General features: G+C 39.3%; 3 protein-coding genes and 1 pseudogene across 4 annotated transcripts in view; 1 reads left to right on the top strand and 3 right to left on the bottom strand.

Annotated features, from left to right (window-relative positions):
* Positions 1 to 4,900: 4,900 nt before the first annotated feature.
* On the bottom strand, positions 4,901 to 5,647 carry LOC143850676 (14-3-3-like protein B pseudogene; annotated as a pseudogene).
* Positions 5,648 to 7,740: 2,093 nt separating this feature from the next.
* Positions 7,741 to 35,766, bottom strand: LOC143851817 (vacuolar protein sorting-associated protein 29-like). 2 transcript variants are annotated; one of them, XM_077361308.1, is made up of 5 exons: positions 35,624 to 35,697; positions 32,376 to 32,437; positions 23,247 to 23,422; positions 16,686 to 16,823; positions 7,741 to 8,263 (listed from the first exon to the last, which is right to left on the bottom strand). In XM_077361308.1, the coding sequence occupies exons 3-5, from the start codon at positions 23,376 to 23,378 to the stop codon at positions 7,961 to 7,963; spliced, it is 573 nt and encodes a 190-aa protein (XP_077217423.1). In that variant the 5' UTR covers positions 23,379 to 23,422; positions 32,376 to 32,437; positions 35,624 to 35,697; the 3' UTR covers positions 7,741 to 7,960. The 2 variants fall into 2 exon arrangements, with proteins under 2 accessions (XP_077217423.1, XP_077217422.1); XM_077361307.1 differs by lacking the exon at positions 32,376 to 32,437 and having other exon boundaries at positions 35,624 to 35,766.
* An 18,509-nt stretch (positions 35,767 to 54,275) lies between these two features.
* Positions 54,276 to 56,229, top strand: LOC143850675 (uncharacterized). The gene is made up of 2 exons (XM_077359901.1): positions 54,276 to 54,760; positions 56,208 to 56,229. The coding sequence occupies exons 1-2, from the start codon at positions 54,276 to 54,278 to the stop codon at positions 56,227 to 56,229; spliced, it is 507 nt and encodes a 168-aa protein (XP_077216016.1).
* Positions 56,230 to 65,304: 9,075 nt separating this feature from the next.
* The window catches only part of LOC143849988 (sulfite exporter TauE/SafE family protein 3-like), a 10,485-nt gene continuing 7,812 nt past the window's right edge, over positions 65,305 to 67,977 (bottom strand). Inside the window, exons 10-12 of the mRNA XM_077359320.1 lie at positions 65,957 to 66,050; positions 65,735 to 65,875; positions 65,305 to 65,634 (exon numbers count right to left, since the gene is read on the bottom strand). Coding sequence (XP_077215435.1) covers positions 65,552 to 65,634; positions 65,735 to 65,875; positions 65,957 to 66,050 — 318 coding nt within the window. The 3' untranslated portion in view covers positions 65,305 to 65,551. The remainder of the gene's footprint in view (positions 65,635 to 65,734; positions 65,876 to 65,956; positions 66,051 to 67,977) is intronic.

Genomic DNA, 67,977 nt, shown 5'->3' with positions numbered 1-67,977 from the left:
TACCAAGGAATAGAACTCGTCTTGTATAATGACACCCCTAAATTTTGGCGGGAATTTTAGGAATTGTAGGAAAAAAAAAACATAGTAAATTCTGTTGACTTCATTGTTGGGATTAAAAAGCTCCTAGGATAAAAAATTTACTGGCAACCAAACGGAGCAGGTTCCGCCAATAAAAGCTAAGCCGTTGATTTTTGTACTTCTTTATCTTACTCAACTGTCTTGATTGATCGCACAAGGAACCAAGGACAAAAGTGATTACAATGCTCCTTCTTAAAAAACCACAACCCTAAGTCTGGCCAAATATAGTTGGAAACACCTTCACTGGAGGATCCTAGGCCTTTAATCTAAACAAGCCTTCTAAAGGATTACACAAAATGGCTAAAGGTTGATTTTTATAGAGAGAAGTACGTACAGGAGGCACCACCCTTGATATTTGATCCACCTTTTAAGAGGTTGCTCTTATCAAATATAGACAATAGTATTTAGATTTTATTAGGAAGATATTAGAAAGTTTGTTTTAGAATGTTTTGATTTTTAGGACTCTTCTCTTTTTGATATAAGAGAAGCACGAAACTTGAATTGGAAGGAATAATCTTTTGGACATTTTTCAATTATTCTTCTTGTTCTCTTTCTGTGTTAAGGGATTTGTTAAAACTGTAAATCAAAGTGGTGAATGCGATTTGGTTTTTGGGTTTTGCAATTCCTTTTCCGCCATAGAAGTTTGGTATCAGAGCTCAAATTGAATCGTGGCGGTTGTCATGAAGAGACAACTACCATGGCAAACAATCCTGGGTGCGGTTGAGGTGTTCGTATGGAGGCTCTTCATCCAAATCGTCAAGCCAATGAAGTTGAAGAATTAGGAGGTGTCGGAGGTAAAATCGGCATCCCCCTTTCTCTATTTCCTAGACTCCGCCATGTGACATAAAATTGCATTTGCACGCGGATTTGGATAGCCATACCTGTTAGGAAAAATAGTTGTATAAAACCCATTGCTTAAATTTTGGATTATGAATTCGAGAATCAGAAAAAAATTACATGAATTTCTTAATCTTTTCATGCTTAAAAAGATTTATCAAAGATTAAGGCGGAGGAAGAGGCCTCAAGGTTGCATATGATACAAAGCCTTTTGGGTAGAATAAATGATCCAATGATGTGTAACTCGTGGTCTGCAAGCCAAGTGAGAAAACATGATCCAGTAGCCATGCAATGGGGGTATACAATGGCTTACCTTGATAACTCATTAATTTTTCTTATATATATTCTAGGAAAAATGAAAACCTATAAAACCCTTTAATTTTTTCCCCATGGATCCAAGTGGCAAGTGTTTACATTGAAATTGGGCTTTATATTTTAATTCACATCCAACAAAAAAAGAAAGAAGTTTTAGCAGTAAGTCCCTAATGTGGAAAAAGTATTCCAAATGTTACCCATTATCATGATTTAGATGATAAACTTTGACATTTTTATAAAATAAATAAATTCCATAAGTTTTCAGTTTGTCAACTCATTTTTCTGGAGATAATTATATCAACAAAAACTTTCTAATGTTTTTTCAAGAAAAATTTTTCTTGGAATATTTTTTTTTACCTACAAAAAGACATTATTAAATCTAGGATAAAGTTTTTCAAGGAAAAAGTTTTCCTCATTGCTGCCGAAAGGCCATTGACATTTTTTCTACCCAAAATTTATCTACGAACCGGGGCGGCGCCTTAAAATTTATTAATAAGAAATAAAAGATATCAGAGGAGGGCATAAAGCCTTGCCTAATACAAGAGATAAACCCCTTTTCCCTCTCCAAAAAAGGGAAAAAAACAACACATTCTTTCTTACGAAAATAAGGAATAAACAATTGCTCAAATCTAGTAGCTCCTCTGGAGTCCTTTAGTAGGCTGGTCCAATCCTAAAAAAACTGAGTTTATACTAGTGTAAGAGGGATAATTTGTCAAACTGTTTGCAACAAGATTACCTTCCCTGCAAATATGAGTGATAGCAAAATCAATAGAAGAAAATATATCACTTATTTCTTTTAATCTATATTGAATGTGCCACGGGGATCTGTTTTTACCTATAATGATATTTCGGGCTTTCAGATTCTATCCATATTTTTTAAGGCCTAGGATCACATTGTAACGAAGGCCATATCTCATGGCTCTAGCTCTAGCCATCATCGTAGTATTCTTATTATATAACACTGATGACACCTCCTCCTCCAGAGATACCGGGGTTGTCTCTCGTTGCTCCATCAACATTTAACTTCAGAATGCTACCGAAAGGTCTTCTCCAATAGACCAAAGAAGATTTTTCCAGAATGTGTTCCTCTATCTTAATGTTGATTTGCTCCGGAGATAATCTTTCTAAAAATTGCACTTGGAGGTAGTTTTAACATTATCAGTTAGATCCTTTAGCCATGTTATGATTTTATATTTTATTTGATTAGTTTGGGTCATTTGGTTTTCCATAATTTTATATCTTTCCAGCCACTTTCCCAAATAATGATGGATGGCGCAATTTAAGAATATTATTGAAAGTTGAATTGCATCTCTTAGCTTTTTCATACCATGATTGCAACCTATTTTTAATGAATTGACTGGGCAAAGTGAATATTTCTTAACAAGGTCCAGTCCGATTTAATAGAGATCTTCCCGTCATTGTTAGGGCACCATATAAGATTATTTCGGGGGGATTCTTATTCAAAAGTTAGAGTTATTAAGGGATTCTTTTAGATTTTGTTCAAACAGTCTGAGATTTTGGCTCAATTCCAATACCATATTCATCTAATATTTCTGTTTGATTGCTTGAAGATGGCTGGGAGAATAGGAGAAAAATAAGTCAAAGAGAATTAGACAAGAATGGAAGAGAATGAAAGATGGGGAGAATATTAGGAGGGAGATTTGAGAGTATGTTTGGTTGCGCGAGGAAATTAGCGGAAGATGTAGGGTGTCATTATCAAAATATAGGTGGAAGAGAGAGAAAAGTAAGAGAGAGAAAGAGAGAAAACGAATAAGACAAGAATTTCTCCTAATTCCCCCAGCAAATTTCTCCATTTTGGTGAGAAAAGGGGAGAAGATTATGAGGGGAACATCTCCGCCACATAGGCGCCATCTAGGATAAAAACCAATAATAATATTTAGAAGTTGTCTAGTGGTCAAAGTTGTAAATGACAACCAAACATGTTTTGGGGAGATCTGTGGGAGATCTCATGCATTTGAAACTCCTACAATCCTCCCAAAACAAGCAACCAAACAGAGAGCTTTTTAGTTTAAGAACTTTATATCAATATTCAATACCATGTTTGTTTATGACTTCCTCATTTAAGGGTCTCCTGCCATACAATTTATCGTACAAAAAGAAATACATCCTTTTCCAATAATCCATATGTTGTTTTCTATCTATTTTTCTCCGAAGTTAATGATGTCTTCCAGCTTTTCGAATAACTATTTCTCACAAAAATCCATAAACCTGTTTTTTTTTTTTATCTAACTGAAATGTTTTTTGCCCCAACTCTTAATGCACGGTGCCTTCAGGCAAAACCGACTTGTTATCAAAACGTATTATCAAGAGATCTTTTAGGTCATGTTTCGCAACCAAGAATTTTTTTTCTTTATAAATTAGGGGTTGTTGGGCAACCATTCTCCTCTCTTTCTGCCATGCGGTGAAAGAAAAAATCTTGAAAATCTCTAAGCAATTAGTTCAATAACTGGGTCCGCATCGCCCGTTTCTTTCTTTTCCTATTTTTTGCGGCTAATTGATGTGAAGCAATGAATTTTTCCCAAGCGACTTTGATCCGCTTTGGAAGATTCTCACTGTTCTGTTTCTTCTTGTTTCCATGAATGAGGCTGAGAATGGTTACTGAACGCAACCTTAGTTTCTCCAAGTGGTGAGAGAGGGTAGGGCGGCTGGGAGGAGAGAGTTGAGAGAGAAAGAATGAGTAGAGGATGATAATTGTCTAAAAAACCAAGAAAAGTAAATCAGATTTTCAATGTAGTTTTTTGTTCCTTGGGTTTTCAGGCTATTCTTATCCTGTCCTCACTCAGTCCCTCTCATATCTATCCCTCTTCCACCCTCCCTCACCATTGGGTAAGCTAATAATCTAGCGAAAAAAATTCAAAGTATTCAAACGTGACCTTACCTTGGAAAGTAATCATGATTTTAGAATAGCTTAAGGCCCGTTTGGATACTTCTCACATATATATATGTGAGAAAACGGTTTCTACACATGTGTAGATAAGTTATCTACACACTAGCTTAAAATACAATGGAGGCTCACATTGTTTGGGTGATCCAAACCATTCATTTGATTGGCCCTCACATAGATAGGGTGTCCACAAAAAATCAGTTCCATAGGATCATCCTAACCCTTCGAACCGTGGAGGAAAAAAATGGACAGATTTGTGAAGGTTTATACACGTCCAATTTACCCCCACAAATCGTAGGGTTGGGATGATCCTATGGAGTTGATTTTTTATGGACACCCTATCTATGTGAGGGCCAATCAAATGAATGGTTTGGATCACCCAAACAATATGCCCTCCACTATATTTTAAGCTAGTGTGTAGATAACTTATCTGCACATGTGTGTAGAAACCGTTTCCTCTATATATATCACTTCCCAAAATTATATGACGGAGGGCCATATAAACATGTACTCATCATCCCATCATCAAATAGCTTCTCGGGTCAAGTCGGATGAATACATACATAAAGTCGGAATCATAAAATAATAAAGAGATTAGCAAAAAAGTATTTTATTACAGCTAGAAAAATATGAGTCCAACCACAATGCTATTTATTTAATTTCTAGGTGACCCAAATTGGCAAAAAGAAACTATATGGTCCGCACACAACAATAATACCTAGTAATTAAGCAAAACATTGAAATGAGTCACCATTGCTTTATGCATTAATTGCCTTCATTCGGCTTCAGAGTCTCACCATTTGCCCACGAGGTGAGATTATCACTCAGAAACTGGATGATCAGAGTAGTCTCCTTGCAACATTCTTCACTCATTTTCTCAATATCAAGCACGGGAAGAGCTTCCTCTAAAGCTTGCTTAGCCATCTTGAAGGACTTTTCCTGCATGTTCATAATTTCATAATAAAAGACTGAGAAATTCAATGCTAAGCCCAATCGAATCGGATTTTCGGGCGGTAAAATCTGCTCCGCCATTTTGTATCCATTCTCATAAGCTTCCAGGGATTCAGCAGCAGCGTCTTTCCTCCAAGCACCGGTATAAATCTCTGCAAGATAACGACAATAATCTCCTTTCAACTTATAATAAGACACCATCGATTCACCAACGTGAAATGAAGTGATTAACCCGTCCATAACGATCATAACTTCGTAACAAATAGTAACGATCTCTGTTTCAATCTTCTGCAGGTACTTTTTTATCAATGCCACCTTTTGATCATTCCCCTTCTCCTCCTCCTTTCGCTTGATTGAGGAGAGGATCCGCCATGACGCCCTTCGCTGTCCAATCAGGCCCTTATAGCCTGTGGTGAGGAGATTCCTCTCTTTGAGGGTCACTCCTGAATGGCCTTCTTCGGCAACTATTCTCATGGAATCTACTACATCTTCGTACCTCTTGACGTCCCCCGCTAGCTTGGCCTTGTAAAGCAAGTCCTTGCATTCTTGTGAGGAGGCCATTGACGATATGAACAAAGAGCAGATTTCAGAGAGAGGGAGGGAGAGTGTATATAAGCAGCTAAAGAGAGTAAATACATTACTAGACCAGCTGGAATGACATACCCATTATTAGTAAATTCACCTAACATTTCTCTACGTTAGGCCACGTGTACAACAATACAAAAATAAGTATTTTCCATGACAAAATTGCCCCTACTCATTTTATAAAATAACAAACACACCTCAATACCGGGACACGTCGCAACATTAGTGTGGTTATTTGAGAAATCATAAACGAAAGCGCGTCTTCGAATCGCCTTCCTAATGTTATAGTAAGGAAAGTTTCTTAAAAAGAAAATTATCCGACAAGGCGAACACTTATTTTAGAATTGTACTAAATAACCGCCTTAATGTCAAGACATTGAAACGAATCGATCGCCCGATGAAAGGTGGAGTCAACACCTGTCTTTCTCGAAAGCCGATGTTCGTAAAATAGAGGACAGGACTAGTCAAAGATTCGCCTCGATCACATGAGAAGAACAATAATGAGGAAACCAAATTGGGAACTTGAGCATTGAGCAGCAATTTCCTCTTAACACGTTCACAAGAATGCGGTTGACGAGGCTGAGTACTCGGTTGACGTCATAACTCAGGATAATCAAAGGGGTTTTTTCTTTTTTTAGTATGTAGGGAAAAAAGTGGAACGCGGCAAGGGGAGTCGACTCAGGGGAGTTTTAAAACTATGGTCAAGGCTTTGTTCTTCAACCTAGAGGTCAGAGATTCGATCCCAGCTTACCTAACAAAAGAAAAGACCGATTTTCACCGGGTACCTAGTTTATTACTCATGTGTACTAAAGTAGGCGCATATTTGTCGTTTTATTAAAAAACCCTGGACATTCAATTTGTTTTCAGAGAATGCATGTACTTTGTATAAATAAGTTCTGTTAAAAATGGTAAGAATAATTTCTTCTATGAAGAGAATCAAATCCGAGGATAGCTATCGATGGTCTTGACCCGCAGGAGTACCATTTTACTAGATAAGTAGTTGTATGGACTGTTGATTAGAGTAGCCCAATCAAGAGTAATACCCTACTTGATTGACGGTCCTGATTGTATCACTCATCAACTATTTGTATGGTGAAGATGGGAATTGGATCAATCTCAAATTTGCCTACCAAACCAAATACAAGCTCAAAATAGAAAAACATGTCCAGATATTTTAGTTTTTAGAGAAATCTTAGAAGAAAAACTGCACTAGTGAAATAGGTGGAGACCACCAGATCAATGATCTCATTTTGATTACCAAACAAGAGTCCCACCTCGGTCATGGTCACAACTGGTTTGTCTTCCATAGTGGAACTTTTGGTTACATTGAAATGGTGGGTCACCATGAATACTATCAACAGTTCTCATTAGGGTTTTGCCCTAGAAGGTGCATTGGGAAAGGAATTTTCCAATCATTTTTCACATCGTTTGGGAATTTTACAAATGTTTTCAGTCATTTTTATCAAAAAACATGTGTAGAATTCCTTTCCCAATGCACCAACTCGTTAACAAAACCCTTCTCATAATTCACTTTTATTCTTATTCTCAGAATACAAAGAAAGTTACCGGGAAGCTCGACTTGGGTGGCCGTACAGATTTCTTGAGAATTTTGGAAAGCCAATTCTTCAATAAGAAAATTTGTTTATTGAATTTCTTAAACCTTAATTCCTTCAAATATAAGACTTAAAAATCTTTATTATAGATGTATAGAGTATACGACTCTCAGTAATTCAACACCCTCACCTTGCTAGACAAATCCCAATGACTATTTTTTCACTCAAAAGCAAAATCAAAGTTTTATGGTCTCATGTTCACTCATTAAGACTCCCTTTCGGGTATAAAATTACACCCATTTCAAACTTAAAATGGGTGTAAAATTTGTTTTATGCCCATTTTCCGTCGAAAGAAACAGAGCCTTTGACGTAACATGGGCATGAAACAAATTTGATGCCTATTTTTTCACTTAAAATGGCCATAAAATTTTTTTTACACCTACTTATGCAATCCAAATGGGCCTAACAAATGTTATTTTCCACCTAAAATCACATGCTAGATGGCTGCAGACGTGGTCATTTCAACATCACAGCAAAATTTGATCAGAGATAGATCCTTCCAATTTGGTAAAGGCAAATCATGACCAATCAATCTACAACTGTAGTATAAGCACAGTGTCTACCATCCACCAATAGATACTGGACTTGAAGAAAATAGATGTGCTTCAATTTTGATTCTGAAAAGTCTTAAAACTTCATCACCAAAGGCCAAAACTCTGATGTCAATGTGTTTGGCTCAGTGAGTAGTATGGGAAGTCGTGGTCATCTTGAAATCAATCTTGTCGACCTTTACTTCTCCATCAATGAGCTCGTAAACATAGACCACGACGCGAAGGCCATCAATGTCCATGAGGACGAAGCTTGGGTTAACATCATAAGTAATGCTACTATAAGCGCCAGTGGCAGAACCAGGGTTTATAACAACACCACCCTCATGCTTGTAGGCCTTGAATTGATGGGTGTGTCCAGTAACAAGTATGTCCACATCTAACTGTCTCTGAAGCATGGCTAGAGAATCCAAGTCTCCCCAAGGAATAACCTTCACATGTTAGCAGATACAATAATCAGGTAATGGTATCAAAATAAAAGCAAGAAGTAGCATACCTAAGAAAGGAAAGAAAATTAAAATATAAAAATTGAAATCAGTAGGGTTAAAACTGCCTTGATTTCTAAGGTAGTTAAATTACCTCAAAAAATTCAAAAGGGCAGAAAAAGAAAAGCCATGGCCAAGGATTTCGATTTGTTTTAAAATGATGGAGAATCAGATTTATCCACAGTATCCCAGAGGATATAAAAGCTCCTCAACTTCATTTTCCATGTGAATGAATCTATTCAATATTATATGGTACATTATCAGAGTTCTCCACATTTCTTGTTTTACCATGATCTCGTTAATTTTGGGTTATGCTAATAGGTCTGTACCTTGACCTGCTCTTGGTGTTTCAAATTATGATCTGCAAATAAGAAGCTAGTTAGGGTTGACAAATGCAATTAAACCAGTCAATGTTTGGAGGAGGTCAAAAGGAGGTCCAGGACAATGCGCATAAACTTTCTTTAGGGTAAATCTCAATAACTTATTAATTGAGAAGAAAGAGCAACATGAAATAAGAGAACAGTTCAATTAGGTAACACAATGCTCCTTAATGGATTTGGAGTTGGCCTCCACTAAAGTTTCACCCACCTGCACTTGCGCAGCTTCTTGGGAGTGCAAGTGTTCCTAAATGTTGGAATATGTAACTTGCCTAAGGGCATTTAGGACTTTGTACATTTCTTTATGTTTTAGTATAAAGATATGAGTCAGGGGGAGATTACCCTAACTAACTCATTCATTTTTTCTCTCTAAACTTTCTCTTAACATGGTATCAGAGCCTTAGGGTTTTCTGATCCCTAGGGTTCTCCATTAACCTTCATCTTCTACATCTCCCTCACCTAGCCCTAAACCCTAACATCTCCATCTCCATCTCCACTCTCTTTTTTTACGAACTCAAAAACATAATCCCACACCCTCTCTCTCTCTCTCTCCTCGAGAAACCCTAACCCTAACCAGAAAACCCCCCCGCCCACCCCTTCTCTGTCCCTGCGCATCTCCCCTCCTGTCCCTGCTCCTGTCTCTGATCGCTCGCCCCCCGCGACCCTCCGAGAAAGAACCACGCCGATCTGCCCCCCCCCCTAACTAATTTGAAACCTTCCCCCCCCGTATTATTCAACCCACATAATTTTTCCTCCTCTTTCTTTCATTCCTCTGTAAAACCTAAAACTCTTTCTCTCTCTTTCTATGTGTTAGATCTTCATCTCCTATCCTACTTTGATTCTTGTTTGTCTTCGCGGTTCCTCTTTGTGCCTCATGGTTTCAATCTTGTCAAGCTTCGTCGATGACTATCATTCTTGGAGCCACGTCTAGCTTTCTTGGCTTGCCCTAGTTTGCCCACCTATTCAGTTATCTACTGTTATTCGTCTTTGTTTGGGTTGTCTGTTTTCTGTCTTGTTTGTTATTATGGAGGAAGTGATTGAGAATCCCTCCTCAGGAGTGACTCCTGTTGTTCGTCAGACACCCTCTTTGGCATCTTCTTCGCCACCACATCTTTCTATGGACGGATAATTCCCACAGATTACTACTGTTAAGTTGGATGGGGCAAACTACATTACGTGGAAAGCAGTCGTCGAGAAGTATCTTATTGCCCGTGGGAAAGCCCACGTCATTCGTTGTGATCCTCCTCCTACGACGCATCCCACCTTTAATCGATGGGAACAGGAGGATGCTCTTGTTTGTACCCTTCTGTGGCAGAGTATGGCCCCTCACGTCTCTGGGTCATTGATGCTTCTGCCTACTGTGAAACAGATCTAGGATCAGGTTACTCTTATTTACTTTGGCGTGGCAAACATTAGTCGGATCTGCTCTACCTATTCTGAGTGGGTGCGTTTCCACCGTGGTGATCTCCCTCTTGCCACCCATTACAGCCAGTTCATTGGCCTAGGTCAGCAACTTGATGTTTACATGCCGCTTACCACGGATCTCACAGAGGCTGCCCGTCAGAGGGATCCGATCCGTGTTGTGCAGTACCTTGAGAGTTTGGGTCCAGAGTATACGCACCTTCGTCAGCAGATTATCGGTTCTGGCGATATTCCTTCCCTTACTGAGGTTTACTTCCGAGTCCAGCAGTGCTCTCCTGGTGATCCAGTGATATCTGTTCCTGTTGATGGTTATGCTCTTGCGACCTATGATGGCAGTACTCGTCCGCCTCGTGGTAGGTCCTCCTCTGGTCGTGGCCGTTCTTTTTGCACTCATTGTCAGCGCGAGAGACATAATATCGACCATTGCTATACCCTGCATCCCGAGCTTCGTCAGGCACGCTCGGCTCACATGGGTGCTACTATTGCTTCTGCTTTAGATCCCGCTCCCTCTGCTTCTGTTACTGCGCCAGCGGATTCCACCTATACATTATCCCGTGCCGATTATGAGGAGTTCCAGCGTCTGAGGCTCAGTTCTCGTCCTCCCTCTGCAGATTTCGCCCAGTCAGGTAGTTCACCCATTACCCTTCTATCTAGCTCAGGGTCATGGATCATTGACTCTAGCGCATCCAACCACATGACTAGTAACTCTTCTCAGCTTTATTCTTTTCGCTCATTCTCGTCTCCATCTCAGTCTATCACCCTTGTTGATGGGTCCACTACACCTATGACTGGTGTTGGTCATATCTCCCCTCATCTTGCACTTACTTTATCTTCTGTTTTATGTGTACCAAAATCACCATTTAGTTTACTTACAGTTAGCCAAATTACTAAATCTCTTCACTGTTCTGTCTCATTTTTCCCATCTTATTGCTTGTTTCAAGATCTCTCGACTGGGAAGACGATTGGAACGGGTCGTGAGGTAGATGGACTCTATCGTCTTGACTGTCAGCCGCCTACTGTCTTACATAGCTCTGTGAATGCATTTCAGTGGCATTGTCGCCTGGGGCATCCTTCACTTCAGCGGCTGCAGCAGATTTCTCTGGTTCCCGGACCTTTTTCTAGTTTTCAGTGCGAGTCATGTGAACTCGGGAAACACCGTCGTATGTCGTTTCCTTCCCGGGTCATTAGTAGAGTGTCTAGTCCATTTGAATTAGTCCATTCTGATGTATGGGGACCCTCCTCTTAGGTCGCGTCTAGTATTGGCTTTCGGTATTTTATTGTGTTTATTGATGACTTCTCACGCATGACCTGGTTATATTTACTGAAAAGTAGATCTGACGAGTTCTTTGCTTTTCGCACATTTCATTCTGAAATTAAGAATTAATATAATTGCAATATTAAATGTCTTCGTACTGACAACGCTAGAGAATACTTTTCTGATACTAATGGCTTTCAATCCTATCTCTCCCAACATGGGATTCTACATCAGTCTTCATGTACGTACACCTCTCAACAGAATAGTGTTGCTGAGTGGAAACTTCGTTATTTGCTTGAAGTAGGTCGTACTCTTCTTTTTCAGATGAGTGTTCCTAAGGCATACTGGAGTGATGCCCTTCTCACAGTGTGTTTCTTAGCGAATCGCCTTCCTTCCTCCGTCTTAGAGGGTGCTTCTTCTTTCGAGATTTTATCTCCATGTAAGGAACAGTTTCCTCTAACACCTCGTGTATTTGGATGAGTTTGTTTTGTTCATCACCTTGGACCTGGCCGTGACAAACTCGATCCCCGATCTGAGCGTTGTCTTTCTGAGGTATTCCAGTATGCGGAAAGGCTATCGTTGCTATAGCCCTCGTCTGCGTCGCTGGTTTGTCTCAGCCGATGTTATGTTCTTTGAGTCTGAGGCATTCTTCAAACATGGCGCAGAATCTTTCACCCCTTCTCTCGAGTCTGAGGTATCGCTTCCTTACCAGATCTACCTGCTTCTCTTCCGTCATCTCTTGTTTCCGTACAGCCACCTTCTGCAGATTCTACTTCTTCTGCCACGTTGGAGAAGCCAGCTCCAACTAAATTTACAAAGCAGTATTAGCGGCGCCAAGTTACAGATAGGTCTCTTCTACCTCCTCTCGCACAATCTTTTGAGCTGATGATCTCTCTCTCCAGCTCTCAAGTATCTTTTCTTCCGCCTTCCACTGTTGTTTCTGATTCTCCTATTGCATCTCGTACGAGATCCCGTTCCACTGCATATCCTATTTCGAATTTTGTTTCTTATGATAAGCTCACCAATACCTTCCAGAGCTTTGTTTCCTCTTTGTCTTCTATGTCTTTACCACAGTCAGTGGCTGAGGCTCTTGAACATCCTGGTTGGCGTGATGCAATGAACCTAGAAATGGGCACTCTTCATAGTAATGATACATGGGATCTGGTCCCCCTACCCCTGGTGCCCGTCCTGTTGGTTGTCAATGGGTTTTCTTCATCAAATACCTCCCTGATGGTACTGTCGAGCGCTTAAAAGCACGGTTAGTCGCGAAAGGATACACTTAGACTTTTGGTGTTGACTACACTGAGTCAGTCCAGTTGCAAAAATTCCCTCTGTACGTGTGCTCCTGTCTCTTACTGTTAATCATAGCTGGCCTCTTCATCAGCTGGATGTGAAGAATGCCTTCCTCCATGGCGACCTGACTGAGGAGGTGTATATGGAGCAACCACCAGGGTTTGTTGCTCAGGGGGAGACTTCCTCCTACGTGTGTCGCCTACGCAAGTCACTCTATGGCCTCAAACAATCTCCGCGTGCGTGGTTTGGGAGATTCAGTGAGGCAGTCATGCGCTTTGGCATGAAACAATGCGCAGTGGATCACTCAGTCTTCAGTTATCACTCTTCAGCTCAGTGTATTTTGTTGATAGTTTATGTGGATGACATAATCATCACAGGAAGCAATTCACAAGGTATACAGCGTTTGAAAACCTTCTTGCGAAAGGAATTCTCTACTAAGGATTTGGGTCAGCTCAGGTATTTCTTGGGAATAGAGGTTGCTCGTTCTTCTAGAGGCTTGTTCCTATCACAGAGAAAGTATGTCTTGGACTTGCTAAAAGAAACACGCAATCTTGGAGTTAAACCAGCTTCTGCACCCATGGATCCTAATGTGAAACTCGTTCCAAAAGAAGGAGAGTTGTTGGAGGATCCTGGCAGGTATCGCAGGCTTGTCGGTAAACTTATATATCTCACGGTTACTCGGCCAGATATTTCATATGTTGTTGGAGTTGTCAGTCAGTATATGAGCTCTCCACGTACTTCTCACTGGCCTGCGGTGATACAGATTCTCAAGAATTTGAAAGGGGCTCCAGGGAAGGGATTGATGTTCAAAAGACATGGTCATGTGAAAGTTGAAGGCTTCTCTGATGCAGATTGGGCTGGATCCCCAGCAGATAGACGGTCCACCACAGGATATTGTACATTTGTAGGTGGCAATCTTGTTTCATGGAAGAGTAAGAAGTAGGATGTTATAGTTAAGTCCAGTGCAGAGGCTGAATACAGGACAATGGCACAGACAAGCACAAAACTTATTTGGCTACGTTCACTTCTTTTTGAAATTGGCTTCATTTCATTTTCTCTTTCGCAGCTTTATTGTGACAACAAAGTTGCAATATACATTGCCAACAATCTAGTCTTCCATGAGCGCACCCAACATATTGAAGTAAATTGTCATTTTATCCGTCAAAGAATCCAGAAAAGAGAGATTTGCACTGTGTTTACTCGGTCAGGGGACCAATTAGCTGATATGTTTACAAAGTCCTTAAATAAGTTAAAATTGAGTGATATATGTAACAAGCTAGGAATGTATGATATCTACATTCCAGCTTGAGGGGGAGTGTTGGAATATGTAACTTGCCTAAGGGCATTTAGGACTTTGTACATTTCTTTATGTTTTAGTATAAAGATATGAGTCAGGGGGAGATTACCCTAACTCAATCATTTTTTCTCTCTAAACTTTCTCTTAACACTAAATATTTGCATAAAGAGTGGGAAGAACGGAGAGTGATAAAAAACATGGAAAGAATACAGAAGCAAGCTCAACTAGTGATATACTACCAGTACTAAAATGCCACGTATATTTCCAAGCGAGATTCAAAACTGTTGAAGAAAAGGCAGGAAAGTTTATGATTGATTGTAAATCTTTTCTTGAGACTGGTAGAGAACCTAAAGTTGTCTATGAGAAGGGTACAAATCCTGACGTGGGATGCAAGTTTTCGACACCTAACAATATCTCAAAAAGTTTCATAGGTCAAACTTTCTAAAACAATAAACATTTTAAATCACACTATATTTCAAGTATAGCATGCAACTTTTCCTATGTCGAGAAGTGTGATATGATTTTCACAGCATACTATATGACATCCATTTTTTTCATATATATATTGCTTCTTTAAAAGAAAAACAAAACAGCTTTGAAAAGCTTCCAGGACAAACCCATGTATAGGGCTGCAAACGAGCCGAGCCGAGCCAAACATTGGGTTGTTTGTGCTCGGCTCGTGACGAGCTTTTTTTTTTTTTTTTGGGCTCGTGTTCGGCTCGCCAAAATTCCGCAAAGCTCGAGGTCGGCTCGGCTCGGCTCGTTTAGCAACCAAATCATCCGTTTTTTTTATAAAAAAAAAATCACAGATAGTCAAAGTTGGTTTGGTGATTATCAGGTTTACACACTAAATATAGGGAAATGATATCAGCACAACCATGTTTTGATATTTGCAGTAACCCTTTTTGTCTTTTATTATTTAAAGAGCTGTAAAGGGTATTACAGTTGCCACAAAACTCTCATAACCCATTAAAACATGGTTGTGCTTATATCATTTCTCTAGATGTAATGGATTACAGTATCAAAGAAGAACAATGAGAAAAACTCCACTAGAAAACTTAACCAATGGTAAGATGATTTCATAGCTTCAAACCATACCACCCAATTCATATAAACAACAAACAAAGCTTCCCTTTTTTTAAAAAAAATCACAGAAAATCAAAGTTTTTTTGATGATTTTCAGGTTTGCAGAATATGTATAATGGATTACAGTGTTAAACCCCTAATAAAGGATCAGTTCATCCAAAAAAACTGAGGAGAAATAGAAAGAAATCAATTTGCATACAAGATCAGGAGAAATAGCAAGAAAAATGGCTGAAAATGGTGGGGAAAAACCAAACCGTAAGAGAGAGGCACCGATCGAAGCAAGCGGGGAGAGAGAGAGAGAGAGAGACCCTTGCCTCTCCGTCGAGGTCGAAACCCTAGGTTCTTTCTCGCTGGGTTTCTCGAAACCCTAGTTTCCGTGACAGAGAGCAAGAGAGAGTCGAGGGATCTCGCTGGGTTTTCCAAAACCCTAGAACCCGTGAGAGCTAGAGGGAGGGAGAGAGATAGAGAGAGGCGCTAGAGGGTTTCCGTGAGAGCGAGAGCGAGAGAGAGAGAGAGAGGGAGAGGCGCTCGAGGGTTTCGTTGGGTTTTGAAAACCCTAGATTCGTGACGGAGCGAAAGAGGGAGAGGCGCTCAAGGGTTTTATATCTCATTTCATCCCACCGACGGTTCATATTAGATGGGAGTTGATCCAATGGCTACTAATGTGGGTGGAGTAGATAAGCCTTTCTAGGGGACCGACTAGAAACACTTTCTCGTAGGAACATAACGAACATAATCCAAGCTTTAAAGCTCGGCTCGGCTTTATGAACCGAGCCTAAAAAGCTCACGAGCTTTTCCGAGCTGAACTATACAAAGCTCAAGTTCGGCTCGTTTATTTGACGAGCCTAATTTTTGAGCTCGGGTTCGGCTCATTTTAGTAAACGAACAAGCCCGAGCTGGGCTTTTAATGAGCCGAACCCAAACATGTCTGTGATCCGGCTCGGTTCATTTGCAGCCCTATCCATGTATGCAGTGTAAGGCGTTTGGCAATGTTCCCATCCTCCGATTTTTGGAGGGGGCAAAGCTGGTGGAATAGAATCACCGAAGTGACTCCACTTCGCTCCACTGAAAAGCGATTTTTTGCCGCTCGAAAGGCAGAAATGGAAAATCACACTAGCCATGTGGGGACAGCCAAAGGTTATTTTTTCATTTTACTCCCATTGGATTGGAAAAAATGGGAAAAGCGCAAGAAACACTCCAGATAAGACATTGCCAAACATACCCAGGACATGCTCGATCCCCGAGAAACAATGGTGTTGCAAAATTCGTCTAGTTTATTTTATAAAAAAATGCATGAGGCTCCCGCCATTTCGGGGTCTGGGGAGGGCTAGATGTACTAAGGCTTACCCCTGCTTTGCATAATTCGTCTAGTTTACTTTATAAAACACTTAATTTTATTATTCTAAAAAAACAAATCCTATATTAACAAATAACTTTAAATGCTAATGTGGGCCTCAAGCATATCCTAACATGACCTCAGCTAGCCATTTTCATCATTATTGCATTATAAATAAATTTTCCTAATGTTTTTCATAGAAGAAGTCCCTGAAGAAATCGTTCAAAAAAAAAAAAAAGTCCCTGAAGAAGAGCCAAGCTAAAAGAAAGGTATGGGAAAAACAAATTAAACAAGAACCAAACCTGGTGACCGTGGCATAGTCCTAGCTTGAATTGACCAATGGTAAGAGTCTTGGTCTCTGGATAAAGTGTATCCTCATCATATTCACCTCGTGTAACATGCATGTCAGGACAAAGACTCTTCAAGTAATCACGAACCTCCTATAGATGTCAAACATCATAAAGTTGTCACAACTAATAAGTAGACAATGACACATTCAATTTTAATGCAAGTGGAGTAGAAATTATTTGTTTACTCGTTCAAATGAAAGTAAAGATCTTATTGAAATAAAATGAGTACATGGGAAATCTACAATATGAAGTTCCAAATCAAAAAAGAATTACAATCTACACCAAAGTTTGCAATATGAAGTTCCAAATCAAAAAAGAATTACAATCTACACCAAAGTTCCACTTTAAAATTTGGTTCACAGTGACTGTAAAATAAATCCACTGAGCTTGAATAAGGTTATGATGTATTTACTATTGTTGAGATACAAGTACCAAATTAACTGATTTAATTCAAGTGTTCCCATTTGACCCATATCTTCCATGAGAAGGGGGGGTGATTATTACAGGTGTAAAGTGAATTCCAAAAACAATAGAGCGAAAGATTTTGGGAGCAGAAAACAGGAGCAACAAATTTCTGTAAGAATCTGAAATGAGGCACGTTTCGAAATGGCTAAGAAATAGTGAAAAGTGCTACTCACACCATTTTATCAACCCAGCCATTAATCAAGATAATTTAAAATATGGCTACTGATATTTGGACTGACACGTATCTCACCTTGTATTTTGCCTTTTTATTGGCTGCTGAGAGCTTATTGGGAATTCTAATAACTTTAGACAGCTGGTTATATAATGAAAGACAAGGTGAGCTTGTCACATTATCAAAACATGGTAGTGGGAATATCATTAGCCATATTGATGTTTTATCAAGATAATATCGGGAAACTGAAGTAGAAAATAAAATAATAACAATTTATATGCATTCATGTGTAAGAAAATATCAATTTATTATCAAGATGATAAACAAATATATATTTCTCCTAATAAATTTGGTGGCAATACACGATACAAATCCTACAAAGCTCTCAGCATCCAATTAGAAAGGAATACACAAGGTGATTCGTCTCATTATCAAAACATGGTAGTGGGAATATCAGTAGCCAATTTGAATTATTCAAAAATTATAATTTGTTTACAAAGGTGACTGAGTTTATTACAGAGAAAAACAGAGGTCATAGGGGAACATCTTTGGGCAGACCTTTCCCAATGACAACTACTGATCTTTTGATGACATTCTTTGCAAGCTTGTCTGCTAGATCTTTGGCACTTCTATGAATGTGCCAAAATGAGATATCTTTTCCCTTACATCCATCAAATATCTCATCAATATAATTGGGTAATCTTCATGGACCTTGGCTCTCCTTCACCCAAGAAATTACATTTGAGGAATCCCATTAAATCTCAAGTTTTCGGTTGTTCAAAAGGTTTTAAATGTCAGTTTCAGTATGCAAGTCAGTTGCCACTAAGGGTGCAACTCGGGTCGGGTTGGATCGGGTTGAGGCCAACCTTAGCCCAACACGAGATAGCATATTCCCCCAACCCTAACCCGAGCCTCCGGTTGACGATGGTCAACCCTAACCCAGCCCGCCTCTAAATCTCTCCATCCAACCCAACCTATCTAACCCCAAATCGACTCGGATTAAGTCGGGTTGAGTTCAGATTCACCTAGGGCCAAATAGTATAATACAAGAAAAAAAAACATAACCCAAAGAAAATAAAGATAAAATTAGAGGACGGAGGTCGGGTCAGGTTGCCAAGGCCTCAACCCTAACCCAGCCCGAAATTATATCAGGTTGGCTTTTCCCAACCCATCCCGAGGAAATGCCAGCCCAACCTGAGCCAAAATTGGGTTGAACCCGTTGGGTTCGGGTTGAGCCCGACCAAAGTTGCAACCCTAGTTAACACGGAACTAGAATCATGTCAGTTTCAGTCATAGATTTTCATGAAAATTTGATATAATCACGAAAGTTTATGAAATGCAAGAAAATGATAGATATTTAAGATAAAATTTCATGAAATGCTAGAATAAGCACAAATACATGCTTAGAAACCATCACGTAAGCCAAAAAAAACCCATTCACAATAGGTTAACAAGATCAAACACCTAATTACATGCATTGTTGCATATGTCTGGAATAGTAAGGTCTATTCTAAACAAAAAAATGTATAGAACCAGATATAAATATGCTTCAAATAAACACGGAAATGAAGTAAAGATGTACAATATAATGAAGACGTCCAATATCTCAACTCAACTCATCTCAATTAAGCCTTTGTCCCAAACTCGTTGGGGAAAGACGTACAATATACTGATGGAGATTTAAAGGTGTTAGAAAAGAGATTAGGGTTAGATGAGGCGAAGAAGAAGAGGAGTAGAGATATGGAGAGTCTCCACTAAGGGAGCTCCTAATGTAAATGTTGTAAATATAGGCCCAAATAGGGCATCCAATGTACAATGACTACTATACGCCTAAGACTACAAGTAATACCTAAACTACGCTTACATGTTATTCAACAAAAGGATTTTCTAACAAAATAAATAAAATAATTAATTTTTTGAAATTAAAAAAATTGACTATATTAATCAATAGATCGGGATAGGAAAAACTTGCATATAAAAAATAGAATATAGCATGCATATATGATATGAATTTACTAAAAATATATTTTTCCATATTTTAAAGGATTTTTTGACTAAAGTAAATAATATAATTAATTTTTGAAATGAAAAAAAATAACTCCGACAATTGGTAGATTATGTAGGAAGACACATATAATAAAATTAGAATCTAACATGCATATATAATTAGTTTTTATTCGAAGCTATACTTTTTAAATTGTAAAACCATAAATACATTAAAAATGAAATCTATAAAAATATACATTAAAAATGATAAAACCTACACTTCTCTATGTACTTTGGTCGAAATTTCGTCTTGTGATTGAGATTTTGTGATTCGTAGTGGTAGCATTTCGATCAGCGTGATTGAAAGATTACCGAAAGTTTGCAACAAATTTTACATGCATGAAAAGAGAATCACACACAAAATTAAATTGAGATCAAATTTCCCTCTTGATAAAAAAAACAACCATCAAGAGGTTCCTTATGTAAATGTAAAGATCTTTGGCTAGATAGCAAATCCAGAAATGGATGGTGGAGATAATGCCATGTAAATGTCAGATCTATATCGAATTCCCGAGAAGTATATCCTTAATTGGTTTAAGTCAACCTCCAAACAGTTTTGATCAATCAAAAAGTTGATATTCGATTCAGTTTGTCTTCTAGAGAAGTTTACCAAGCGAAATGGCTAGTTGTATATTTTTGAAAGTCAGATCGCTCGTCTTGGAATGGATGGTGGCGAAAATGCCTTATAAATTTCTGATCTATCGTGACTTCCGGCGAAGTTTACCAAGTAGATCAAAATTTCCCGATTTGAATCAACCTCCGAAGAGGTTTGATCAATCAATTCGTTGATTTTTTATTCGGCACGACTTCTGGAGAATTTTAGCAAGTGAATTGGCTGTTATGTATTTTTTACCATCTGATCGCCCGTCTTGAAATGGATGGTGGAAATAATGCCTCATAAATTTCTGACCAAGCAGATCAATATTGACCAGTTTGAATCGACGTTTGAATCTTTCTCACAGATAGGCTTCAATAAAGCCTATAAAACCCCTCTATTTGCGATCGTAAGACCCTTGATGTCAATCGGGCTTGGGTTTCCAAGACTCGGAACTGTCAAAGTTCAGCTTTAACATCCCAGCAGGTGAGTCCCACCTGGAGTGAGGAACCTCACTCGAACAGTCAAAGTTCAGCTTTAACATCCCAGGAGGTGAGTCCCTCCTGGAGTGCGGACCCTCATTGCTACATCTGCTCAGCCTGATCTACTCCAAAGACCTGTGGAAAGAAGTCACCAAGATTTCTCGAAAAATAGAAAGGTTTGTTGACCCACAACTCAAAATGGTCAACGATATGACCAGGGAGAAGCCGACTCACTCCTAAAATACCAAGGATGAAGTACTAAATTCCTGCGTGAAGCTGCAAGGAAGCAGAATCTGGTCAATAGACACAACATCAACGAGACATAAGGCACAATGATTAACATTAATCTTTTGTCTATAATGAAAGTAATCAATGAAGAGGATCTTGTCAAGACACGCAGTCCGGAAAAAGGCATTAACTCTGTGGGAGGCTTCACAGCTCCAAGCTCTATAAGCAGGGGGAACGGTTTAACTAATGAGCAGCTTATTATAGGAACAGGCAGAGAAGTTACCCAGAAGTATGTTCGCTGTTCGCCTTCCCACCACCTCTTTCACTGACCTTCTCTTCTCATCTGTGCTGACCCTTGTCATTGTAGGCTGGTGAACCTCCGTACAGACTGCTGTTCCTCCATGGGTACCGTTTTTCTTTCATGAGCTGCTGTGACTTCTACCGTCAGCTGTTGTGCATTGTAGGACCCGCTGTCTGCTTGATTGGATTGCTGAATTCCCATGCATGCTGGGTTTTTCTTGGGCTGTTGTACCCAAGGTTTTAAATTTAGGCCGAGATTTGGTCATTTTAGCCAAAATTTTAAAATTTCAGCCGAAATGACAGAAATTTCGGATTTAAATTTCAGTTTGGGTTGAGGCCGAAACCGAAACCGAAACTGAAATTTCAATCCTTGGTTGTAGCTTGAATGGACTATATCGCCTGTGTGTGATTGGTGCCACAATGTGACTTTGCTGTCCCCATCCTGTGGATTTTAAAACTCTTACTCGAACTCGAGAACTGTTGTACCTTGTGTGGACTGCTGTTCAGTGTTTTCAGGCTGCATAGTTTGTTGTGGACAGCAGTATCAAAGTTCGGATTTTGTGTTAAAGAGGGCCATGTCTTGTCTCTCTTGTGACCGAAGTATCTTGTTGATCACATAAGTATCATCATAATACATTCATTGTGACTATTAAACACTAGTAGAAGCCAGCTAACTATTATGAAGATACTTGCTGTATAACTTACTTCTATTAAGCTCAATAGGTGATGTAAATCCAGCCAAAGAAGAGAAAAAGGAGACGAAAGAATGGAAAAAGGAAGAGTAGGAGAAGGGGGAAGAAGGGATGTTCACAGCCAAGATAAGAAGAGAGAAAAGAATAGAGCAATAAGATCAAGGGCAAAGATAGGGGTACAAAGAAAAAATCAACCAGATTTGTAAGGGTGAAGAAAGAGAAAAAGGAGTGTACTACAGAGAGAGGGGGGAGAGAGGAAAGAGGAGAGGGAGAAAATAATGTAAAAGGGGAGGGAAAAGAAGAATAGGGGAGTGTCGGTTAATAAACCCAACCATAGGGGGCGAGAGAGAATAGAGGACAAGTGAAAAGGGTGTGACAAGAGAGAAGGATAAAGAGATGGGTGAGGTAAATCAGGGAAGAACAGAGAGAATGAGAAGATGACAGAAAGATGAATTTATTTTTTTATTTTTTATTTTTTTTGAATGGGACAGAAAGATGAGAGTTTCAAAATAGAAAACTGAGCTGATACGAAGCATCACACTTCATAAAAAGGTATCACGCCAATCAATATAAGAATGCATCAAATTTCATTCGTATTCAACTGTTTTCAAGGCAGTGGAAAAAGCGGAATTTGACTGGCCTCACAGGTACTAAGCTAATGGCACTTTATGTAATTATAAATATTTCACTTACATATAAGCATGTGGAATATCAGGTAGGAGTTCCATGAATTTTTTTTCTACCTTTTCTTTTTTCTCTTCCATTCTTTTCCTTGTTCTTCTCCACCTCATACGATTTGGTTGTGGATATATTCATATCATTAACAGCAACTGCCTTTCAATCGTTCAAAGAGGGTAAGTGAAGAAATAAAAGGGTAAAGAAAGGCTACTATGAAGGGATGCTAACTTTGAACCGGCCCCTGAAAATCCAACCAAAATGGCCATGCCTGTTAATTTAACAGTACGAAGAAACCATGTGGATTTTCTTTTCTTCTTTTTTTTTTTGAAACCATGTGGAGTTCAGCAAACAGGATATCATTTTAGCAGGATTTAAAGAAATAAAAAAACTCAACACCATCTCAATTAACTGAGCACATTCAAGTCAGATTCATGAAACTAGATAAACTTGGTTAAGAAGAATTCACAGGCGGTGAAAACTGCAATAATTTCAAGATACAACTCAGCATTTTAGGAAATCCAAGACATGGGTATGGATAAGGGGTTTTCAATTAGAGGATGCAAGCAATGTTGGAGACTATTGCTTGTGTCATTTTTCAGACAGAACAATGATCACTAGAAAATGCCATTAGATTCAAATATTATATAAAACCGGTTTTTGATTCTCCAGCAGTATTAAACCATGGCAGGATCAGATATAATTAAAACAAGAACAAATGACAGATTCAGCCACTCAATCAGCCATATTCAAGGATACAATCATTTGAAGAAGGATAGAATGATGATAACCAATTAAAGCATAAGATAAATTTCGCTAGAAACTAAAAACATTTGCATAGTTGTGAAGGATGTGTACTTTAATACAGAGATTTCCAGTGCATATGATATGTTGGATTTTCCCAGGAACAAGCATAGATTTGAATTTCGGAGGCAAATCAGGTGCCCTGTGAGGGATGTGAAGATCTCCTAGGGCTAAGACCAACACCATCCTTATTTTTTGAGATCACCTTAAACGCCAAACATCAACAAAATCTGCAAAACAAAAGAAGATTCTAAACTCCAGAGTCCTAAACCCATGAGACCAACTCACTTCAAAAACCTTCATTATCTCTAGGGAAAAGAAAAAGAAAGACAAGATGTTGAATTATGTTCAATGTGTGATAAAGCCTAGATTCTTAGGTCCACAATACAATTTCAAAATTCAAACAATTACAACATCAATAAGGAAAAAAAAAGATGGTGAAAATAAAAAGGAGAAAAAACTATTTTACTAACAGAATGCACCGACCTAATTATGAAACCTACTCTGGATCCATACAATCATCTCAAACTTCAAACTTCAAACTTCTTTAAAATCTATAAGAAAAAACCAAAGAGTAGAGGAGAAACATTGTCCCAATGAACTTCATTGAAACAGTTATAGAAAGCACATTCCTAAAATCATAATATCACTTCAAGCTTCACATAATTATAGATCTTTTCCTGGGGATCTGAACTAAATGCATTATAACTGATAAATTTATGAATTTCACTAAAATTGGATTTCTTGGATACCATACAATTAGCCCTAATGAATGATTATATATAGAACACTCGTTAAACATAGAAAGAGATAAACATAACCAAGGCAAGAGATAATTCTAGAAATCCTACCTCCTAAGATTAGCCTAGTTGCTAATTTAAGCTAGCTACCTAATTTAGCTAGGTTACCTCAACCCAGTTGCCTAATCTTGCACCATGGTGATCCAACGGTGTGAATTCAACACAATCTAACTGTGAGATCTCACATATTCTAACATGCCCCCTCAAAGGTATGTGGATTGAAAATCAACATACGTTTGATTACAAATAAATTCCCCAATAAGAAAATAAAATTTTCTCCCCATAAGAAAATAGAATCTTTTGATTTGAAGCGCACTGCCAAAGTTTGATGATGAATATGCCCTGATGTTGTTGTCGAATATCTGATGATAACAGATGCTGATTGCCGAAGAAGACGACGCTTGTTGATGTGTCACGAAAAGGGCTTAAAAAGCCAATAGATCATAGCCTCAATTGGGCTAGATGATACTCAAGCCTCGATGGGCGAGTAGAAACGGGTCACTATGGACCAATGCCGGAATGGGCAAGAAATGAGTCACAATCATAGTTGTAAATTCCGTTTCGTTTCGTCCGGAATGGACGAAACGAACCGGTTTCGTTACAATTCCGGAACGAAATTCCAAAAATTTCGTTCCGGTGGAAATTTCGTTCCATTCCGGCCATTCCGGACGAAATTTTCCGAAATCCGGAATTTCGTCCGGAATGGACGAAATTCTCCATTCCGGCCGGAATCGTGCATAAGGGCTAGTTTGACTGGATTCCTGCTGCTTCTCTTTCCTCTCCTGTACTTCTCTACTTTCCTGTACTCGATATTTACATGTAAACCATTTAAGTAAATGTCTTTACTATTTTATTGTCCATTTACTTAAGATTTACATGTAAATAACGGAATACCCCCCTTTTGGATTTATTAAAAATAGTTTCAACACCCAAATCTAAAAGGAAAAAAAGTCAACTCTCCAGTTCTAGTACAAAATTCAAAGAAAAATGGTCGGGTCAAAATTTTAACTTTCTTAACTTCCAAACGGTGGGGTATTTTTCAAATTTTAAAAATTCATAAAATCTATTTTGTCCAAACATTATTAAATCCCAAAAGTCCGGTAAAAAAAATCTCATTATTTGGTCTCTAAAAATTATTCATCTTGTCAGGCACTGGTCAACACATTGGTAACAGACTTTTTTTTTCTAATGAATGATGTATTGATACCTCATGTTATGAAATATGGAACTTAATCACGTACCCACGTACCCGTGTCGTGTCGTACCCGCACCCTGACACATATTTTGGACTATTTATTAGTTTTTCATCTTTTTCTATTGATTTTTTATTTTTTTGAATTTTTCTCATATTTTTTAATATATTTTTTGTGTGAACGAAAAGTTTCGACCGAAATGCACCGAAATGACCGAAATCCCACCGAAATTTCGTTTCGGTGGCCAAAACGAAATGGCGACCGAAACGGAATTTACAACTATGGTCACAATGGACCAATGAGCCTCGATGGACAAGAGAATGGGCCACGATGGGTGAGAAATCATGGGTCAGCAAGTACCGATCCTCATGTAATTTGAAATTCACTTTCAGGCACGCACTTCAAAATAATGAAGCACCTCAACTGAAAGGATTCAACATTTCAGGCACGCACCTTAAGAAAGGTACCTCAACTGAAATATGATCAAAGAAAAGTAGATATGAAAAGATAAGAGAAATTGAGAAGAAATGAAAACAAGAGATGAGAAGAAACGAAAACAAGAGATAAGAGCGACAATTTGCACCGAAAAAGAATGGTGGCAACTCGAATGGCACGATAAAAATGCAGTGAATAATTTGTTTTATGGGGTGGATATATCAAATTTTCAGGAGTGAAAATCACATAGGATGAGGGGGTGTTTGATCAAAGATGAAGGGTGTTGTTTTGTAGTGGCAAAGGAAAGGGTGTTGCTATCAAATATGGAGATGCAATTCTAATAAAAGAGATAAGTGTGTGTCCAAAAAGGAAAGAGATAAGAGCGACAATTTGCACCGAAAAAGAATGGCGGCAACTCGAATGGCACGATAAAAATGCAGTGAAGAATTTGTTTTATGGGGTGATATATCAAATTTTCAGGAGTGAAAATCACATAGGATGAGGGGGTGTTTGATCAAAGATGAATGGTGTTGTTTTGTAGTGGCAAAGGACAGGGTGTTGCTATCAAATCTGGAGATGCATTTCTAATAAAAGAGATAAGTGTGTGTCCAAAAAGGAAAGAGGACACTAAAGGCACTGAATTTTTTTTTGGAAAATTGGAATGAAAACTGGGTGCCTGTAGTAAATCAGTGGTATGCACTTTCCTATGCATTTTTTTTTTCAAACCACATGTGAAGGCATTTTTATGCCTCGTGAGGTGGCACCTACCATTATTATTATTTCACACACCTTTCCTCCTCCAAAATACCTTCATTTCTTATATTTTCATCAACTTCCCAAAATTCCCAGTAGCCATGGCCAAGAACGTAGACATGTGATTTCGGATGCAAAATCAATCGATGTTGGCCGCCAGATCTGATTGGCGGAATGAACAACGGGACAGTGGGAAACAACATGGGAGGGGGTACAGCACCGTTGGGAAAGGTGGGATAGAGATGGCAACGACATGCCGAGGCGGATTAGAATGTTCACATGCATCAATGGTGGCAGTGATGTGCCATAGAGAAAGATTAGATGGGCTTGGCGGAAACGGATGCAAAACAGCCAACAAAGTGGGAGGGGGGGGGGGGGGGGGGGGGGGGGGTGGGGGGGGTGGAAGAACAATAGAGAGACAGTAGATGTATTGCCTGGCGGACGGCGTTGCCGAGGTTATAATCAGTACGTGGTCCGATCGACCCGCTCTGATACCATGATAAATTTATGAATTTCACTAAACTTGGATTTCTTGGATACAATACAATTAGCCCTAATGAGTGATTATATAGAACACTCAAAGCGTTAAACATAGAAAGAGATAAACATAACCAAAGCAAGAGATAATTCTAGAAATCCTACCCCCTAAGATTAACCTAGTTGCTAATTTAAGCTAGCTACCTAATCTAGCTAGGTTACCCCATTCAACCCACTTGCCTAATCTAGCACCATGGTGATCCAACGGTGTGAATTCAACACAATCTGACTGTGAGATCTCACATTTTCTAACAATAACATCCAAAATGCTGAACTCATGAGACCAACACGCTTCAAAAACCTTCATTATCATCCGGGAAAATAAAAAAGACAAAGTAAAGAAAATAGTAGCGAATTATGTTGCAGACGTGATAAAATTGAGCCAGTCCGGAAAGGGTTTCATGTGCTAAATCAGTCTGATGATTTTCGGAAGAGAACCAAACAGTTATGGAATTAAATAATCTATCCCAAGAAGATTAGGTAATGAAATAATTCTCAAAACTACACAAAGAACAGATCTATGAAGAATAAAAGAGATTAAGGAAGAATGAATTCACATGAACAGTAAAAAAAACCACAATCAAGAAAAGATGGAAAAGAGAATAAGAGAATCACTTAGCCAAAGAAGAATCTTCAAAATCCAGCTACGCTCTAATCCAAATTCATGTTTTGGAGGAGTCTAACAATAGGATAGCTCTCCAAAACAAAATAAAATCTAAAACAAGCCTAAAATTTGAGGGTCTTGACCCCCTTATAAAACCATAAATAAAGTGAGGTGAAATTAAACAATTAACCCTCACTTAAGCCACCTACTTAAACACAAACCAATAACCTTTTTGTCCAACTAGAATAACATTTAAATATAAGAAGATGTTAAACTCTCAAGGGTCACATAAGCACTTTGGTGAGTCATGGGCCCCACTCATGCCAATCCTTGGCAGGCCATGATCATGCATGCATCAAAAATTTAGATACTTCGCTATGGGTGTTTTACACCAGATAATGCGTCTCAAAAGAAACTAATTACTTAAGATAAAATGAAATTAGTTTCCTGATGAACCAAGTTGAACCTTATCATAAAACCTAGATTAATAATTTCACAACATTATCTCCATCTTCAAACATTTATAAAATCTGTCAACAAATAATAAGTGGAAGTATCAAAAGAAGAAAAGGAAAACATTTTCTTGAAGAATTTCATTCAATTTTGACGGATTTAACCAGGGTACTCCTGGTTTGGCAAGGGTCAGAGGTTTACTTAGATTAGGAGGGATCAACTATATGGGCTATTGCAGACCCCATCGGGGAAATGAGCTAGGGTTAGAGAAGAGAGGAAGGAGTGAAGGACAGAGAGTCTCCACTAGAGAGCTCCCTCGTGTAAATGATGTATATATAGGCCCCAAATAGGGCATCCAATGTACAATGACTACAATAACCCTAATCTACAAGTAATGACTAAACTACCCTAAAGACATGTTATTCAACATTCCCCACAAGCTGGAGTGTATATGCTATGGAACTCCAGCTTGGTACAAAGAAAACAACTAAAAATACAACAAAAATGACCATACATCAAAAGGTCCAATCACCTCATACACATCCATCTTGGTATAACACTCATCCTCAAGATCGTGTGGCAAATACATAATGAAAACATAACAAAAAAGACAGCAATAGCCAAGAGTACAACAGTGAGATCGACGGCCACCCAAAAAAAGCAGCTCCCCCTTAAGTAGCACTATGGCGAGAGCGATCCAATAGGGTCTCCCCCTGAACAAGAGCACGACGAACAAATCCACATATCAACGAGCAATGGAGGCGCCATGACAAGAACCAGCAAAGGTCCAGTGAGCATAATACGCACACCAAAGGCACGCACAACGAACATTGGCGAAGTGGCACAACACTAAGAGAGGATAACCACTGATGGGGAAACCATCGAAGACAAGGTCGATGGGGAAACCATCGAAGACAAGGTCGATGGGGAAACCATCGCCTGGAAAGAAGAGATAGAGAAGATAACCAACCAATAGAGAAGATAACCAACCAACGATGAGGAAAACATCGTCTGGTGATAAGGTCGACGACATGAACATCGTCTCCTGAATATAAGAAGAGGATAGGCAACCAATGATGGGAAACAATCGTCTGGTGACAAGGTCGATGGCATGAACATCATCGCAACATCGCCTGTAAGAGAGCAGACCAAGGATGGGGAAACCATTGCCCGGAAAAGAGTGGTTGATGGGAAAATAAAGTCGTCGCCTATAAGAAAGCCGACCGACGATGGGGAAACCATCACCAGGAAATGAGAGGATAAGACATAAAGCCAAGAACACAGAGACGAAGAACATAATTACCAACAATACTCCCCCTCAGACGAGACTACATGAGCCCGGAGATGACAAAACAAGGAGGACAATATCAAGACAACACGAAGAGATAAGGCATAAAGCCGGACAATACGAAAGACATGAAAACAAGACAACACTCCCTCAAGAAGACAATACTAAGACAACAAAGAGGACAACATGATACATTGATACCACTCCCCCTTGAGTTGAAAGTCAAATACCTTCACCAAAGATGGGGAAACCATCGCCCGGAAAAAGAGAGGTCAAAGGGAAAAGGATGCCTGTAAGAGAGCCAACCAACGATGGGGAAAACATCGCCCGGAAAATAGAAGAAAAAATGGAAAGGAGATGACAACACTCCCCTCACTAGACAACACTAAACAATGGAAATAAGAAGATTACAATAAGACTTTCAAGGTACAAAACCCCTTTGAGACATTTTATCAAACGCTTGAGGTGCACCTTGAAGAATAACACAAAGAACAATGGAAAGAAGGAGATTACAAGATGACAACAACAAGACAATCCAATAGGGCTTAGGAGACTTACGACATAATGAATAGGGTTGTCTGCAAACAAGATGAGTAACCCAGAGAGAAGGAGATGTATACCCACACAAAAAATGAAGTAATCACATGGAAGAGTAGGGTTAATCGCACCATACGATTAAGAGGGTAATCGGAGAGGTGTTAATCGCATGATGCTATTACTGGAGGAAATAATATTCGCAAGAGGGAGTGGCACATTAATAGCATCATGCAATTAAGGTTGGAAACAATTACTAAAACTAATCGCATCTTGCGATTAAGGGGAGATTGAAATGGAGTGCTAATCGCATCTTGCATTAGCACAGAGGGGAGTAAAACAGAGATAAAACACATACGCGCAACACGGAGAGAAAAACAGAGAAAGAAACTACGACACAGAAAATATCAAAAGAGATTTTAGGGCTTTGAAACAAAAACAAAGACATACAAGAAAGAAAGTAGGAGAAAGAGATCTTAGGGAAGATTTGAAGAGAAACTATATAGAGATAAAGAGAGGAAAACAGGATACAAGAGAGATGGAATGGCGTGAGGTGAAGATAGACTCTTCTTCTTTCCTTCTTGAGGATCAGCCCATTGGCTCTGATACCATGTTAGAAATGACCTAGGGATAGAGAAGAGAGGAAGGAGTAGTGAAGGATGGAGAGTCCCCACTAGGGAGCTCCTCATGTAAATGATATATATAGGCCCCAAATAGGACATCCAATGTACAATGACTACAATACCCCTAATCTACAAGTAATGACTAAACTACCCTAAATACATACTATTCAACAGGAGACAAGTACTATAATGAGGCCAAGGTAAGAGCAGCTCTTCAGGGCATCAAGATCTCTGAAGCTAGTGTTTTGGACATGCTAATTGTAGAGGGAGATTCCTTAAACGCCATTACATGCTCGGATGGCAGCAGGCCTCATCCGTGGAGATTCGCAGAGGTGATTGATGAGATTAGAGATCATGTGGATGGCCATTTGGTCTGGTTCCAACACATTCATCGGTCGGCTAATAAAGAGGCAGATAGGCGTGCTAGAGCCGGAGTGATCCGGGCTTCTCAGGAAATTTTTTATTATCTTCCCCCATGAGCTTAATTGATACCCTATCTTTGTCATTGTTTTCTTCTCTTTTGTACTTTTGACCTCTCGGTCTTGGACTATCCCCTCTTACCTAATATAAGTTGCACCAGTCCAAAAAAAAAGAAACAAGAATTTCATTCAACCTATTACAATACTAGTCATAAATCCAATGATCAACTCAAACTTCGACCATCTTTAAAAGCTACAAGAAACCAAAATGGAAAAAATGAGATAGGACAATTCCATCCTGATGACTTGAACAAGTCCCATCACGAAAACTTAATTCCCAATGCAGGAAATCAATTCGAACTCCAAAGAACCTTCAAAATCATCAAAAGCAAACAAAGAAGAAAACAAAAGGGTTTAAAAGATATCCATATTTAGTTCAATTCCGCGATACCCACAGAAAATCAGACGCTTGTGCGTAAAGTTAGATAAATTTCTAATTGATAAGAAGTACAATTTCTCACCTAAACAATCTAATAAAATTGCACTTTATTTAACTAAAATTAGGGGTTGTTTGACAAACACCATCAAATCATGTGCTGCTAATCAAAGGAAAGAAACGCAAAAAAAGACCTAAAGACCACTTAATATAACCCCTGTTATCAATCTATAAGCAAAAGACACTCATAAGAACATAACAAATCCTAAAGAGAACTAAACAAATCAAAACACACAGCCAAGAATCGTGTTGATCCAAAATCAGGTTTGGATGTTGTAGAATCTAGTGGTTCTTATACCACTTGATCCAAAATCAGGTTTGGATTTCACTTGATTTAAATTTTAACAGAAAGAAAACCGTTTTACACATGCACACACTTTACAAAAAAGACTCAAGAGAAGAAGGATGTGGAATAGGGATTCGTTCCCCTTTATTCCTTGCCGTTTTTCAATAACTTCACAAAAACAAAAACAAAAACAAAAAAACTAATTAACAATTGGATGTGAGACTCTCCCCATATTACATTGCTTATATCATATAAGCAAGAGAAGAAAAAAAACAATCCAACCTAGCTCTTCTCTCCTAACACCCTAGACAGGATAAGCTAGCACTAAGTTAACTATATCCTTAGAGAGTTTCCAAGTTGGAAAAACTCTTCAAAACAGATAACAACCAATAAAAAGCTCCACTAGTCGTAGGATCTAGTGATTCATTTTACATGGACTTCAAGAAGAGAACTTAAATCCTATCCATAGAGGCCAAATGGCCAAGGGGATTCAAAAAAAGTCCCATACACGAGTAATCATACAAAACACTCTGTCTCAAAGGACATTAACTGTTGCATCCTCACTCAGACAACACTATGTCTTGATGCAAAATTGTGGCTATAAAAGTCTAACTGGCACATACGTGGAATAGTAGATCCGAACTAGGAGTCATGTTATACTGCACAGCCAATATCAATCATAATCTATAAAAAGCATGCATAACTTTGCATAATAATAATTATTCAAGATTAGAATAACTGTGGTAAAACAAGTCTACTCACCGATGATGTTTGGTTGAATTTGATTTCCACAATCAAGATCCTTAATCAGTGTGTAGTGTCACCTACAGTCCATTTTAACCCTTAGTCAACACCTTGGATTAATATCTAAGTCCTTCGGGGTAGATCTGTGCCCTCCAAAATTGACCAAAAAAATATTCCAAAAATCAGCCCAAAATAGTCTGTTCGGGCGTCTGAATCGGGCACCCGAACGACACTTCGGGCGTCTCTGAGCAATTTCTCCCCTCGGATACCTTTCGGGTAAGGGTCTTCGGGCGCCCTAACTTCGTCCTTCGGGTGTCTCCTTCAGGCATCCGAGGATCGCGATTTGGGTTTTCCCAATCTCGCGCAACACTGTTTTCTTTGGTTTTTCTCCTCAAAAACCCATCAGTTACTTACTTTTATGTGTATTAAACAACCTAATAAATTTCATTTTTGATTCCTTACTTGATTAGGGCATCAACAAGAAAAGAACGCGGGATCCTCGGGAAATCAATTTTCCACAACCATAACCTATTGTTTTTTACTTGAAGATCACAAGATCTTCACCTTGTAGTTTAGTTTGTTGTTTCCAATCCAACAACCTTAGATTAAACTTCCAATTCGTTCTATCTCGTAGAGAATAGTATTAAACACACTTTACACTTTAAATTATCTCCATACCTCTTTGGAAGACGGATCCCTTCCCAAGCTCCGGCGTTCTTCTTCTTCTCCAAAGCCTCCACACATTTTTCTTTTTTAGAGTTAGCAGTTTGTGTTTATGGCTTTAAAGAATATTTATAGACTCTTACTAAGAGTCCTAGTTTGGGAGCCCTAATTATCTTAAACTAGAAAACCTATTTTTCCTTCTATTTTTATTAATTATAATTCATTATTTTTCGGGACAAAAATACCCCTCCCAAAATGTTAAAGTTTTGGGGTATTGCAAAAAGACACTCATAAGAACATAACAAATCCTAAAGAGAACTAAACAAATCAAAACCCACATAGCCAAGAATCGTGTTGATCCAAAATCGGGTTTAGATGTTGTACAATCTAGTGGTTCTGATACCACTTGATCCAAGATCAGGTTTGGATTTCACTTGATTTAATTTTTAACAGAAAGAAAACCGTTTTACACATGCACACACTTTACAAAAAAGACTCAAGAGAAGAAGGATGTGGAATAAGGATTCATTCCCCTTTATTCCTTGTCGTTTTTCAATAACTACACAAAAACAAAAAAACAACTTATTAACAAGTGGACGTGAGACTCTCCCCAGATTACATTGCTTATATAAGCAAGAGAAGAAAAAAAACAATCCTACCTAGCTCTTTTCTCCTAACACCCTAGACAGGATAAGCTAGCACTAAGTTAACTATATCCTTACAGAGTTTCCAAGTTGGAAAAACTTCTCAAAACAGATAACAACCAATAAAAAGCTCCACTAGTCATAGGATCTAGGGGCCCATTTTACATGGACTTCAAGAAAAGAACTCAAATCCTAGCAATAGAGGACAACCGGCCATGGAATTATGCACAAACTACATCAAATTCTAAGAAGAAAATAGGATCTAATCTATCTTTTAGATACCAAAAATAAAACGTCTACCAAACTTACACTTGAAAAGTTTCCCCAGGTGGGAAAACTCATTGAATCACTCAGTTGTACACAGTCCTAGTTGACTCTTGTTATTTTCTTTGTAGCTGTTTTTTGGACTACTTTGTTGCCAGTCATGTCACCACATATTTTGCTAGGTCAGTTGCCTAGTCAGCAACGATCCACCTAGATCACATGTTGCTTTGGAAATTGTAGCCCTAGGTTAAAATCAGAAGCCATTTCTCATAACAACCACTAGAATATGGCGATTTCCTGATAAGGGCTCCATCTTATATATATATATATATATATATATATATATATATATATATATATATGAGGAAAGTGAAGCTACACCGCCGGTGTAGCTAACTTAGCTACACCGCCGGCTCAAAATACAATGGGCCCACATTGTTTTGGTGATCCAAAGAATTCATTTGATTGGCCCTCACATAGATAGGGTGTCCACCAAAAATCAGCTCCATAGGATCATCCCAACCCTACGATTTGTGGAGGCAAAAATGAACGTGTAAAAACCTTCACAAATTTGTCCATTTTTGCCTCCACAGTTTGAAGGGTTGGGATGATCCTATGGAGCTGATTTTTGGTGGACACCCTATCTATGTGAGGGCCAATCAAATGAATTCTTTGGATCACCAAAACAATGTGGGCCCATTATATTTTAAGCCGGCGGTGTAGCTAAGTTAGCTACACCGGTGGTGTAGCTTCACTTTCCTCTCTCTCTCTCTCTCTCTCTCTCTCTCTCTCTCTCTCTCTCTATATATATATATATATATATATATATATATATATGAGGAAACTTATGGTGAGCTTAAGCGCCCCAATCACATGGGTCCCACATTTTCTGTGGTGATCCAAACCATTCATTTGCAAGGCCCTATCATAGATAGGGTGTGTACCAAAAATCAGCTCCATATGATCATCCTAACCCCTCCATTTGTGGAGGACAAAAATGGGCAGATTTGTGGACAAATAATGTCTGTCCATTTTGACCTCTACAAATGGATGGGTTAGGATGATCCTATGGAGCTGATTTTTGGTACACACCCTATCTATGATAGGGCCTTGCAAATGAATGGTTTGGATCACCACAGAAAATGTGGGACCCATGTGATTGGGCGCTTAAGGTCACCATAAGTTTGGTTAAGCTCACCAACACTTTCCTTATATAGAAGATGATCCTATGGAGCTGATTTTTTGGGCACACCCTATCTATGTCAGGGCCCATCAAATGAATGCTTTGGATCATCCAAACAACATGGGCCCACTGTGCTTTTGGTCGGCGGACTAGAGAAGGTTCTCTAGTCGGCCGACTAGAAAAACTTTCCTCATATATAGGTGTTTGATGAAGAGCAGGATTTATGGGGCAGTATCTATGGGCAGGGAATTCTTCACTCCCTGTAGAATTCATGAAAATCATGAATTTAAGCCTATTTCACAATTTTCTACGTTCTAAATCAAATGACTTGTTTCTGTTAGTATCAAGATCGTAATTTCGCTTGCAACGTAAAACAGTAATAAAATTTCAATATAAGAGATGATGAGAAAGGGGAAATTTTGTAAAATTATCCATCTCTAGTGTAGAAACTAAGTAGAAAAGTCAGGGACAAGAAAAACCCACAATTCAAAGATTAAAATAGCAAAAGTTACCTTCAAAAGCAATGGATTGGGAAAAAATCGATTGCGGTTGAAGCTCTGATTTTCAGAAGGCCCTTTTGCAGCTTTAAACTAAGAAATGAAAGAGAAGAAGCAAATTACAACTAAGGTTTTCTTTAGAAACGAAAACGACCACGACTTGTGTCCACGTGGCAATTTGCTTGGTAATCTGGACCGTTGATCCCCAACAATAGGATGATCCAAACCGTCCATTAGACCGGCCTATTTAGGCTATGCCCCAAAAAAATCATTTCCATAGGTTGATCCTAACCCTCCCTAACATTCAAATCGGAGGGTTTAGGATATGGAAATTATCTACAGAGGATTGGATCAACCCTCTAATATTCAGATAGGAGGGTTAGTATCAACCTATGGAAATAATTTTTGAGGCACAACCTACTTAGGCTGTAGCCCATCTATCGTATGGTGCGGGCCATACCGTACTTTTAATAAAGTGAGGAGTCCGCACCATACCGTACTTTTAATAAAGTGAGGAGTGTCATCATCAAAATACAGTAATGTTGACAACATTTTCCTATTTTAAATATCGAAGTTCCAAAAGTTATTTTATAATACAAAATATTTTTGATCTGATACATTAATTCTTTCTTTTAACTTGGTTCCTGCTTCTTTTTTCACTGCCCAAAATCAAGGGTGGAGATGATATGACCTGAGATCCACATTCATCACGTGATCCCAAATGTCCAAGTCAATGGTCCATAATGGAAATTCAATATCTGATAGAAATGTTCACACACTATCATCTACGACTCTAGAGATCCTTGGATGAAGGATCCGGATCATACTTACATTCATAATTATAAAGTTGTGATTTGGGAATAATTCGGGTAAGGCCAATGTTTGAAATGAGATCTACTATCGAGATGATCTTGTCTAGAGGAAGAAAATGACCATAATCCTGCGCAAATGTGGCATATGTTCTTGGTCATTTGGACCAGGGGTGTTCATTATTCTGTTATAACCGAATAACCGAACCGAACCGACCATTTTCGGTTCGGTTTCGGTTATTTTTTTGGAAATTCGGTTATTCGGGTTTGGGTTCGGTTATCTCAAAAAAAAAAAAATTGGTAAACTGAATAACCGAACCATTATTTTTTCCAAAAAAAAGTGCTATAGGCCACTCCGTAGGATGATCAAAACCGTCCATTTGATTGATCACAACTTAATTAGGTTGTGCTCAAAAACTCATTTCGATAGGATGATCCTAACCCTCCGATCCAAATTGAGATTTTGCTTTTTTTCCTCTTTTTCTCCCACTATTCGGTTATTCAATTATAATCAAATAACCGAATTTTTAATCAGTTAGGTTTCTGTTCGGTTTTTGAAATTTTCGGTTTGGTTTTGGTTATCGAAATTTGATAACCGAAATTATTTCAGTTATCAAATTTCGGTCTATTTAGTTTGGTTATAACCGAACGAACAGCGCTAATTTGGACCGTTGATTTGATGGGCCATAATGGTGTTTACACATCAATAGCCCTAGATAAAATAATGAAGGTGAAATAAAGGGTGATAGGCCGGACTTGTGAAAGGCAACAATATTCGTGCTGTCATTGAACTTCTGTATTTTTCATTAGTATAATTACGCAGTTTCTCTTGGGGTGGGCCCAGGTGAAACTTGCTAAGTACTTTTTTTTTTTTGGATAGGTAAGCTAGGGTTAGGCAAGCCCCCTACCAGAATTGTATTAACCAAAAAATATGGAGTTACAGTCTTGTATAAGAGATCCCAGAGGAAGAATTTAAGGCTACAAAGTTTAAAAAGTCTGGGGGCATAGTTGGGAGAGGAATTAACTCTCTCCATTACAAGGGCAGTCGTGCTTAGACAAATAGTCTCTCCAAATATGTGTGATCTTCCAATCATTTAGCATAGCTACAAGATCTTTGATTTTTTCCAACGTGGGGATGCTTCTCCACGGGCATTTTTTATCCCCTTTGATGATATTGACTGCTAGAAGGGAGTCTGATTCTATCCAAAGCTTTCGAGCATTCATGTGTATGCCGGTTTGAAGGCCTTGACGAATTACTTGAAGCTCGAGGTCTTGAATGGTGCTAGGACTGACATTAATGGAGTAGCCCATGCATCAGAGTTGAGTTTTAGGGAGCCATTTTCTGGGGCTATCCACTTACATGTCTGCGTACCCGTGCTGGTGGTGAACAATGGGAGCCCAAGATGATGGGTTGTCATGAAGTTTTAATGGGTTGGATCGTCTCGTAGCTTGAGGAATAAGACTCAATCCTTGGTATTTGAGAGGATGGTGCGAAGGGTACATTGCTTGTGTTTCGGTGCAAGGCCGTGGATTCTTAAGGTGGTATATGGCAGTATGGCTGCTCCGAATGCCAAACGAATAGCAATGGCAGTTTGTCCCCTCCCTTTGAATTTGGTCCTAATCCACTCTTCCTCATCTCTAAGACATTTTTTTGCTTTTCTCCTTTGATTGAACCTCCATAAAATTGATCTCCACACCCAGGAAGAGTACGGACATGCAAAAAACAAATGGTTCACACTCTCTCTGTCAAAGTGACAAAGAGGGCATTGTGTGTCTCTAGAAGAATGAAGGAAGACCAGCCGATCGTTTGTGCTAAGCTTGTTAACCATGGCTTGCCACGAGATGAAGCTATGCTTTGGGATGTGACTGGGGAACCATATAGTGCTAGCCCAAGCTGTTTTTGGGGCTTAATCTCGAACCTGATTTTAGAGTGAACGTGCCATCAGTCACTGGTTTCCAGATGGGAATGTTTGCAGTTTGCACTGTCTTCATGTTTAAGAGCTGTGGATAGGATGGGAAGAAGTTCTCTTAGAGGTGGTTAGTACTTCTTAGTTATCAATTTATCATAACAACTCCTTTTGAACACGAAAGAAGATTTTAGTTAAGAAATAATACATTGCTATTTTAATTTTTTAAATCTATGTAAACAGAAAATTTTCAGCCATAATACTGATACTGCTACTAGAATTGTTAGAGATTAAAATATAGGTTGATAAATTGAGATGGAATTATATGAAATTGAAAATTTAACAATTGATATAGTTCATAAAAACTGATAATTATAGGCCAATTGATCATGTTTTTGGTTTCTACTGGCTGATACAAATCTTTATATCCCAAAAATGAACACAAACAGAAAATGACAATGAGTAGCCTTATTTCTGAAATCCATGTCTCAGAATACTCACTCCACAAATATAATACTTTATTTGTGGAATTATTATTACTACTGAAGTACATAACTAACTCTTCACAAAGTCAGATAATTAAAATATGCATAGATCATTAGAAACTAATATAATACTGAAAATGTATAATGTATTTAATTATTTAGGTGCATACTATATTATTTTATGATACCATGGGGTATTTCATAATAGAGTTGCACCTACGAATGATTTTTTGGAATTCATGTTCAGCTTTTACTGTGAAATCAGATAGAGGTAGGGTTGAACTCAAATCATTATTTTTATAAAAGTCACCCCAAACCGATCCAAGTTGCATCGCTACAATAATAGCAAAAAAGTTCTACAAGTTAAAAATGCATTTATTGTTATTTTGCTGGGAATTTCAGATTCTTGTAGAGGGGCTTAAGCTTTTGGAGTAATTGGTTGTTTCATATGGTATCAGAGCTGCATGTTCTGGGTTCAAAACTCTTTGATATTAAAAATCCACATCTAATGCCCAACCTAAAAGAGGGGCCAAATGTGCCATGTGTAGTGTGTAGACCAGCCCTAAGAAACAGGAGCCACACTTGAGGGGGAGTGTTAAAGTATAAAAGATTAAACAACGCCTTCTCCAACTGCCTAAGCTTTTGGAGCAATTGGTTGTTTCACAGATCAAGGGACCAATTACATCATTTGATCATTGAGTGAGACTCCTTCAATGCGGTCAAGTGGGTGAGCAAGGGATCGAGCTACCAGTGGTGATTTGGACATGCCTTTGAGAAGATTTGGGATGTTCTAGAGGGGATAAACATAGAGGATTAGACGTGTATCACGCTCAGCAAACTCGGAAGCAAATTTGTTAGCATGCGTGGGGCTCGGTAGAAAGGGGTTCCAATTATTCGACTTTCTGTCACTATGAGGGGTAGGTATCCCGCGGTGTACTTCTAGGTGATATTTTGGGGATTTAATCCTTGTATGTTTCCATTTTGATAAAAGTACGGAATGGGTACTTTTGAAAAATAATTATGGATTTCGAGTACTTTTAAAAACAAGCATCAAACAGTGGTGATTCTTCAAAATCGGGTGGAAAAAAAGAGCATGATACCCTCTTACATCAGCAAAAATCTCATTTTTCATTACTGCCCATTAAATTGGCGCGCTTCACAAGGCTTCTTTTGGTTCGTCTAAATGTATATTTGAACCGACAGAACCTTAGGTTCGTTTCAATCTTGGCCGTCGGAAATAACTAGAGACGGATGGATGCTTGACACGTGTTGAAAAACTTTTTGGAACACTAGCACCTCTATACAGCCGGTTTGGTTTGGATTTGAAATCTTTCTTTGAATCCAGAGTCCCTTGGGTTCGTTTAAATCTTAGCCGTCCAATATGCATAGACGGTCGGATCCACGATACGTGGACATCAATATGGAATGGTGCCGTCTTCTAATAATACTGCCTCTCTGTATGAGATTCCGCCGGCGTATCCATTATTTCCACCGGCATACACTCTATTTCCACTTACACCCTATTTTTGCCGGCGTACCCCTTGATATTCTGGCGGCGTTCTTTAGAATCCAACGGCGTACTTTAGAATCCGACGGCGTACTTTAGAATCCGGCGCCGTATTCGATATTCCGACGGCGTACTCTAGAATCCGGCGCCGTATTCGATATTCCGGCGGCATACTCGATATTCTGGGGCGTACTCGATATTCCGGCGGCATTCGATATTCTGGGGCGTACTCGATATTCCGGCGGCATATTCGATACGTTTGGAACACATGTTTGAACCCAGAAAATCAGGCAGCGTACTTGATATTCCGGCAGCATACTCGATATTCCGGCTGCATACTCAATATTCCGGCGGCGTACTCAATACGTTTGGAACACATGTTTGAACCCAGAGAATCTGGCAGCGTATTCGATATTCCGACGGCGTACTCTAGAATCCGGCGCCGTATTCGATATTCCGGCGGCATACTCGATATTCTGGGGCGTTGTAGACACCCCATTTTGACTAAGCCCTAAACCTTCCCGGCTCGTGCCAAATCCATCCGAATCTCAGCATTAAGGTCCCAAGCTTCGCCCTAGGCTGGATTAGGGTCTCTTTTAACCCCCTGCAAAATTTCATCAAGATCGGGACTCGTTTGCCCAGCAATCAGGCTGAAATAGTGTGTATAATGTAAATGAAGGGAAGACCCCACTAGGTTTTCATTTTACCCTAAAAACCTTGTATTTTAGGGAAAATTCAAGTTATCCAAAGACCCCAAATATCCATGAATACATTTTTAGAAGCCTTGGGATCTCAGAATTGTCTCGGCAAAATTTCAGAAAAATCCGCCAAGAAAATTCGAAAAAGACAAGTTGAGTTAGTGCCGTTATCAAGTATAGGGGGTGCATTATCCCAGAGGAGTCGCGCATTTGTGCGCCCATCAATGTTGGTGCCAATATCAACTTCATATTTTTCCTATAAATACTCACTTAAGCTCATTTTTAAAAAAAATCTTAACTTTTCTTAATTTTTTAGAGAGATAAGCTCTGAGGAGAGAGAAGCCAAATCTCGTCCAAACCCAAACCCTCCGATCGCTTTTCCGATCCGTCAGCTCTTCACCTCCGATCCTTTTCTCCGGCAAAACCGACGGAGCTTCGGCTGTGTTCAAACCCCTAAACTCTCCCTCATTGATTTCCTCTTTGGCCGGTGATCTTCTTCGGCAAATCTCTGAGAGAGGAGTTTTTTTTTAGGGATTTCGTAGATCTCATTTGGATCTGAACGAAATTAAAGCAGAGAGAGAGGAAGATTGAGAAATAGAGAAAATTTGCAGAGAGAGAGAATAAGAGAAAAATCCCGAATCCCTAAATCTGTTTCTTTCTTTTCTCTGTTCATTTTTCCGTTTGATTTTCCGATCAATTTTCTTTTCTCCGATCATCTTTTCTAGATCATTTTCCGCCGATCCACCGGAGTCCAGATCATTTTCCGCCGGTAGCCGCATCCCTAAATCTGTTTCTTTCTCTTCTCTGTTCATTTTTTCCGTTTGATTTTCCGATCAATTTTCTTTTCTCCGATCATCTTTCCCAATCATTTTCTCCGGTCAGATCCACCGGAGTCCAGATCATTTTCCGCCGATCCACCGGAGTCCAGATCATTTTCCGCCGGTAGCCGCATATCTTCTCCGGCTCAATTCCGGTCAAATTCCGGTTATTATTCCGTTCATTCATGTTTGAGGAGCGTTAAATCGAGCAGAGAAGATTGCTTTAACAGTTGAGAATCAAGAAAATTTGAGAGTAGAAGAAGAAAGAGATTAGAGGTATTTCTTTCGAATTCTAAGAAAACGAATTGCTATTTTGTTGCGATTTGCTTTGATTCCTATTAAGATTATCTTTAATTAGATATTTTAAAAAAAAATTTAATAAAAAAAAAATATATAACTCTTTGAATCTTATCGATTTCAAGCTGTTTCAATTTTTATTTTTATTTTTAATTATGTTCAAGCTAACAGAAATACCTCCAGCTTTAAAAAAATGAGAACAGATGATTTATTTTATTTTATTTTGTATTTGATTCTTTTAGAATGTGTTTTATTGAAATGTGCAGTTTAAGCTTTTGATGGATGTTAAAGGCATGTGTTTCATATTGATTAATAAAGATTTATTTTTCTTATTAGGCCTGTTTCTCTGGTTTAAATGATTCAATATGTCGTCTTGAATATGCATATGGTTCAGTTTTGTCTCCAAATTTCCTTTGATTCAGAATTGTTGTTCACTCTACAGTAGATGTTATCATTCCTTAAAAATGCATTATTTGGTTAACCTGTGTATTTAGTGAGTTTATAGACTAAATTGTTTCTACTTGAATCTACGAGATATTTGATTATGATTGAACTGTGTTTTGATATAAAAATCATATTCAAGTTCAATAATTCTATCCCGGATGTATAGATTTGTACATTGAGCTGGTTCTCTGCACTTTGATACCTAATTTAGAGGCTAATTTTTCATATAGGGTTATGCAATGGGGATTGTATTTTGGGGATTAAATCTCAATGATCGAAAGTGGATAATGAAAACTGTGTCCCCTTTATTTGACTAAAATATGGGCAGATTTCCTTTGGTTAAGACATGTGTAATTTTACTTTACTTTGACATGTGTTCCTTCATTTGGTTTCAACCTATATAACCTTCTCACTTAGTTGTGGCATTCAAACCCCTGATTCAGCCCCTGTTGATAAGGGTTTATATAGTTCTTTTCTAACCTAGTCACCTTTGGATCACCATCTTCTTTATTATCCAGTTTAGCCTTAGAGTCTTCATTTTATACCTTCAAAAGAGTAATGACAGAGAGTAGATTTATAGGTTGTAAATTTGTCCAGTTCATATAGTCCAGTACTTATAAATTTAATACTTCTTTTTTTTCATACTAAGCTTTGAGTTAGGGATTCGAAGATGGTAATAAATGGATTATTCAGGTGAGATTATCTCAAAGCTTATTATACTCATTCCTTATTATTTAAATGAATTGTTAATAGGAAGAAGGAGATCAGATGACTACTCTATTCGATATCATCGACATGAGTACTGTCTGATCTCAAGGCGGGATTAGAAATATTATAATGTGTATATGATATCAGATGATTACTTTGGCATCATCTGATTTCATTGGAGTCCCCGTATTGGGGTTTGTGGTTGGTTTAGAAGTGTTTGATATTGTTTTTTTACTTTATTAGGCTATCCAGCGGCTGGTCTGGACTAATTAATGTTAGTTATCATTTTATGATTGCAATTAAATTGTATATTCTTCTTTGCTTAGCACTTGATTTGTTTTTAGAGTGAAATTTGCAATTATCTGGCAGCTTTTTCTTCTCTCTTTGATAGACTAACACAGTCTTATAGATTGCTGTTAATTTTCTTTAGATATTAGAATCCCCTTTTCTTGTAGGGCGATGAAGGCGCTAGCCCAAGCCCATCTCTAGGGGACTTGCTCAGTCCAAATAGCATTCTATTTTCTCAAAAGACTTGCCTAGTCTTTTAGATCCAAATCTTTGGAGACAGGCATTGTCTCATTAATGAATCAACCTGAGTTAACCTCTAGAAGACTACCTCTAGTCTCATAGGTCTTAAACCCTCCTTTTTGTGCGTTGTTTGGTTTTGGGAGAACACCTTGCTCGGCTTGGCATCATACCCCTTACCTTATGGGTATTGGGTTGCACATTTGTTGCACCCTAGGGCTAGGTAGCTGTCCGGCCCGGCTGGGTGTTTTACCTAAACCAAATAGGCACAAGGTCTCTTTTTCCTTGTTCGCATTTTTTTCCTCTATCCTACCTATATGTCTAAGAGACTTTCCCAGTCTCATTCTATTAGCATCCTCATCTTTGTGCATCATTTGGTTTTGGGAGAACATACTACTCGGCTTGGCATCATACCCCTTACCCTTATGGGTATTGGGTTGCACATTTGTTGCACCCTAGGGCTAGGTAGCTGTCCGGCCCGGCTGGATGTTTTACCTTTGCTAAATATGCACAAGGTCTTCCCTTATTACTTGTGAGTTTTATCTTAGCTTAATAGTCTCACTAGCACCCTTCTTTATCTCTTTTTCTTTTAGGAGACAGGCTTTGTCTCATTAGCACCTCCTTCTTAGAATCCTATTTTCAGAGTCAGTCCTTAGCCTAGGAATCTGTCCTTAGCTAGAGAGTCTGTTTTTCTTTCAGGAGTCAGTCCTATCATCATAGGGGTTAGGATTTTATCCAACCTCTCATCAAATCTTGTGTTTTTCTATCCGCTCTTGTAAGGTATAGGATGCTGTCCAACCCTTGCAGAGTTGTTATTCTGTTCATTTCCCTCCGCAAAGCATAGGATGCTGTCCAACCTTTGCGGGATATCGGGAGTCTGTCCTCCCCTTATGATGATAGGATTTATTCCCCTCGAGTCAAAAACACTTAAAAATAACAAAAACATCTGAAAAACCAAAAATCTCAAAAATCTTGAGTCATTAGGAGAGTAGTTAGGAATTCTGTTTCGAACTACGTTGGCTTGATCCTCTTCCACGAGGTACGTAGTGCAGCTTGAGATTCTTATCTCAGGTCCAGCCAAACCTTTGTAAATAAATCATTTACCCATTTTAAGAAAAAATACCAAAAATCTTCAAAACTTTGTTTTCAACAAGATCTTCCTCTAGAGTTAGGAGTTTGTCCTAGATAGAGAGTTTTAGAGTTTTGAGTTTGTCTTTGATGTGTTGTGTGGTTTGTTTGTGTTTGTGTTAGAGTTAGGAGTTTGTCCTAGAGTTATAGGAGCGCCTCCGTCCAGTCAGTTGGCGATTCATATCGCCGACTGATGATTAAGTCTTTGATACGCTAGTGATCCCATTGTTTCCCTTAGGGCGTACAGCCTAGCTACACATAGATTATAGGAACCACCTGCATTAGCTCAGGGCTAACCTGCATTTAGTTAAGGCATATAGGGTGTCCTAAAATCTACAATCCATTGGAATTTAAATAATCACACAAGAAGCTTTAAGAACTAGTCCGGTCTTTTAGATCGAGTCTAGGATAGAGGTCTAGATGTCTTAGGCATCATAGCTTAGAATAGGTGCGAAGAACTACGTTGCCTTGATTCTCGTGGAGGCGGGGATACGTAGGCTTCTTTGGATGAACATCAGATCATCTAAAGACTCGGGCCTAGGTATAGATTAGAGTCTTAGGGTTGTATGGTATCGAGTCATTTTTCTATGTTTTGCAGTGTTTTCTTACTTTATTGCGCAGACCTTATACTTTTTTGGTGTGTCGTGCATGTGTTTGTTCATCAGAACTTAGACACCCATTAGGCATGTCACTTATAACCTAGCTATGCTTAGGTGACACATGTTTCTTTTATTTTATCTTGTGTGCCTTTGATTTCATCTCCGAGACATGCATGATTAGATAGACGTCTTCTCGGAGATATTTATTCCCATTCCATATGATTTTCGCCCAAAGCTCTTCAAAATTATTAAGTAAATGGCATAAGAGACCAGGTGTTTGCACTTGGGCGGATGAGGTGCTCTTTAGACCTTCCGAATTCGTAACCAGGCACGAACCTTATTTTATATCTCTGGTTATCCGTTGCAACAGAGCATAGTATGGGATCCAGGGCCCATTTGCCTTTTTCCTTGGATGGCGACTCTTCTTTGTTTAAGGTACGCCTCGAATCTGGGCTAGTCCCCGAATCGAGAGGTATCTCACCTTTTATATCGCCACTCATGCTGTGAGAGGCATTTCTTCTTTCGAGAGTTCCTTGGTAGAGCTCTCCATTCACGTGGATGATCCAGTGAGACTGTTAGCGCGTGGGGGCTCGTCCCACCGCCGTCTCTCTCTCGGATCGGGGTCCACAGGCTGGCGACTCTGCTGGGGAGTTCTTGGAACATTGCCTAACTCTGTTAAAATGCCATTTGTTGCTAATTTTGAATAATTTTGAGCTAAAATCATTATAAATGGGAATTTAATCGCTTAGAATCCAGGGGCACCAGATAGGTGTTTAAAACAAGGGATTCACACATTGCACAGCATACATCATTTTGTTCTTTATTTTCTTTTATTGATTTTCTTATTATTGGCTCCACGGGATAGATATAATGCGTGCCTCATGGGATATCACTATCCAGATGGTGCTGTTGTATCTATTACCAAGCTATGCGCCAGTGCTGCAGTCGTAAACACTCGGTGTACTTGTGTTTACAGCAGCCGGTGAGCAATGAAGCATACTGTATATAACACTCGGTGTACTTGTGTTATATACTTAAGTATGGATCATATGCATAGTACCTGATATTGAGTCCGGAGCTCTACTTTCATTTTACATATATTATGTACATGGATATATATGTTGATTTAGTAAAACCCAATTAGGATCTGCATGTGCTTGTATATATATTGCATTCATATAAGGACGAACATGTGTTGCTTACACATGTTGGAGCTTAGATTTAGGAGCCATGTCCTATCATTAGATTATTGCAGTTCACCTTATGTGGCTACAGACGCAGTCCTAATACACTCACATGTCTGTCTTGAGTCAAGCTTCTTGACTCTATGGGATCATCTTTTAGGGCTGGTGCCCCTGGTTAGGATATATAAGTATATATCTATATTTTGATTATCAGATTAGAGCCTACTCATTAGTGAGGCTTCCTTATCTAATCAAATTAGTCATATCAGTCTGTTCTTCGGATCTAGACCCGACCAGTGGCTTTTACTTGCCCTCTCATGGTCGTGGCCTATCTTTTGCTCTAGTCATGGAGATTTTGTCCATATATCTTTTGATTATAAGATTAGGACCTACTTTCTAGTAGAGATTCCTAGCTTGAATCAATCAATCGTGTATATTCATTTTTCAGATCTAAACCTAGGTAGTGGCTTCTACCTGTCACACTCATAGCTATGGTTTATTCCTTGACCCAGTGATGATAAATATTACCTGTTTTCATCCTTCAAATGCAAACCTCATTTATCCATTCTTTTGTTGTATTACTCAGATTATTGTTCGTCCTGTCTTAGATATGGTCGATAGCCTGTCTGCTGTCTCTATGACCATAGTCTATCATTATTGATCTTCTTGATCGTACATTTTTGTCGTCCACCTTTCAGATTTAGATCCGGTCTATGATCTACTTTTGTCATTTTATGACCGTGGTCTCTTCCCTGAGTTTCTGATCATCTTTGATCATCAATGGAACATTTGATGTCGCCAATTATATCCTTCTTGTGATTATTGGTTAAGTCCATCTTTATTCTTTGTTTATTTCAAGTTATTCTCCATTCCCTAATTATCCCATCCTATTCTTTGTGTTTAGGTTAAATCATGGCGAATAATTTGTTGAAAGGCTGGATAAGCGAGACTATTGGGGCTCTTCCGCTAGAATCCTCGGATAGGAGTATGGCTGATCGGTTCATCTGTGCCTTCAGTCATTTGAGTGTTTCCGATATAAATTGGAAGTTTCTCCAAGCAGCCGCTAGATTCTGGGATCCTAATCTTCATGTTTTTCGATTTGGATCATTCGAGCTCTGTCCTATATTCGAAGATTGGTGTGCTTTATTAGAGCTCCCAACAGATGGACTTTGGATACAATCTTCGAACATAGATTCCTCTCATTCCATTTTTTGCAAGCTATTCAAAAATCAAACCGTTGATGCACTTTCATGCTTAACGGATACGTGTGTGCAAGTTCAAAACCTCATCACCCTTTTTTCTGAAAACGTCGATCCTACTAACTCTCGTTTTCAGAGTTGTCGACGCAATGCTTTGATTTTTAGTGTCTTTGCGCGATATGTCATTCGGAAAAACCCTCGTGTTGCTCCGTTAACCTTGTTAACTGTGGTAGACCAAATTAACAAAGGGAGGAATCCTATTCCTACCATGTTAGCAGAGACCTTTTTGGGACTAGATCTTATTGCTTCCCAAAATATCAAAGACAATTTCTGTGGGTGTGTGAAGTTGTTGTATGTCTGGCTTGGTGAAAAATTTCAAATTCTTCAGCGACAAAAACAAAATCCGTATACCCTGAAGAATTTCCATACATGGAAACCAATAGCCAACCAACCTCAGTCCATTGATGAATGGCACAATTGGTTACAACATGTAGAGGAGAGCCAGTTTCGCTGGGTAAGTCATTCATGTTTTCATGTTTTTACTAGCACTTACCCACATTCATTTGTTTACCTCATGGGTATCGAGAAATCTTCTTTTTATGCACCCATACGAATTCTCCATCAGATTACGGGAATTCCATGTCCTCCCGGAATCATAGTCCCTCCTCTTTGTGAAGATCTTACTCCTGATCTCGTCCGATCCATTGTGGCTGCTTGGGGAAACAAAAATATAGAAAGGAGGTTAGGTCTATCTCGCAAATTCCGACGTGGAGAAATATCGGAAGAGCCCGCAAGCCGGAGAGCTCGGATTGAGGAACCTTGAAGATCCATATCATGTTTTGTTATTCCGATTTCTGCATTTCCCATTCTTGTCAGTCTGTTTATCCAGCTGTGATCAGAGATTAATTTTTTTCCATCCGTTGTAATCACAATTTGGATTTTATTAATGAAAGTGTGTTTTTGTTTCTTTTGTCATTGTTTGATCAAGATAGTTTATCTCGATTATCAAAATTTTAATCTAGTGATTATACTTCCATTTCAGGATTCTTGATTGAGCAGCCATTGCTCCTAAGAAAATCCTCGTTTCAAAACCAACCTGGTCCCGTCAGACATCTGATTCCAGGCTGAGCCGGCAATCCTTGTCACCTTTTTCTTTTACTTCTCCTTTATCGCCTTCCTTGAATTTTCAAGAAATACTTTCACCCGTCCAACCAACCCCTGAAGCGATGGCAGAGAATGGGCAAAATAGTATGGACACCAATGAGATGATGAAAGCTATAATGTTGCAATTGAGTACTATTAATGAAGAAATAGCCCGATTAAAGAATGACAGAGAATCTACTACCAAAAATCCTGCACCTCAGCAAACCCCAATCATGCCTCGCCCACCTCCTATGATGGCTCAGCCTCCTGTGTTGCCAGTCTTTGACAATTCTGATGACGAGCAGTATGAAGAAGAGAACTGTCTCCCCCATCTGGATAAAGGCAAGGGGATAGTCGATAGGTTAGATAAAATGGCCCAAGAGATGGAGAGCATGAAAATGCAGGGTCCAAAAAAATTAAACATGGCCGAGTATATGATAATACCGGGAGTTGTGCTACCTCCTAATTTCAAGATGCCGGATCATGATAAGTATGATGGGACAGGATGTCCCAAGAGTCATCTGAAAGCCCTTATTCCTCTCTTACAGCAGCATGGGCTTACTCCAGAGCAGATTGCACTTCTTTTCCCTAGATCTCTTACTGGAACAGCAAAGAAATGGTTTTTGAGCTTGAAAACCGAAGAGATCAGAACTCTGGAGGATATTGCCAATAGATTTGTTGAGCAATTCTCCATGGAGGAGGGAATAGATGTGACAAAAAGAGATCTGAAGGCGCTGAAACAAGGGCACAATGAAACCTTCACTTCTTTCATTCGCCGATGGAGGCGAAAGGCAGCGCAGATGACTCACTGTTTGCCTGACTCAGAGCAGATTAAGATTGTTGTGAAAAACTTATCATCTCAATACTATCACCACATGGCAATCCAGTACTTCATTGATTTTGATTTTCTAATAAAAAACGGAACTCAAATCGAAGATGCTTTGTCCAAGGGACTGAGATCAAGACCTTCGTCTGATGTGAGAGAAGGAAAAAGACCTATTGTGGCACCGAAGGAGGTGCACAATGTTAACTATACCGGGCCTCCCAGTTATGCCAGACCACCAGGTTATGACCGACCACCATCCAGAACGGTGACCGAGGTCAAGAGGCCGATGGAAAAGAAGGTCTTTCGTCAGTTCGACCCTCTCCCTTACTCCTTATCAGTGGCTTTGAAGAAGTTACTGAGAGATAAAAAAATCACTTTGTTGGAACCTAGAGAGCTTCCTAACCCTTTGCCCAAGTATTGGAGGAAGGACCAGTACTGTGATTATCATCAGAATTCAGGGCATTTGACTGACAAATGCATGGCTTTAAGACACAAGATCCAAGACATGATAGAAGCAAAGGATCTTGCCGTTGAAGCACCGAACGTCACTCGAAACCCATTACCTACACATGCAATGCCTCCCCCGAACGTGTATGCCATTTTCACTGAAGAAATCCTCTTAGATCACTCCCGTATTTGTGCGGTTATTTCTGATAGACCGTATGTTCTGAGATGGGATGATGAAGATGAAGCGATCGAAAACAAGAAACCTTATATACTATCCCCTCTAGATGAAGGATTAACAGGATCCTCTGAGTGTTCTTGTTCTTATGTCCTCAAGAGTGAGGAGGAGGAAGAGATGAAAGAAAAGATCCCTTATGTTTTAAGATTGGAAGAAGAAGACTTGTTGCTTCTAGAGGATCAGTGAGACGAGCTCCGTCATGTCACACGTGGTGGTCGGGTCTTTAAGCCAGTTGAACTCAGAGCAGAAAATCCTGCTGAAGTTGTAAGAGCTGCAGAGAATCTGAAACAGAAGCAGACTGTGGAAGAAGAAGAAGACAACTTGTTGAAACAATTGAAGAAAACACAAGCTAATGTTTCAATTTGGGGTTTGTTGATGGCATCCCCAAAGCACCGACAAGTTGTACTTCGAGAGCTTAACGCATCCCAAGTGTCAGTCGAGATTACTCCTGACGAACTAGTCAGTCTAGTTGCCATGGCAAGGGCCTCAAAGACTTTATCCTTCACTGATGAGGATTTACCTCCGGAGGGTAGAGATCACACTCGACCTCTCAGGATTACCATAATCTGCAACAAGAAAAGGGTACCTGAAGTGCTAGTAGACAACGGGTCTGCTCTAAACGTATGTCCTTTGAGCACCGCTGTTACTTTGGGATTTGGGCCCAACAACTTCATACCATCTGAGCAAGGCATATTAGCATATGATGGTACGAGAAGAGACGTGATCGGGATACTGGCCACCGATATCGAAATAGGGGGAGAAACCTTTGAGGTTGAATTCCAAGTACTCGATATAAAGACTTCTTTCTTTCTTCTTCTGGGCCGACCTTGGCTGCACAAGGTCGGAGTTATTCCTTCAACTTTGCATCAGAAGTTGAAATTTGTTAGGAATAACAAAGTGATAACGGTCCGAGGAGACCCTGAGCCGGAAGTTGGACAAATAACATCTGAACTGAGCACTGAAAAATCAAGAGATGTTAGTTTAACTGGCTTTTCATTAGAAGTCTCTACTATTTCCTTTGGGGAAGCAATGAATGAAGAAATAATGTTTCTCTCGAGCACAAACACTCAAGTGGTGAAGATAATGCGAAAATATGGTTATGTCCCGGGAACTGGTCTGGGAAGAAATCTGCAGGGCCCAACTGAGTGGCCGGAATTGAAAGCAGTCGGCGGATTATTCGGGTTAGGGTACGAGCCAACTCCGAAAGAGGTTCAAGAAATGAAGCGTTATATGATGAAGTGGGCTGAATGCCGTCGTCGAGGTATAGAATTTCTGACAGGACCGTACAGCATGATTATGAACGGCCGATTCAGAAGAGAAGGGGCAGACTGTCCGTTCTATGGTTTTCCTGAGACCTGGTGCGATAAGACTGGGAAGAGGCTTCCAGGGTTAGAAATCTTCTTCACAGATGAGTTGTCAGAAGATTTCTACAGTGAGCAGTTTGCCTTGGCATCGATAGCAGAAAAACCAGCTACAGATTGGGCGGAAAATATTGAGCCACATCTCCTAGACTCCCTATATCAGGTTGAGGCCCCAATCGTCGCTATGATTGGAGGAGATGTGCCCTTCACGAGCCCAAGGGATTGCATTACTCCAGCCACTGGACCTTTAGACAATTGGACCGCACAGGTTATACCCCAAGTAGTCCTCCAGTATAGTCCAGTCCTTTCAAAAGAGTCAGTCATTTCAAAAAATGTGTCAGTTTCTGAGTTCAACCCAGAGTCTGTCATTTCTAACTTTTCTTTTGATGCAGGTACCATAGAGGTCGGAGTAGTTCTCGGAGGTGGTGAAGAGTCGGTTCCTGTCGAGTCTCGGTCAGAAGATGTTTTCACTGATTCTTCATTTGTACATAGTCCTGTCTATGTTGATACTGATGTCAACATGTCATTTCATTTGAATTCAGAGTCTGTAACGCCCAATGTGGGTGAATCATTCGATGTAATCATCAATTCTGCAAAAGAAATAAAAGATTCATTTGTGTACGATCCTGTCTTTATTTCTAATTCTGTTTCTGATTCTGCTTCAAAGCCTGATCAAATAACTAATAATAATAATAATCAAGACTCCCCCTCAAACGAGGAAGCCGACGAAACTCCTTTTGAAATCAAATACATGATTCAACAAGAGGAGATTCGCCGAGCAAAACCACTCGAAGAAGAAATTGAAACCGTAAATATAGGTGATGAAACTTTAATTCGGGAGATTCGGATTGGCAAAACTTTATCTCCTGAGGAGCGTGAAGAATTAATCACCTTGCTAAAAGAGTTTAAGGAGGTCTTTGCTTGGTCTTACGATGACATGCCGGGATTGAACGAAGACATTGTCCAACACAGATTACCTCTAATCCCTGGCATCAAGCCTAAGAAGCAAAAACTCCGAAAACTCAAGACAGAATGGAAGTTGAAGGTTCATGATGAGGTGAAGAAACTACTCGAAGTAAAATTCATTGAAGTAGTGGAATATCCCGAATGGCTTGCAAATATAGTTCCTGTGCCCAAGAAAGATGGAAAAGTCAGGATGTGCGTTGATTTCAGAGATCTGAACAAGGCCAGTCCGAAAGACGATTTTCCTCTTCCGAACATCGATATCCTGGTAGACAACACTGCTGGACATGCTCTGTTATCTTTCATGGATGGGTTTTCAGGCTACAATCAGATCAAGATGGCGCCTGAGGATATGATGAAGACGGCATTTATTACTCAATGGGGGACGTACTGTTACCGAGTAATGCCGTTTGGCCTCAAAAATGCTGGAGCTACCTATCAGAGGGCTGCGACAACTCTTCTTCATGACATGATTCACAAAGAGGTCGAGGTCTATGTAGATGACATGATTGTCAAAGGAAGGACTCGGCCAGAGCATACAGTCGCTTTGAGAAAGTTCTTTGAGCGAATCCGAAAGTTTCAACTTCGCTTGAACCCAAATAAATGTGTATTTGGGGTCACGTCAGGGAAGTTGCTGGGATTCATGGTCAGTGAAAGAGGAATCGAAGTGGACCCTCAGAAGATCAAGGCTATCCAAGAAATGCAACCACCAAAGACGGAAAAGCAAATTCGTGGATTCCTTGGCAAGGTGCAATACTTGAGGAGATTCATATCTCATTTAACTATGACATGTGAACCCATCTTCAAATTATTGAAAAAGAATTCCTCCAAGAAATGGAATGAAGAATGTCAGGAAGCATTTGAAAAAGTCAAGCAATGTTTGTCTTTACCTCCTGTCTTATCCCCAGTCATTCCTGGTCAACCATTGTTGATGTATTTGTCCATCACAGATACAGCAATGGGTTGTATGCTTGCTCAGCAAGATGTAGGATCTAAGAAGGAGAAGCCTATCTACTACATCAGCAAGAAAATGCTAGAGTACGAGATAAAGTACACTATCTTGGAAAAGACTTGTCTAGCATTAGTCTGGGCGACTCAAAGGCTTAGACATTATCTCTTATCGAATAAGGTATTTTTGCTTTCACGGATGGATCCGTTGAAGTATTTATTCGAGAAGCCCGCCCTTACAGGAAGAACTGCAAGGTGGTTGCTATTGTTATCTGAGTTTGACATCACATACGTCACTCAGAAATCTGTCAAAGGACGGGTTATTGCTGAGCAGCTAGCTGATGCTCCTGTTGAGGAGAATGCTTTTCTGAAGGCTGAATTTCCTGATGAAGAGATCATGGAACTGGAAGAAGAAATTCCAAGTACCAGATGGACAATGTACTTTGATGGAGCCGTTAACAATCGAGGACAAGGAATAGGAGCAGTGCTTGTATCTCCCAAGAAAGAATATATCCCGATATCCATCAAGTTACAATTCGAATGTACAAATAACATGGCAGAGTACGAAGCTTGTATCGCAGGACTTGAGGCAGCTTTAATTTTGAAAGTCCAAGAGATTGATGTATTTGGAGATTCAATTCTGATAATTTGTCAAACCAACGGTAATTGGAAGACAAGAGAATCAAAACTGATCCCGTATAATTTCTATCTCGAATCTCTGGCCAAGAAATTCAAGAATATCACATTTACCCATCTGTCAAGAACCAAGAATCATTTTGCAGACGCCTTGGCTACCTTAGCCTCGATGTTGGATATTTCTGAGACAATGGAGGTCCAGCCTTTAGCTGTGAGGTCGCAATGGGCTCCAGCGCATGTAAATGCCATTGAGATATCAGCGCGATGTCCAGATGGAAAACCGTGGTATACTGATATCCGAAATCTCATTTCAGGCAAGGGGCATCCCCCTGAAGCTTCCAGCAAAGAGAGAAAAACTCTTCAGAGATTCGCCGCTAACTTCATCATTTGTGGTGAAGAATTGTACAGAAGATCTTTTGATGGGATTCAGCTTCTGTGTGTTGATGAAGATCAGGCTGCAGAGCTCATAGAGCAAACACATGAAGGTGTTTGTGGTCCTCATATGAATGGTAAAATGCTATCAAGGAAGATCCTTAGACTCGGTTTCTATTGGCCCTCAATGGAAACAGATTGTTTCGCATTTGTGAAGAAATGTCATAAATGCCAAGTCTATGCGAATCTTATTCATGTGCCTCCGTCAGAGCTGCATTCTATGACCTCGCCATGGCCATTTTCAGTATGGGGGATTGATATCATTGGCAAAGTCTATCCTAAGTCGTCAAGTGGGCACGAGTACATCTTGGTGGCCATTGACTATTTCACGAAGTGGATAGAAGCTGCTTCATATGCTTCCAAAACTTCCAATACAGTTGCGAAGTTCATCCGTGCAAACATCATTTGCAGATATGGAGTACCTCATGAGTTGATTTCTGACAATGGATCTCACTTCAAGAAAGAGGTAGTGCACCTGTGCGAAGAATTTAAAATCAAGCATCATAAGTCATCTCCTTACAGACCGCAGACAAATGGTGCTGTAGAGGCAGCTAATAAGAACATCAAGGTTATTATTAGCAAAATGACAGAAACTTATAAGGATTGGTCGAATAAACTCCCGTATGCTTTGTGGGCTTACAGGACGTCGATCAGATCCTCTACAGGTGTAACTCCGTACTCTCTAGTTTACGGAATGGAAGCAGTCCTCCCTGTTGAAGTGAAAATCCCGTCTTTAAGAGTTATGATGGAAGCGAATCTGCCAGAGTCTGAGTGGGCCAAAGCCAGACATGATGAATTGCAGATGATTGATGAAAAGAGGCTCAGAGCCTTATACCACATCCAAGGGTATCAGAGAAGAATCGAAAGGGCATTCAATAAGAAAGTCAAAGTTCGAGACCTGAAACCAGGAGATCTCGTCTTGAAATCTTATCGAGCACCGGTGTTCGATCCCAGAGGAAAATTCAGGCCAAATTGGTCTGGTCCTTACATTGTTGATAAAGTCCTGCCTGGAAAAGCCGTAAGACTCCTCAATGAAAATGGTGAAAAATTAACAGAACCTACAAACCTGGATCAACTAAAAAAGTATTATGCTTAAATACACCAGGAGGCCATCCTTGATCGATCAGAGCCAAAAGCTAACAACCCAAAAGTCAAAATACCGTTTGCAAACCCTTTGGGCCTAAAAAAAAAAAAAAAAATCCATTTTTATTGACAAACACAAACCAGGGGCATCTTTTATGACTTGCGTCATAAAAGATAGTAAGCTTGAACTACGTTCTGACCTGATTCCTTTTTACAGGATACGTAGGCCACCTGATTAATTCGAGTTCGGTCAAATTCTTCAAATCCTTCAAATCTTTCAAATCCTTGAAAATATGAAAAAAAAAACAAAACAAAACAAAAAATCCTTGAAATCCCAAAAATGGGCGAACTACGCGGACCTGATTCCCATTTTCTTTGGGGATACGTAGGCAGTCTGGAGGGCCAGATTCGGTTAAATACATGAAAAATCACCAATATGTAACCTGTTTGAACCCAAGCCTACCTAAAAGTCCTTCTGGTGTATTTTAGGTCCAGGTTTGTAGAGAAACAGAAAGAAAGAAAAAATGATGGAGTCTTAGACCCGCTAGACTGAAAAACCGAAAGGGCGGTCTAGGCAAAAATTAGGGTCATTCACCTGCTAAGTTGAAAACCCGAAAGGGCGGCTTAGGCAAAAATCAAGGTGCAGAGCCTGCTGGATGGAAAATCTGCAAGGGCAGACAGTCCAGGCAAAAAAATAAGGCATGCGGTCCGCCAAATCAAAAACCTGAAAAGGTGATTTGGTCATGGCAGTGACTTCAAAAGGATAAAACCTCTGAATGCCAGCAAGACTTTTATTTCTTCTGAGGCATTACTCTGAAGTCTGAGTAAGCGCCAGTAGAGATTCTTCTGACATTCTAAAAGCTAAGGAGTTAAGACTAAGCAAACCAAAGGAATAATAACCATGACGGAAAACCTGAAAAGAGGAATGAAACACCTTTAAATACGGTTTTTGAAAGATTCTAAGAAGTGGTAGACTATACCATTTTAAAATACTTATCAGGCTGAAAAGCAGATTCAGTTTCTCTTAGAATCCAAGTCATGGTCGAAGTCCTCCTTTGTTGTTAGCCACAGTTCAGTCCTTGTCAAAGTCAAGGTTAAACTCCAAGGTCTTGTGTGGGGAGTCCTGTGTGGTCAATGTCTCTCCAAGGTTGGAGTGATAGAAAAGTGATGAGGTTGTAGATTCTCGAAAGTGATACAGAGCAGAGCAGAGTTCAGAAGGATAGTACTCAAACCATTCGAAGTATTGGCAGCGGACAGAAAGAGAAGAAAATTATCAGATTCAGTCTGTTGTATTTGAAAAGATTTGTAACTTCAAAAATTCAGGAAATGAAAACCTTTTCTACAATGTTCCCTATGTTTGTTCTCCTATGAATTTGTCATGGAAATAAATTCGTACTAGGGGCATCTTTTATAACCCGTTCAGGTTATAAAAGATATCAAGTGAACTCTGATAATTGAGATAATTAATTTCATTAAATGAAGATAAGAAGAGCTTCAGTAGAGTTTTTAGTCAAATTCCTCTGAGAGTCTTTCTTATCATCTTATTGAAAATCTATCTCATAATCCCCAGTGGAGTTTCTATCCACAAAATGTAAATAAACCAAGCATTCAAATTAAATCATCTGCATCTGTGCATAAACCGTCTAGCCTCCGAGCTAAAAAAATCAAGCTTTTATGCATAAATTCCCTGCCTCCGAGCATAAATCCTTGCCTCTGAGCATAAAACCCTGCCTCCGAGCATAAACCCTGCCTCCGAGCATAAAACCCTGCCTCCGAGCATAAACCCTGCCTCCGAGCATAAATCCCTGCCTCCGAGCATAAAACCTTGCCTCCGAGCATAAACCCTGCCTCTGAGCACAAATCCTTGCCTCCGAGCATAAAATTCTGCCTCTGAGCATAAATTCCTTGTCTCCGAGCATAAAACCCTGCCTCCGAGCACAAATCCTTGCCTCCGAGCATAAATTCTCTGCCTCCGAGCATAAAACCTTGCCTCCGAGCATAAACCCTACTTCTGAACACAAATTCTCTGCCTCCGAGCATAAATTCCTTGCCTCCGAGCATAAATCCTTGCCTCCGGCTATAAAATCCTTGCCTCCGAGCATAAGTCCTTGCCTCTGAGCATAAAACCTTGCTTCCAAGCATAAATCCTCGCCTCTGTGCAAAAAACTCAGGCCTACGAGCTAAAATTCCCTAACATCTAAGCTAAAACCTTTCAACCTCCGTGCATAAACCATTTTGCCTCTGAGCATAATACCATCCGCCTCTGAGCATAAAACCAACATTCCTAACAAACCAACCCTCTAATAATCCAACCTTCACCAAATCATTTTCTCCATCCCGTTCTCTAAATCAATTTTGGGGCTAGTCAAAATGTGACGTCTGTTCAGCTTTGACATTCGCGCGACAAGCACGCTCTGCCAAAGAGGGGCATCTGTAGACACCCCATTTTGACTAAGCCCTAAACCTTCCCGGCTCGTGCCAAATCCATCCGAATCTCAGCATTAAGGTCCCAAGCTTCGCCCTAGGCTGGATTAGGGTCTCTTTTAACCCCCTGCAAAATTTCATCAAGATCGGGACTCGTTTGCCCAGCAATCAGGCTGAAATAGTGTGTATAATGTAAATGAAGGGAAGACCCCACTAGGTTTTCATTTTACCCTAAAAACCTTGTATTTTAGGGAAAATTCAAGTTATCCAAAGACCCCAAATATCCATGAATACATTTTTAGAAGCCTTGGGATCTCAGAATTGTCTCGGCAAAATTTCAGAAAAATCCGCCAAGAAAATTCGAAAAAGACAAGTTGAGTTAGTGCCGTTATCAAGTATAGGGGGTGCATTATCCCAGAGGAGTCGCGCATTTGTGCGCCCATCAATGTTGGTGCCAATATCAACTTCATATTTTTCCTATAAATACTCACTTAAGCTCATTTTTAAAAAAAATCTTAACTTTTCTTAATTTTTTAGAGAGATAAGCTCTGAGGAGAGAGAAGCCGAATCTCGTCCAAACCCAAACCCTCCGATCGCTTTTCCGATCCGTCAGCTCTTCACCTCCGATCCTTTTCTCCGGCAAAACCGACGGAGCTTCGGCTGTGTTCAAACCCCTAAACTCTCCCTCATTGATTTCCTCTTTGGCCGGTGATCTTCTTCGGCAAATCTCTGAGAGAGGAGTTTTTTTTTAGGGATTTCGTAGATCTCATTTGGATCTGAACGAAATTAAAGCAGAGAGAGAGGAAGATTGAGAAATAGAGAAAATTTGCAGAGAGAGAGAATAAGAGAAAAATCCCGAATCCCTAAATCTGTTTCTTTCTTTTCTCTGTTCATTTTTCCGTTTGATTTTCCGATCAATTTTCTTTTCTCCGATCATCTTTTCTAGATCATTTTCCGCCGATCCACCGGAGTCCAGATCATTTTCCGCCGGTAGCCGCATCCCTAAATCTGTTTCTTTCTCTTCTCTGTTCATTTTTTCCGTTTGATTTTCCGATCAATTTTCTTTTCTCCGATCATCTTTCCCAATCATTTTCTCCGGTCAGATCCACCGGAGTCCAGATCATTTTCCGCCGATCCACCGGAGTCCAGATCATTTTCCGCCGGTAGCCGCATATCTTCTCCGGCTCAATTCCGGTCAAATTCCGGTTATTATTCCGTTCATTCATGTTTGAGGAGCGTTAAATCGAGCAGAGAAGATTGCTTTAACAGTTGAGAATCAAGAAAATTTGAGAGTAGAAGAAGAAAGAGATTAGAGGTATTTCTTTCGAATTCTAAGAAAACGAATTGCTATTTTGTTGCGATTTGCTTTGATTCCTATTAAGATTATCTTTAATTAGATATTTTAAAAAAAAATTTAATAAAAAAAAAATATATAACTCTTTGAATCTTATCGATTTCAAGCTGTTTCAATTTTTATTTTTATTTTTAATTATGTTCAAGCTAACAGAAATACCTCCAGCTTTAAAAAAATGAGAACAGATGATTTATTTTATTTTATTTTGTATTTGATTCTTTTAGAATGTGTTTTATTGAAATGTGCAGTTTAAGCTTTTGATGGATGTTAAAGGCATGTGTTTCATATTGATTAATAAAGATTTATTTTTCTTATTAGGCCTGTTTCTCTGGTTTAAATGATTCAATATGTCGTCTTGAATATGCATATGGTTCAGTTTTGTCTCCAAATTTCCTTTGATTCAGAATTGTTGTTCACTCTACAGTAGATGTTATCATTCCTTAAAAATGCATTATTTGGTTAACCTGTGTATTTAGTGAGTTTATAGACTAAATTGTTTCTACTTGAATCTACGAGATATTTGATTATGATTGAACTGTGTTTTGATATAAAAATCATATTCAAGTTCAATAATTCTATCCCGGATGTATAGATTTGTACATTGAGCTGGTTCTCTGCACTTTGATACCTAATTTAGAGGCTAATTTTTCATATAGGGTTATGCAATGGGGATTGTATTTTGGGGATTAAATCTCAATGATCGAAAGTGGATAATGAAAACTGTGTCCCCTTTATTTGACTAAAATATGGGCAGATTTCCTTTGGTTAAGACATGTGTAATTTTACTTTACTTTGACATGTGTTCCTTCATTTGGTTTCAACCTATATAACCTTCTCACTTAGTTGTGGCATTCAAACCCCTGATTCAGCCCCTGTTGATAAGGGTTTATATAGTTCTTTTCTAACCTAGTCACCTTTGGATCACCATCTTCTTTATTATCCAGTTTAGCCTTAGAGTCTTCATTTTATACCTTCAAAAGAGTAATGACAGAGAGTAGATTTATAGGTTGTAAATTTGTCCAGTTCATATAGTCCAGTACTTATAAATTTAATACTTCTTTTTTTTCATACTAAGCTTTGAGTTAGGGATTCGAAGATGGTAATAAATGGATTATTCAGGTGAGATTATCTCAAAGCTTATTATACTCATTCCTTATTATTTAAATGAATTGTTAATAGGAAGAAGGAGATCAGATGACTACTCTATTCGATATCATCGACATGAGTACTGTCTGATCTCAAGGCGGGATTAGAAATATTATAATGTGTATATGATATCAGATGATTACTTTGGCATCATCTGATTTCATTGGAGTCCCCGTATTGGGGTTTGTGGTTGGTTTAGAAGTGTTTGATATTGTTTTTTTACTTTATTAGGCTATCCAGCGGCTGGTCTGGACTAATTAATGTTAGTTATCATTTTATGATTGCAATTAAATTGTATATTCTTCTTTGCTTAGCACTTGATTTGTTTTTAGAGTGAAATTTGCAATTATCTGGCAGCTTTTTCTTCTCTCTTTGATAGACTAACACAGTCTTATAGATTGCTGTTAATTTTCTTTAGATATTAGAATCCCCTTTTCTTGTAGGGCGATGAAGGCGCTAGCCCAAGCCCATCTCTAGGGGACTTGCTCAGTCCAAATAGCATTCTATTTTCTCAAAAGACTTGCCTAGTCTTTTAGATCCAAATCTTTGGAGACAGGCATTGTCTCATTAATGAATCAACCTGAGTTAACCTCTAGAAGACTACCTCTAGTCTCATAGGTCTTAAACCCTCCTTTTTGTGCGTTGTTTGGTTTTGGGAGAACACCTTGCTCGGCTTGGCATCATACCCCTTACCTTATGGGTATTGGGTTGCACATTTGTTGCACCCTAGGGCTAGGTAGCTGTCCGGCCCGGCTGGGTGTTTTACCTAAACCAAATAGGCACAAGGTCTCTTTTTCCTTGTTCGCATTTTTTTCCTCTATCCTACCTATATGTCTAAGAGACTTTCCCAGTCTCATTCTATTAGCATCCTCATCTTTGTGCATCATTTGGTTTTGGGAGAACATACTACTCGGCTTGGCATCATACCCCTTACCCTTATGGGTATTGGGTTGCACATTTGTTGCACCCTAGGGCTAGGTAGCTGTCCGGCCCGGCTGGATGTTTTACCTTTGCTAAATATGCACAAGGTCTTCCCTTATTACTTGTGAGTTTTATCTTAGCTTAATAGTCTCACTAGCACCCTTCTTTATCTCTTTTTCTTTTAGGAGACAGGCTTTGTCTCATTAGCACCTCCTTCTTAGAATCCTATTTTCAGAGTCAGTCCTTAGCCTAGGAATCTGTCCTTAGCTAGAGAGTCTGTTTTTCTTTCAGGAGTCAGTCCTATCATCATAGGGGTTAGGATTTTATCCAACCTCTCATCAAATCTTGTGTTTTTCTATCCGCTCTTGTAAGGTATAGGATGCTGTCCAACCCTTGCAGAGTTGTTATTCTGTTCATTTCCCTCCGCAAAGCATAGGATGCTGTCCAACCTTTGCGGGATATCGGGAGTCTGTCCTCCCCTTATGATGATAGGATTTATTCCCCTCGAGTCAAAAACACTTAAAAATAACAAAAACATCTGAAAAACCAAAAATCTCAAAAATCTTGAGTCATTAGGAGAGTAGTTAGGAATTCTGTTTCGAACTACGTTGGCTTGATCCTCTTCCACGAGGTACGTAGTGCAGCTTGAGATTCTTATCTCAGGTCCAGCCAAACCTTTGTAAATAAATCATTTACCCATTTTAAGAAAAAATACCAAAAATCTTCAAAACTTTGTTTTCAACAAGATCTTCCTCTAGAGTTAGGAGTTTGTCCTAGATAGAGAGTTTTAGAGTTTTGAGTTTGTCTTTGATGTGTTGTGTGGTTTGTTTGTGTTTGTGTTAGAGTTAGGAGTTTGTCCTAGAGTTATAGGAGCGCCTCCGTCCAGTCAGTTGGCGATTCATATCGCCGACTGATGATTAAGTCTTGGATACGCTAGTGATCCCATTGTTTCCCTTAGGGCGTACAGCCTAGCTACACATAGATTATAGGAACCACCTGCATTAGCTCAGGGCTAACCTGCATTTAGTTAAGGCATATAGGGTGTCCTAAAATCTACAATCCATTGGAATTTAAATAATCACACAAGAAGCTTTAAGAACTAGTCCGGTCTTTTAGATCGAGTCTAGGATAGAGGTCTAGATGTCTTAGGCATCATAGCTTAGAATAGGTGCGAAGAACTACGTTGCCTTGATTCTCGTGGAGGCGGGGATACGTAGGCTTCTTTGGATGAACATCAGATCATCTAAAGACTCAGGCCTAGGTATAGATTAGAGTCTTAGGGTTGTATGGTATCGAGTCATTTTTCTATGTTTTGCAGTGTTTTCTTACTTTATTGCGCAGACCTTATACTTTTTTGGTGTGTCGTGCATGTGTTTGTTCATCAGAACTTAGACACCCATTAGGCATGTCACTTATAACCTAGCTATGCTTAGGTGACACATGTTTCTTTTATTTTATCTTGTGTGCCTTTGATTTCATCTCCGAGACATGCATGATTAGATAGACGTCTTCTCGGAGATATTTATTCCCATTCCATATGATTTTCGCCCAAAGCTCTTCAAAATTATTAAGTAAATGGCATAAGAGACCAGGTGTTTGCACTTGGGCGGATGAGGTGCTCTTTAGACCTTCCGAATTCGTAACCAGGCACGAACCTTATTTTATATCTCTGGTTATCCGTTGCAACAGAGCATAGTATGGGATCCAGGGCCCATTTGCCTTTTTCCTTGGATGGCGACTCTTCTTTGTTTAAGGTACGCCTCGAATCTGGGCTAGTCCCCGAATCGAGAGGTATCTCACCTTTTATATCGCCACTCATACTGTGAGAGGCATTTCTTCTTTCGAGAGTTCCTTGGTAGAGCTCTCCATTCACGTGGATGATCCAGTGAGACTGTTAGCGCGTGGGGGCTCGTCCCACCGCCGTCTCTCTCTCGGATCGGGGTCCACAGGCGTACTCGATATTCCGGCGGCATTCGATATTCTGGGGCGTACTCGATATTCCGGCGGCATATTCGATACGTTTGGAACACATGTTTGAACCCAGAAAATCAGGCAGCGTACTTGATATTCCGGCAGCATACTCGATATTCCGGCTGCATACTCAATATTCCGGCGGCGTACTCAATACGTTTGGAACACATGTTTGAACCCAGAGAATCTGGCAGCGTACTCGATATTCCAGCGGCATACTCTAGAATCCGGCGGCGGACTTGATATCTATGAACGATGGGTGTTTCTTAAATGCGGCGGCGTATTTGATATTCCAGCGGTGTACTCAAGAATCCGGCGGCATTCTAAGCCAAAAGAGACGTGGGAAATAATAAAATGTTCAATAATGTCGCCGTTCTAAGCCAAAAGAGACGTACGAAAAGTGGGTAACTTTAACGCTTTTTTATGATATTTTCATTCCCCCTGCATTGAGGTTCTCATCCTTTAAATTTTTTAAAGATAATGATTGACGTTCTCATCCATCAAGAAGGGCAACATACGAGGACTCTGATCATGTCATAAGGGTATCATGGTCTTTTTTCCACCCAATTTTTAAGAATCACCCGTGTTTAATGCTTGTTTTCAAAAGTACCCAAAATCCGTAATTATTTTTCAAAGTACACACATTCCGTACTTTTCTCTTCTATTTTGCTTCTTGAGTGATCTTGCTGTTGTATGCTGTGTAATCACTTCCTCCGTCATCGGATATTAATAAAATCACCATTCCAAAAAAAAAAAAAATTACAGATTCTGCGATGAATTATAGTCCTTTCCTAATTTTATACACTGCCATCATACAAAATTATTGGACACAAACTGCCTTCTTTAATTCTAAATCACATTTAATCAAAATTTCTATTTTTGCTTCTTGAGTGATCTTGCTGTTATGCAGCCTAATGACCTCCTCATCACAGGGTATTAATAAAATCACCATACAAAAAAAAAAGAAAAAAAAAAAAACCCAATTAGATTCTACGCAGCTATATCTTTTCTTCTTTACGTAAAAAGAAAAGGATGAATTTGTTATGAACACGGTTCGGTTCATAACAGATTTGATCTTCTTAGAGGGAAGATCAGCCTCTTGATCCACTTCGAGGGAAGGATCGATCTTCCTTCGTGCACAAAACACAATTTCTCGAATAAATTTATGCGTGTATTTATTGATATTTCCTTCTCTCTTTATACAATAAGAGCCACACTTATATCCCACCAAAAACTTGCATAAAAGTAGGAGAAAGAATAGGAAAATCCTAACTTAATGGACTCTTGATAACTCCTAACTAATTTCTCTCTATAACTCCTAACTTAATGGACTCTAACTAATTACTCTTGACTCGCATGACCAACATCCTAACTAATAGGAAAATCTGCATCAAATAATTATCAAGAAAAATCTGCATCAAATGGTTATAAGAAAATTCTGCACGGAACAGAATTATAGTCCTATCCTAATTTTATACGCCACCATCATACAATATCATTGGACCCAAACTGCCTTCTTTGATTCTATCACATTTCATCCGTAACTTTTGTACAAGAAGAAAGAACATCTGGAACTAAGGAGCTCTTGTTCTCAGTTGTCATCAATACAGAAACAGAAGGCCCCTAGAAGCATACAATAATTTAGACCCCTAAGTGGAAATTACCCAACTGACTAATTGAAAAAGTGGAACTAGATGACTATTACAAGGTGAAAACTGCAAAAAAAGAAAATATATGAAAAATGCTTATGGTTGATAACACAAGTTTTCAAATCCCATATATTCTTTGTGCTCCAGCTTCTCAACCAAGTTTGATATGCCTACACCTCCTGTGGTAAAAAAAAAAAAATGATAACTTGATGAGTGCTTCCATTGTAAATTTCTAAATTGCCCCTTCCATTTGAACAAAAGAGTTTTGTGACTACTCACCTAAACTGATTGCACTGATGAAGATTGTCAGAGCCAAGATAAAGATGATCAATGATGCCCTGCCAAGCAGTGTTACTAATTTCCTCACAATGTGCTGCCCAACAATGGCGGCAATGGTGGCAATTAAAATAAAATAAGAAGCTGCAACAGGGAGTAGATTGTTTAGTTTTCTTTTGAGCAGTTACAGGAAGTTATTTGAGCAGAGAGGATGGCATCACTCACCATATGGGATCGGGAAACGATTTAGAAGGTAATTTTGTACAACAGACATGGATGATGAGAAGACCATTACAAAGGTTGATGTTGCACTTGCCACCTGTAAAGTGAAAGAGTGCATGAAAAGATTGCATGAGTTCTGATGAGTTAGATATGCTAAATCTTCTTCTTGTTTTTTTTTTTTTTTGATAAAGATACCATTGATTCATTAATTAAATCAAAGAAGATTACAAATGCACTTCTGGGGGGAGAGAATGCCCATATACAATTGACCTGTAGAAGCTCCCGATTTGGCAAGGCGATCAGCCAAATCATTTACACTTCTAGGAATCAAAGAAAAAGAACAATCGCCCAATAGATAGAGATCTTTTATCTCATTCAGTAGGTTGGTGAGTCTCCACGGATGGTGCTATTTCCTTTCACCCACAACATAGTAGTGGAAGAGTGGCTTTCCACTTCCAACTGCCCCTCCATTTGATTGAAGAAAATAGTCAATCCTTTGTAGAGGGCATGGACCTCGGCTTCGGTGGAATCAACGATTCTGATAGGTCACGCAAAAGCTTAGATGATGTCACCCAAATGGTTCCTAAAAATGCCACCAATACCACACATGCCTGGGTTCCCAAGGGAGCAACCATCGACATTGAGTTTAATGACATTTGTAGGAGAAGGTTTCCATTTTGCTATCTGAGAATTCACCTCTTTATCAGAGAATCCTTTAGAGAGGATTAATCTCCTACGAAAACCACGCAGGGTTATGAAATAATTTCTATTGCTTGGCTTCCAAAAGAACTACAGCAAGGATAAAATAATGATGCTCACTGGCATCCCTACAAACAAGGAAAAGATAGCAATCTGACTGCTACATTTCATCTCTACCAATAAGGATAAGAAAACATAGCTTATCCCTTATTCAAATATCACAACCGAACTAAATAATACTCCAAGCAAAATAAAAGACCAAGACTCCAAGAAAAGTAAGACTCAAACCTGGCATTGTCCATTGAGGTTGTTGCCATGGTTTAAGATTTCGGTTTCGGTACCGGTTTCGGTTCCCTGAATTTTCGAAATTTCGGTCGAAATTTGGTAATAAATTAAAAAAGAGTATTTAATAAATTTAAAAATTTCGGACCGAAGTCCGAAATTTTATAACAGGTTTTTTCTTTTAAAAAAAATTACTTTAAATTCCGAAATTACAAATTTGGTAAAGGGCGAAATCTGAAATTTCGCCAAATTTCAGTTTCGGTCTCCACCGAAATCCGAAATTTAAAACCGTGGTTGTTACATCCTTCCCTGCTTCAAAAAAGCCTTGTCCTCAAGGCTAAAAAGCCCACGGTTGACAACTTTCTCTCGATCTTCTTTGATTACAACATTATCTGGATCTCCTTCTAGCATATAGATTTGAATGGACTTACACTTGTGACTGGGAACAAACTTTTCATCAGAATTGTAGCAAAGCCCGTGGTCACGATGTTCTTTCAACTCTGCAAAACTGAGTCGCTTTATAGGTTGATTGCATACAGTTGTCGTTGGAACAAATATTTTTGGGCTAGGAGTCAACGAGGAAGCCATTGTCGCTGAGCTAGGTGTTGGTTTGTTATGTTGGAAATGAAGATGGTGTTGTGCCTTATCTTCTTGAGCTCGGGCAAGGGGAATGGCATTGACGAACGTCTTAGGATTGTGAACCAATACGTCCTTGCAATGTCTTCCCGAAGTCCTTGTATAAAACAACCAAGTAATGCCTCTTCTGACCATCCGACTACCCTGTTGGCTAACCTCTCGAACTCACACTGGTACTCGCGGACAGTCCCTATTTGGCAAAGTTTGGAGAGAGCTCCGTGAAAGTTTTGGTATATGGTAGGTCCGAAACGTACACATAGAGCATCGATGACGTCCTTCCATGTAAGGTTTGGCTTTGCCTGTTGGTACCATTGAAACCAATAGGAAGCCTCTCCATCCATATGAAAAGAAGCAAGGAGAACTCGCTGATCCTCCGACGTTTTTTTTTATATTGAAAAAATTGGTCC

This window comes from Tasmannia lanceolata, unplaced genomic scaffold (genome assembly GCF_043159265.1).
Source record: "Tasmannia lanceolata isolate RefF3 unplaced genomic scaffold, GAP_Taslan_0.1 ptg000018l, whole genome shotgun sequence".
NCBI lineage: Eukaryota > Viridiplantae > Streptophyta > Magnoliopsida > Canellales > Winteraceae > Tasmannia > Tasmannia lanceolata.
The sequence above is the reverse complement of the archived record's forward strand: the minus strand, read 5'-3'. Positions and strand labels throughout refer to the sequence as shown.

What these genes read in the sequence shown, in the direction of transcription:
- LOC143851817 (XM_077361307.1), bottom strand. Translation starts at nt 23,378, where the DNA reads ATGGTGTTGGTCTTAGCCCTAGGAGATCTTCACATCCCTCACAGGGCA. An exon ending in CTGGAAATCTCTGTATTAAA is followed by an intron (nt 16,824 to 23,246) that starts GTACACATCCTT and finishes TGACATCTATAG; the next exon opens with GAGGTTCGTGATTACTTGAA. An exon ending in GACTATGCCACGGTCACCAG is followed by an intron (nt 8,264 to 16,685) that starts GTTTGGTTCTTG and finishes TAACATGTGAAG; the next exon opens with GTTATTCCTTGGGGAGACTT.
- LOC143850675 (XM_077359901.1), top strand. Translation starts at nt 54,276, where the DNA reads ATGTACTTTGATGGAGCCGTTAACAATCGAGGACAAGGAATAGGAGCA. An exon ending in TGTCCAGATGGAAAACCGTG is followed by an intron (nt 54,761 to 56,207) that starts GTATACTGATAT and finishes TCCTTTTTACAG; the next exon opens with GATACGTAGGCCACCTGATT.